The following is a 72089-nucleotide window of genomic DNA, read 5'->3' as shown; positions in this document are numbered from 1 at the left end:
AGTTTTTCATGCTGACCAAAACCAAAGATCCACCAAGCAAGTACATATAAGTAAAAATTTAAAAATGTACATGTATAAATAATATACATATGTGTATGTTGTGTGTGTGTGTATATATATTATATATATATATTTATATTTATATGGTACACAATACACAGGTTTACTGAAGTGTAGGGTATTTATCTTTAAATAATAATGTTCACTTTAATTGAAAATGTAATTACAACACAATTGAGTTCCTTTTCCAATCTGAATCTCCAGTGACCTGAGCTACTTGAATGACTGAGATCTGATTTTATCTCCTGAATTTCCACATTCCTATAGGGGAAATTTTGATCAATCTTTCCAAGCCATTTATCTGTCACTGCTCCGAATCAATACTTGTAGAACTAGAAATGGACATGTGGCATATAGACTGAGAGGATTTCCAGTGAAGTCCCAATGCTTTCAGAAATGTCAACTCAGCACAAAGACTAGAAAGCATATTAAGAGTCTGATCAACTTTTCTGACAAAGAAAAGGAATTAGCAGTCTAGTAACAGTTTCCTTTGAAGAACTCTAAGATAAGAAAGTCTGGGATGTTTGTTAGATGAGACTCAGTAGAGATTTCCATTTCAGTCAGGATAAGTGGGCTCAATAGAAAGGTTACACCCAGTGATTGCGACTTTACAACTTTGATCAGAAACTCCAAATCTTTGAATATCAGCAGTTCTTTATCAAGAGTAGAAGAATTTGGAACTGAATATCACCTATGATTTCAGAAAACACTTCCATTCAGAGAAATGCACTTCTTATCTTTGTCTTCTGGGGAGTTCCATTCTTACAGCTATGTTTTCTAAATTTTACTAAAACATTTCAGAATAATCAAAAACATTTTGCATAATTGTATACTGTTTCCTATATTGATCTAGCATAGAAAGTCACCCTTGGATCTCAAAAGTTGACTGACTTAGGACATTCAGCTCAAAATTCATCTTAAAAATAGCTTTGGGAGATTATACCTTCTGGGGAAAAGAGTGAAGGTTTTTGTTTGTCTTTTTAACTTGTCCTGAGTCCTAAGCTGAACTGCAACTGAAAGAAGGCCACACAACATGTTTTTCCAATAGAGTTTTGAGACTTTGAGCACAAATATAATTTGACAATGGCAAAACTTGCCAAGCTCAGTTCAGAGGAAATTGATGTTTTAGGTTCAGTTATCTCCCTAAGAGGTATTAAATTTGTCTAGACTGAACCATGGTTATTTTTATTTGCTTTAAAGTGAAATGTTGCAAGTACCTTTTTCCACTCCACGCTTCCCAGATAGTGGAGTTTGAGTACAGTGTCCTGTCAACCTGGTCTCAGTGGGTATATGTAGGTGTGGGGAAAATTGCATTTATGAGATACCTGCCCAAATGCAATATGTGTTGTATATGTTATAGCCAGAACCAATGGAATAATATCTTTTAGAACTAGAAGGGACCTCAGTGAATATTCATCTAAGACTTCTCTTCTTAGAAATGGGGGAACTGAGACCCAGGTTTGTACAGTTTGATGTATTGTCCCTAGTAATAACATCTGAGGAAGAAGGAATTTAACCAATTGAATACTTAGTAAGTAAGCATTGACAGTCAGGTTGGCCTCTCCACCAAGGTGATCTTTGCGTCTATCTCAAGATGACCTTTTGGATACAGGCTCTTTGACCGTAATTATTGATTGTTAGCTATCTAGCAGCTTTAAGGAGAGAGATTACAGCTACAAAATTCCAGCCTTAAAAAATTAACAGAAAAAGGAGATGGAAAGAAACACTCAGAAGTCTTTGGTTTAAAGCTTGTCAGTTTTAAAAAGGTACAAACCATGATATGAGCAGTTTTAAGTTATGAACTAATCTCAATGTAGAATAACAGAAGTTAGAACTATCTCTTATTTAAAAGCTATATTTTGCTGTTATCTACATGGAACTCAACACAGTGGGTAAATAGAATGAGAAAGAAGGAAAGTGTTAGGACATCCAAACAGCTAGGCTTTATAATGAATAGATTACCATGTCTAGAGTCAGGAAGACCTGAATTCTAATCTAGTCTTAGACACTAGCTGTGTGACCCTAAGTAAGTTACTTAACCTCATTTGCCTCCATTTCTTCATCTGTAAAATGATCTGGAGGACATGTCAATCCACACTCCAGTATTTTTGCCAAGAAAACTCCACATGGGATCATGAAGAGTTGAAAATGTTGAACAACAATAGCAAAAATTGTTAAGAAAAAGGAAAGGACTAGAAAATAAGTGATAGCAAAGCATGATTAACATAAATCTACAAAATCCAGTTAAGATTTTCAGGTTAAAGATCAGTACACCAAAAATATTTCTCCCATTTTTCTTAATATTCCCTCTTTATACTAACTAGTTCTGGGATTACTCAGAAGTCATTTATCATGTTTTGATTTACTTCACATGTGAATTGATATCAAAGTGCTTGCCTTCTCAATGGGCAGGGGAGGGTCCAAATAGAAAGGGCAAACTTGGAACCCCAAAATTTTAAAAATCAATGTTAAAATAAATAATGATTATTAAAAGTGAGAAATGTCATCTATAATCCTTTAAATATTGTCTAATGCCTCAGAATTCATTCTGACTTATATTGTCACAATCCTCATTCATCATTCCTTAGGAGGTCTTTTCTGATCCTTTCAGTTGTTGGTGTTGTCCTCACATCAGCCATATGACTGCATATACTTTTGTTTCCTTATCTAGGGGATATTTTATTTATTCCCAGTAGAAAGTAAATTTTATGGTTATCAGGGATGGTTTATATTTTTGTCTTTGAAATTCTAGGTAGTAGCATATTACCTGGCAAACTAGGCATTTACAAATGCTTATCAAATAAAGGAATGATGATTCTTAAAACATGCAAATTGATAGCATATAAATACTTTGAATCTTAATAAGTGGTTCTACTTGCCTAGAGCTAATCATAGGATCATAGAGTTTAAAAGAAATGGAATGCAATCTCTTCACTTAAGAAATTAGGGGGGCGGCTAGGTGGTGCAGTGGATGGAGCACCGGCCTTGGAGTCAGGAGTACCTGGGTTCAAATCCAACCTCAGACACTTAATAATGATTACATAGCTGTGTGGCCTTGAGCAAGCCACTTAACCCCATTTGTCTTGCAAAAAAAAAAAACTAAAAAAAAAAAGAAATTAGGAAGTTGAAGTCCCTACAGCTTAAGTGATTTGTCCAGAAATCCACAGTTAATCAGTATCATAGGCATGATCTGAACCCAGGTCTTCATGACAGTATATCTGACAAGGAATTTATTCTACTATAATGCCTCTGAACCTTTCTTGATTGGATTTAGCCTTCCTAGGTTAATGGTGAAAATGAAACCATAAGTAGGGATATCAATGATTGATGGTAGAGGTTCCCTCTTTAGAGACCATCACAATGAGGTTAATGCTTCACCAACCATACATTTGACAGCATAAATTAAAAGGACTTGAATGATGATATATTTAATTCATTTTAGTAACTAAAACTTTGAGAGTGAATAAAGACTACCTAATGAAAATAAATTCTTTTTTTCAAGTGTGACAATGAGATTTACACAGAAAATTAATTTAATAACCTCTGATGACTTCATCATATATACATATGTACATTCAAAATCTATACACAAATACATCTTAAAATTCTTCATCCTATAGAACTGTAATATATCTTTTCTGGACTCTAGTATTTCATTTGCTACCATCAAAGCAAATAAGAAGAACTATGACCCAGTAAAAACAATGCTGAAGTAAAATTAAATGGTAGGGGGTGGCTAGGTGGTGCAGTGGATAGAGCACTGGCCCTGGAGTCAGGATGAGTTCAAATCTCAGATACTTAATAATTACCTAGCTGTGTGACCTTGGGCAAGTCACTTAATGCCACAGCCTCGCAAAAACCAAAAATAAATAAATAGACACACAAACAAACAAATAAATAAATAAATGAATGAATGAATGAATGAATGAATAAATAAATAAATAAATAAGTGGTAGTTCAGTCCCTAATAGGTCACATTTGAATTATACTTAAAAGTTTACAAAATGACTTCTTCTCAACAACCTTATTGAGGAGTTAGCATAAAGATCATTATCTCCATTTTTATGGATGAATAAAATAGTTTGGTATCAATGGGTGTGTGGCTTTATCACTGGATTGTAAACTAGATATAGAAGTGACTTCAGAAATAATTAATCCTGTTTTATTCTACAGATTTGGAAACTCAACTCTAGAGACATTAAATAACTCATTCATTGTCACACAGGTAAGTCAATATAGTGGAATTAAAAAACAAACTAACCCAGATCCTTTCAGAACATATTTGTTGTCTTCCCATTAAACCAAATTACGTCCTCTCAAATGAGATATGAAAATCAAAACAAATCAAAACAAGTAGAACAGGGGCCTGGAACATAGTAGGAATTTAGTAGTATGCTATTACTAAAGTAGAAAGAGGGCTGGAGATGTAATCAAAGTGTCCTAGGATCAAATAAGGTATCAGGTATTTCTTAGTTCAGTAACCCTGGACAAATCCTTTAAACACATTTTACCTTTAAGATGAGGATAAACATAAGGGCCTCAATCATAGGAATTTTGTGATTATACAATGACCTAAGGGGGAAAAAAGCACCTTAATGTGCTTTCTAGGTGTCAATAGTTTTTGCTGTTGTTTGTGTTACTTTCCTTTCCTTTCCTTCTTTGCAAAATGAAAGAATCATCACAGATGATTTATAATATCCTAAGATTGTAGACAAGTCTAAAGGTTTCTTTCTGACCTTAGCCATTATGAATGTTTCTCATTAAAAGATTCTGTGGTAATTTTGCTCAAATTGCTTGGGTTTTTTTCCCTCTTTTCTTCAAAAGAACTTCAAGGGAGGCAGCATACTGTGAAAAACAGGATAGATGAGAGAAGACTTTTGAGTTCTGGCTTTTTCCTCTAACTAGATACATGACCTTGAATGATACAGCCATACTTTCCAGATCTCATTTTCATAGCATGTAAAATGTTGGGATGAAATTAAATCATTTCAAAGGTTTCCTTGCAAATCCTCAAATCTCATGAACTTCTTTTGCTGTTTATGTGCAGACTTGGCTTGGTATTTGAGGAGAAAGACTGGGACTTGGGGTACTAAATCCTGGGTTCAAATCCTTACTTAATAGCTGTGTAGCCATAGAAAAAAATCACTTAGTCTCTCTGTACCCCAGTACAATGAAGGAGTTTGATTTGATAGTTTTCCCAGGCCCCTTTTAATTTTACATCTATGACCCTATAACCTATAGTTTTGAAACAATATGCTTACTATCAGCACTGGAAAGGATAGATGGAAGAACACATTGAGTTGTCAAGGATCAATGCAATTTCCATTTTCATGACAGAGAAAGTGTTGGCTCTAGAACTTGGATAAGAATTGTGATTTTTAGTTTGATCCTTTGATGACGCAAAGGTCATGGTGTAACAAGACTGAAAAGTGCAACAAACCACTCTTGTGGTTGTTATATGACTGAATTTGACAAAGTGTTTTTAATCTGCTATTCCTAGTGTTTTTCCATTTGTTTTGGTTTAATTCTGATTTATGTGTAATCCTTTAAATTTTTAATTGGCAGAATCAATTCTATATCCTTTGCCCAGAGACTAAAAAAGATCAGCTCAAAGCTGTTGGGCTTCCTTTTCCCCTTTACTGACTCCTTTCCTCTCTCTCCAGATTCTTCAGGCAAAAAATGACCAGGTTATCAATTAGACAAGAGGCTTCTTTCAAAACCACAGTATCAGCATAGTTTAGGTACCTCTATCAATTTGTGCAGTTACTCCGTTACTCCTTTGGCATCAGTCACAACATGGAAGCAATAGAACAGATTCAGATTAAATGAAAATATCTATAGTCAAGATCACAGTTTTGAGGCAGAAACGAAAGGAAAATAACCTAAAATTCACTTACAAATCTGATGAAGGCTTGTGAAGGTTGAGCAGCCACTAAAATAAATATTACATGTTCCTATGTGCTTTCATTCATTTACTCAAATTTCTTCCTTTCTTCCCTCCTACAGAAGCTCCTTACAACATTTCCAAATTGATGGGATGTAGTGAAGTGTGACTCTCAGCTATTTCCCATTCAGACAAAGAGGCAGGAGCAGACAAATTGCCATCTGCAGATTCTGGGAGCATCAGTTGCTCACTGTGGGTGTGCACATGTGTCTACAGATTACAGCAGGTAGAAAGCAGGGTGATATACAATCAAAAACATTTCATAAGCCTCATAAAGCCCTTATTGTTGTCAAGCTCTGCTATAGCACATTACCTTCTAAATACTTCACAGTCATTTTATTTGGTGATTCTTCATGTTTCCCCTGAGGTACCTGATGGGTAATTTTACAAATGAAGAATCTTAGCTCCCCCCCCAAGGAGATGAATACCTTTTGGAAACATCACTGAGTCAGTCAATGATATAGATGGAATTAGAACTCCTCAGCTTTAATGCAGTCAGTTATCTGCTCTGCTTTGCAAATTTGCATGCTTAGGTAGACCAAGTGAAGGGTGCTGTCAAGTTTAGCTGTGAAGAATTCACACGTATTCCAGGGTTTCACTACCTGGTACCTCCTGAAGGCTTGTTGCTATAATACAAAAAGGGTTGAAAAATTTGATTGCTTTTTAGAACTATCTTAACTCATTCACCTGAGCTAACTCTTCAGGTAGGAAATGAGGAATCAGTTTCACTTGCAACATTTGTAACTTTAGAACAAGTATCTCTAATTTGCAGTCCATGAACTTTGTTTTAATAGCATAATTTTATTTCAATGTAATTGATTTCCTTTGTAATTTTTTTCTTTGAATTTTATGCATTTAAAAAAAATTCTGAGAAAGGATCCTTGAAGGATCATTGAACTGGCAAAGAAGTCCATGACACAAAATAAAGTTAAGTACTACTATTTTCAAAATATAATAATATATTTAGACACTTGAACTAATTCACTGAAAAATAAACAAATTTAAATTTGAAATTTCACTAAACAAATGCTTTTAAAAGGGAGTCTCTAAGTCTGTTACCTTGCCTCACATTCTGATTTGCCTCTACAATTTTGTTATACATTTGTCTACAATACAAGGGCAATTTTGATAGGAGATACATATGAGGTTTGGCAGTGGAAAGAAGTGGAAAAAATATTGAACTACAATCCCTTTTATCCATGTTCATAGTCTGTCTCTTAGCTATGTCACTATGCCAGTTAGTTAACCTCTCTGACCCACAGTTTTATTGCCTGTAAAACTGAAAATACTTATATTGATAATATTTATAAAGTACTTCATAAACTTTAAAGTTCTACATAGATGAAAGTTTTCATTAGAAATCAATATTAGTCCATTCTCCTTAAGTAGTAACATTCTTTGGGGTTGCTAGGTCACAAAATGCTTGTGACTTTAGCCATTAGTCTCTCTTTAAAAGAACTGAGCCTAGTCAGGAAGACTTATCTTTCTAAGTTCAAATCTGACCTCAGACACTTACTTACTGTGTATCCTTGGGCAAGATACTTAACCAGTTTTGCCTCAGTCCCCACAGGTAAATTGGGATGGAGAAGGAAGTGTCAATCCACTCTAGTATCTCTGCCAATAAAATCCCAAATAGGATCACAAAGAGTCAGACACAACTGATAAAGAGACTGATTATTCTCAGTACACATAGTAATAGCAAATAAATACTTTGGTAGGAAATAAACTAGCACATGTAGATCTGTAAAGTAATTTTAACCCTCAAAGTAACTATAACTCCTCTCATCTTTTTTTGCCAAGTGTATTTCTTCTATTTTCTCTGGAATATTTCAGGGGGAAAAAAACAAAATCTGCTGAAAAGAAAATTAGGGAATAGCAGAAATTAGAAAGAAGAAAATTTAGACTTTATTTAAGGAATATTTTCTTTTTTTTTCTTGTTTCTTTTTGTTTTTTTTAAGGAATTTTTTAAGACACTGGGGTTAAGTGGCTTGCCCAAGGCCACAGGGCTAGGTAATTAAGTGTCTGAGGACTGATTTGAACTCAAGTACTCCTGACTCCAGGGCTAGTGTTCTATCCACAGCACCACCTAGCCGCCCCAATATCAGTTAATTTTGATATTGTAGTCACTTTAATAGTAATGGCTAGCATTTATTATAGTGCATTAAATCTTGCAAAGTACTTTACATATGTTATCTCATTTGCCAAAATCTTAGTAATTCATTGGCTCAACCAAGAACAATCTAATCTTTAGATTGATAACTGACCCAAGTCAATATGGAAACAAATTCTTTGAGTTACATGGAAGCCTAGGATATATCAGTCAACTAAGTAAATACATAGCAACAAGTTCATTCATTCTCAGTCTGAGTCCATCTCAGGTGACAGCATCAGCAACACATGAACATTTCTTCAAAATGTACTGCCAAAAAACTGGCAGAAAAGACAGTGCCTGTTTTCCTTTGTTACATGATTCAGTTACTATGGAAACTGACAACCTAGGCCATATCCAATTAATTTTTCAGAAAGTTAATCAGACAATTCATTTGAAGGAAAGGGTCCCTAGACAGCTAACAGACTGTTTTCTACAATCACAAAACAGTGTTCTAATAATAATTTAATTAAGTTCTTTTTGTCATTTTTTTTGGTGAAAATGATACCTGCATAGTGGTTTTTCTTTGCAAAGAACTTTACATATAGTTTCTTTTGATCCTTATGATGTTCTCTGAGATGGGATGAGATGGTATTATAATCCTATTTTTACAAATGACGAAACTAGGGTCTATTCATGTCACAGATCTATCAAAGTGCTGGTTTGTATATTTAATGGAGAGCAGAATCACATGATTTTATAAAATTATACTCTTCCCATCCTTTCTTCTTTGAACAGATATGTATTTATTACAGAGAAGAGCCATATTTATTCCTACTAAGACATAATTAACAAATCTCAAAGGAGAAGACCATCCTGGGAAAATCAAAAAGGAAATGCTTTAGGTTGTGTTATGAAAGAATACCAGAATTCTGCATCATATCATGTTGGAATTTATAAAGTAAACACATATAAAAAACTTCAGACATAGTAAAGGGATTTGCACATGACAGTGAACCAAAACCAGCAATGTGTGGGGGGGAGAAAGGTATTTTTTCCCACTAGACCTATGATTTTAGTAATTTAATAAGCTCCCAGAGATGGAACTCCTTCCACTAATATAGATCACTCATGTGTCACACATTTTATCATCTTAGGAAATTGCTTAGAGAACTAAGAGTTCAAAGATCTAGCCACAGTCACACAAACAGTTAAGTCTCAAAGAACAGGACTTGCTATTTCATACTATATGGCAAGCATGAAATGTCTAAAAAACACAATATAAATGAAGATATGAGTGGAATGACCACCAATGGAAAGGGTGCCATTGTGGATAGTGAGTTTCATCTTATTAGTCAAATTTAGGCAAAGGATGGATCTTACTGGAGCTATGATAGACAGAATTTTTATTCAGGTATAACAATAGCAGCAACAACAGGTAGCATTTATATATCATCTATGATGTGCCAGGCAAGAGAGGTGGCACAGTTGATGGAGTGCTAGATCTGGAATCAGGAAAACTACTTTTTATGAGTTTACATTTGTCCTTTAGACATTTATTAACTGTGTAACCCTGTGCATGTTATTTTGCAATGTTTGCCTCAGTTTCCTCATCTTGTTAAATAAACTGAAGAAGGAATAGCTCTGTCAAGAAAATCCCTAAGGGTTTTGAAAGGGGTCATGAAAAGTTGTACTCTGCTGAAGAAAAAGTACCAGGAACTAAATAAGATCTCAAATAACTTATTTGATCCTCACAACAACCTTAGAAGGCATTATTATTGATACCATTTTACGGCTGAAGAAACTCTTCAGCTAGTACCTGAGGCTGCATTTGAACTTGTCTTTCTAACTCTAGACCTAGTATCTACCTACAATTCTCTCTGCCACCTAGGATGGACTAAATTAAACATCTGTTCAGTGTTGTTCCTTCAAACTCTAAGTCTAGGATTCTATGGATTACCTAAGCATAAATGGATCATTGTGGAATTGTTGGAAGGAAGGATCACTGAGAAGAGATTTTTAAATTCAAGTTCTTTTTCTCTTTTCACTCCATACTGTCTCTCATCTTACTGGTGGTTAAAATGAACAGTGGCAATTCATCTTTTTAATTGAAATCACAACCCAGTCGAATTATTCTATGGAAGTCCATCATGATACAATTCGTATGGTTGAATATAAAAATATTAAAAAATCAAAAATGTACCTGATTATTAACTATACCTATAACTTATCCTACCTAGTCTGAGACTTGACATCTGATCTCAATCAGTCCAATTTTCATTTATATTTGAATATTTCTTGAAACTATGATTTTTTTTTGAAAATGTAAGAAAAGACCAATTATCATGGCCAAAAAATTATCAGTTAATGGACAACCATTAAATTTAATGAAACTGATCCTCAGGTAGTAGATATCACCAAAACTGTTCTGAAAGCTTTTTTTTAATCTTTCTAGAATCTATTGGAGTTTATAATCTCCTGGTATTATCTTTAAAGCTACTGAATACCTCTTAATCATTATGAGGAAAAAGAGTTGGACTTTTGTGCAATGATAGAGAACTATACAATCAGGAAAAAAAACCATAACAATAGTTTCTGAATAGATTTCCTTATTATCAACTCATGTGACATTTGGAATTAACATAATTAGCATTAGCATTAATATTCTTGTTTTACTCATTTCTAATGCTTTGGTCTTAGGTAAGTCACTTACGTTCTCTGTGCCTCAGTTTTCTCATTTATGTAAAATGAAGATGATAACATATATATACTATTGGCCCAATAGGATCATTTGCAAGAGCAAAATATTTTTTTCTCAATCATTTTGAGTTTTGATCTACCAAACAAAATAAAACTTTTGTGACAATGAATGAGGCAAAACATTATGGTAAATTCACAAGAACTGAAATGAGTTATATTAAGGGTCTTTTCCCCTTAGGTATTTGAAAGCAGGATGGGGAACAGAAAAAGAAATATCACACACTGGCCAGAAAACCATGTCAAATATTTGAATGCTGCCCTTTGAATCAGGGAAGTTGTGGGAGGGGGAGGGAGGAATTATGTGCATCCCACACAGTGTTATACTAAACCCCAAAAGCTGCATGAAATAATTTCTGGAATAGAAATCAAAGGGTTTTGCCTGGCTCCAAATCAGAAAGAAAAATAAACTGGCTATTTAGCCTTTGGAATGTTGTCCTCAGCTAGGGAGACACTGATACATCCTCAGGATGTCCTGGGCTAAACCTTGGCTGCCCACTTCAAGAGGAATATGAAAGAGAAGTCTCACTATCTATCCAAAGGGGAAGTCTTAAAATCCTGAAGCCTTGCCAGGCTCTGCTTCCTTTTTCTGGTTCCTCAAGCAAGAAGCTCCTTAATCCTACTAAAATTGGTCAAGGGTTCTATCTATCACCTTAATTCCCATGCTAGATCTTCTCATTTTTCCTATCTCTTCAAACACAAATGACCAAGGAATCCTGCCAATACAGTAAAAATGTATTATGAGGAAGAAGCCAATTCTAATATATGCTAATTTATACTTTAGGTAATAAAAGGACATCTCAAGTTTCCAAATCATAAATGATCCTAGTATTTTCTTTCACAGTTTTTTTAAAATTAACTACTTCCAGTTATTCATGGTATATAAAATATGATTATTTTCTTCTCCAATTCTATTCTTATTAATATTTATATGATTGATTTAATTCAATATATACTTATTTTGTTATTGTTCAGTTGTTTTCAGTCATGTCTGATTCTGCGTGAAGTCAGTTGTATTTTCTTGGCTGAGGTATTGGAATGATTTGCCATTTTTTTCTCCAGTTTGTTTTACCAATGAAGAAACTGAGGCAAACTGGATAAAGTGTTGTGCCCAGGGTCACCTTAGCTGGTAAGTCTCTGAGGCCAGATTTCCTCTCAGTCATCTTGACTCTATGCCCAGAGTTCTATCCACTCACTGTACTTCTTGGATGCTCAAATTATTGGTAGCTTTTCACAAGGCCAGCTAGATAGCATGGTAGATAGAACACTAGCCTTAGAATCAGGAGGATGGGAGTTCAAAGTCAGTCACCGACCCGCTAAACATTATTAGGTATTCAGAAATATCCACTGGCCATCCTCACTCTCCTGTATCCACTCTTCCTTCTAGCTGCCCTAACCATTTATTCATTGCCTACTATGAGAGGCATTTTCAAAGAAGACCACAACATCAGGGAGATAAATGCCATGTCAAACACATGAATTGGATTTGAGGGAGGGGATGCTGTGTTAAATCACCAGCCTCACTGTCTCCTTCAGAGCCATCAGGGTCCAATAGCCAGATATGAAACAGCATGACTGGAGATGGTCCTGGATGGGAGGCAATCAGGGTTAAGGGATTTGCCCAAGGTCACACAACCAATTAGTCACATGCTTGAAGTAGATTCAAACTCCTGTCCTCCTGACTCTAAGGCCAGTGTCACTGCACCACCTAACTTAACTATGATAGGCAGTGATATACATTGGATAGAAAGTTAGTCTCAGAGTCTGAGTTCAAGGCCTCTGACATGGATTGAATGAGTGATCCTAGTTAAGTCACGTAATCCTTCCATAATCCAGGCAGCTCTCCAAGGTTTTTAAATTGCAGAGATCATGCTTTGGTAAAGGAAATTTCCTCATCAGGAATTCCTAAGATGAAATCACCAGTCTTATCCCATTCTATAAAGAATGGATGCATATCCCATAAACTAGGTCATAGGAGCAATACCTGTTAACAGTCACTGGTAAAAGATGCTAAACATAATTTTCCTTTTGCTAAAAACAAAACAATAAAGTTAGTTTTATAAATGAAGTTTAGTTCTCTAGGATCTTACCAAAACCTAAGGGTGGATGGCATCCTTATAAATGCCAACCTTTTGGGGAATTTTTATACAATTTAGACAAAGAACAGTAAAGCTTTAGGTGGCCAGTCAATGATATTTCACATGGATGACCTGGCTTTACAACTACAATTCTCTCAAATCTTATAATATTTACTGAAAATTCCTATTGACAAGAATTCCACTTATGCTAAAGAGTAAATGTTTACAAACAGCAATAGATTTTTTCTCTGCTCATCCTTGATGTCCCTTTTCTTAAAGTTTGTTGAAAAAGGTACTAACATTATGATAACGAGATAGTATTAACACAGGAGTAATCAACACGGAGGAGACAGGCCTTACATAGCAGACTGCATTTTATAACCCTTAGTTACAGGTTAAGAGACAAACTTCTGATCAGAAATATGTTACTCAAGAAATATTGATTCCATCTTAAAGAATATCAGGTTAGACAGGATTAAATGGGTCTGGGGGGGTCCCATGGATTAACAAATATTAGAATGTTAAGGCCTAAATAGATGATAGCATGTTTTCATTACAGATTGGTCTAATAGAAATAAAATATAGAAGAAGCAGCTAAATTGAAGTATGTGACAAAGGAGGAAAAGAAGGAAATTGTTTAACTAAAAAAATACTATGGTACTCATGAAAAAATATAAAATATATTGCATTGTCACATGAGAATATCTAGAGCTTTAATTGGATACTGAAACATTTCATCTTTAAATGTTTACCTGAGTCAGTACAAAAAAAAAAAGAATGACTTTGATCTGTTTAGTGAACTAAAAATGCTAGGACAATTAGAAAATGTAATTCTGGAAAGTTATCTATTGTGTCCTATTCATTGCAAATGCGTAAGCATACATGAAAATACCAAATGATATCTTTTGTCTAGGAATCTGATCCATTATCAGAAGAACACATTATGCTTTGAGGACCCTTCTCTCCCTCCTTACATTGAGGATAGATTCATCCCATTGTATTCATAGTCTCACCTGGGGATCAACAATATACTCTTACAAAATGAATATACAAGGCTGGGGGCCCAGGGAGTCTGGAAATACAGAATAAATTTTTTTTCTTCTAGGTGAAGCTAACTGGCTTGTACAGAGATCAAACTTTGACCCAGCCTTTATGCACTGTTATTGAACCAACTGAGCTACTCAGACCGAAAGAATATTTATTCATGTTGGTGAGAGTGTTTCTTGAATGCAACCCAAATAGAGTTTAAGTATAGTGTAAATATCATCATTTATGCAATTCAAACACAAATAAAATCTTTTATTCTACATGTTCAAAGATTTAGGATTTTGTGAAACCTAGGCAAATTGCTGTGTTCTTTATTCTTCATATAAATAAAAAAAAACCCTTACTTTAAGCACAAGCATTTCTTTAAATAAAACTCCTAATATAATGATTTTTTTTTACTTTCAACTTTAGTACAAGTTTATATATATACACGAAACATGAAATTCTAATAAAAGACAGAAATGTCAGTGCAAAAGTCCAATTTCTTTTCCAAGTTGTTTTTGGTATAGATAGAACCAAATAATGCTTTAATTTTAACTATAACTTACTACCGCAGGACTGAAGCAGACCTTTCCCAATCTTTAATATGGTATTCCCCAAGGCATGAAAAAAGTGTTCGTGACAGTTCACAATGCATAATGTTTAAATCTTATAGCATACTATTTAGATTATAGAAAAAGATAAATCTGGGAAAGTTCACATTTATCCTTCCAAAAATCAGTTCTATCCAAAAAGTTCAGAGAAATTCTAGAATGTTAGGGTGGGAAGTCCATTGGCTCTTGGTGTTAACAAAAATGGGAGGGGAAAAATACAGGATCGTTTTATAATATATGCAGTGTTTCACAATGGACAAGCATTTATAAAAAAGATAGGGGGATTTCTTCTTATATATCTTCTTTCAGGTCAGGCTTAATCTTTATAATTTTGGAACATTCAGTTTTTATAATTCTGTGATTTTTCTTTACCTTTACATTTTTATAACCTTATACATTCTATAAGATTTTACATTTATAATTTCTGGCTCTACACAGAAATGTCAAATATATGATGCTAATCCTTAGTTGCAAAATAATTTGCTTAGGGGCAGCAGTAGAGCCAAGATGTTAAATTATCAGGAAGAAGTAAGGCTAGCTCTTTACCACAGCTACTCAAAGATCTAGAAAATGTACTAAACAGAGTTCTAATCTTGAAATCCAAGGAAAAAAATACCAGTGAATCATTTTTTTCCCCCAGCCCAGATTGGCCTAAGGAGATTGACAGAGGTTTATGGACATGGGACTGGATCTTGCCATAAAGACTTAAATTTAACATTATAGTCTAGAGATTACAAATTCTTGTCAAGAAAGTGGAGCAGTGGATAGAGCACTGACTTGGAGTCAGGAGGACAAGTGTTCAAATCCAGCTTCAGACACTTGACACTCATTAGCTGTTTGACCTTGGACAAGTCACTTAACCCTGATTGTCTCTCATCCAGGGCCATCTCCAGTGGTCCAGATACATTTTTGTCTCCTGGACCCAGATGACTCTGGAGGAGAAAGTGAGGCTGGTGACTCAGCACAGCCTCCCCTCACTCAAATCGAATTCATGGGCTTGTCATGGTATTACCTCCCTGATGTTGGGGTCTTCTTTGAAAATGAAGGACAAACATTCATTCATTCATTCATTCAATCCTTGACCTATAATAAGGGTTCAACTTTGTGCAAGATGCAGAAGCAAATGCTACATGACATTCTACTCACTACTCAGTTATGGTTCACAGATTCAGGGCAGACTAAAGAGTAGACTTGTGTCTAAGGATGACAGTCGAGAATGAAGAGCAATTGTGAAGCCAATTCTGTGTGTTGTGCAAGAAACCATTTTAGAAACAAGTAGTAATTGTGGGGATCTGAACCTTGGAGTGGATTCAGCCTTTAGTCCAGATTTAAACCTGGGCTAGTAATACCAAACCAAAAGGGAGCCTGCAGTTCTGAATTCCTAGTGCTTTCTAGCTAACTGATAATGATAAATTATAAAACAAATCCATACAAAAATTTTTTAATAATTAGAAAATAACCTATAGCAACACATCATAAAGATTACACATTATGATCAGATTGAATTTAAACCAGGAATTCAGAATTGGGGAAATTATGACTATAATAATCATATTAATGTGAAAAATAACCCAAATCATATTGTTTCATTAAAAAACAAAAAAGGCTTTTAATAACATCTATTTCTGTTAAAAAAAAATACTAGAAAGTGTTGAGGACCATTATTAGTCTCTTCTGTTGAATCCCAGTTCTGGACTCCCTCAATCTCCCCAAGAGAGCCTTGGAGGGGTGGGAGACAAGGATGACAAAGGAGACAAGTACTCCATCAAGATCTCCAAGTGCTCTATTTATTTATCAAAACACCAGTGAAGAAATACCTTTCCAGTCTCTAATCCACTCCCACTCCTGTGGTACTTAGTAGAATAAGGCTCTGATGCTCAAAGACACCAGGTGAAGATAATTTACAATGTTCCCATACACAATGGTTCCCAACAAGAAAGCACATGGATAAGTGAAGTTTGTTGTAAGAGAAATTCTGAAAGATTAAAGTTCCGGGCATGATTAATTTATTAACAGGGCTAGCCAATTGCCAATAAATGTGTTCAAAAGAACTGCTAGTGATCATAAGTTGCAGATTTAAGGATAGGCACTCTTTATGATGACTAACAAGTTAACAGAGCAAAATCTCAAGCAATATAGGTTTTCTGATTAAGTAGATGTTTCAGTAAGGAACTGGGAAGAGTGTCATCTCAGTTCCTCCCTATTGCATCATAGGTAGATGAAATCAGTTCTCACTTGCCTGGAGTAATCCTCAATTGATGGGATTAATCTGCAGTAAAGTACAATTAAATTGATGAGATTGATCTTTATGTTAAACAAGTTCCTTTAGAATGTAGAAGAGGGATGAACAGGCAAAGATTGAGGTACAAGTCAAAAGCAAGGGAGGACATACAAGTGACCTGAATCAAAATAAGGATGATGTTTATCCTTTGTTCTCAAACACCATGACATCAAAGAGATGATACCATGACAAACACATGAATTGGATTTGAGTAAAAGGATACTGTGCTAAGTCACCAGCCTCACTTTCTCCTCCACAGCTATTTGGGTTCAGTGTCCAGACATGAATCAGAACAATTGGAGACTTCCCTGGATGCAACACTATCAGGATTAAGTGACTTTCCCAAAGTCACAGAACTAGTAAGTGTCAAGTGTCTGAGACTGGATTCAAACTCCTGTCCTCCTGACTCTAAGGTCACTGCTCTCTCCACTGTGCCACCTAGTTGCCCAGAAGAATTCACATATAAGAGCAGTTAGGCAGCATAGTGGATAGAGAATTGAGAATCAGCTCTGGAGTTAGGAGGACTCGAGTTCAAATTCAACTTCAGACACTTGACATAAGTTATGTGACCTTGGGCAAGTCACTTAACCCTGATTATCTCATATCCAGTGGTCCTTATTCATTTCTCGTTACTGGACCCAGGTGGCACTGAAGAAGAAAGTGAGACTGGTGACATAGCACAGAACCCCTTCATTCAAATCCAATTCATGTGTGTGTCAAGACATCACCTCCATGATGTCATAGTTTTCTTCAAGAATAAAGGACAAACATCATCATCACCTGAGAAAATTCCCAAGGATAAAGAATAGTAAGGGAAAATTTTGAATGCAACATGATTAAATCTTTACAAAATAGAATTAAAAATCAATTTTTATTTTCACAAGATTTCCTTGATTTTCTTAAAATACTAAGTGATATTTATCTAAAACCATGAGGTGGCATCACATTTCAAGACAGAGGTCTTTCCCATAATATCAGTGGAGAAAAGAAGTCTCCATTATCACCCTTATATCATCAATATAATGCAAGAAATGCTACATAAGACAAAAAAGAAAATGCATGAATAATAATAGAGAAAGAGGAAATAAAATTATGACCTTTAGAAGATAATATAGTGGTTTTCTTAGAGAACCTTAGAAACTCAAACAAAAATTAATAATTGAAATAATTAACAGTATCAGCAAAGTTATAGTATATATAATAGACCCATAAAGATGAGCATTTCTGTATATTACTGACAAAATAACATAGGAAGAGAAATTCAATTTAAAATAACTGGAAAAAATAAATACATAAATTTATTTGCCAAAACAAACATAAAGACTATATGAATGTAGTGACAACATCCTCTTTATAAAAATATGGGTAGATCAAATAATTTTGATCAATTAATCAAATTATGACCCAGAAAAAATTTAACATAATTCACTGAAAGGAACAAAAGATTAGTGCTTTCAAGTCAAATAAAGAGGAAAGAATATAGGAAGGAAGATATCTAGCACCACCATACCTCAGCATATGTCATAAATCAGTAATCATCAAAATCATTTGGTATTTGTTGAAAAATTGATCATTGGAACATATTGGGTATACAATATTCCAAAGAAATCAAACCAAGTCATCTATTGTTTCATAATCCCAATAATATCGAGACAAGAACTCACTTTTTCTTTAAAAAACAAAATGTTTTTTCCAGTACAAACTGGAAAGTAGTCTGGCAGAAACTAATTATAGGCCAGCATCTCTCACTAACAAGACAGATTCCAAATAGATATTTGACTTCTACATAAAGGGAGATATCATGGATAAATTGGAGAAGTAAAGAAGGAATTATATGACAGATCTAAGGATAGCAAAAATGTCATTACTACATAAGAGATAGAACCACAGAAGTTAAAATGGGTAATCTGGATTACTTGTTTTAAGTGTTTTGTATGAACTAAATGAACGCAGCCAAAATTGGAAGAGAAGTAGGAAAATGAAGAAACACCTCTTTTTAAGCAAATTTCTTTTATAAATGTCTAATTTCTAAGATATATGGAAATGATTTGTTAAAAGGATTATATCAATGATCCAACTGAGAAATGATCAAGGAATATAAATAGATGCCTTGATGTTATTCGTAACCACATGAAAAAATACAGAAAACCATAAGAATTATAGAAATGCAAATTAAAACAACTTTTGATGTTCCAACTCATACCAATGATGTTGGTGAAGTTGACAATACAAGATAATGACAATGAGGAATTGTAGAAAACAGGAAAATTAATGCCCTGCTGGTGGTCCAGCCATTTGAGAAAGAATTTGGTACCATGCTCAAAAAAGTATTAAAATGGGCATATACTTTGACTAAATGATAACACTACTGGGTCTATACTTCCAAAGAGATCAAAGAAAGAGGGTAAGATATATATATAATATTTATAACAATTCTTTTTTGGTGAGCTTTATTAAAGAAATGGAAATAGAGGATTGACTAAACAAGTTATGATATTTAAATACTATGGGAATATTATGACAGATTATTAAGTGGATATTTTCAGTGAATCTGTGTAAGATTTGTATGAACTGATGTAGAGGGATGTGAGTAGAACATGGAGAACAATTTAGAGACCTTAACAAAAATTTGAAAGATTTAGGAACTCTGATCATGGTTCCAGAATATTTGTGAATAGACATGCTACTTATTTTCTGACAGAGTGGTGATGAATTCAGATTACAGTTATCTACATTGATTTGGACTTGGTGAATGTTGAAATATATTTGCTTGGATGTTAATGGATGATTTGTTTTTGTTTTCTTTCTTTGTGATAAGGAGATTGGAGGGACAGAAAAGGTGCATTTTAATTGATTGAGAAATAAAACTTAATTTAAAAATATTTTTATGGAAAAGTTAAATCTCAATCTTTCATAATCTCATATTTATGTGGTAAGAAGAAAACAAGTGAAGTCTGCTAAACTGTTTTGTATACTTTTTTATGATAAATAAGCATAATTTTGTTTCACTTGAAAGAGCAAGATGCTGCAATTTTTAAAAAATTAATTTCCTTAATGATGAACTTTCTGTACTATTATGGCATTCAGGCATGACCCTTTACAAAATTGTTAAACAGATGGAATTTGTCTTTTGTTTCATTGTTTCTCCACTTTGAGTTCACCTTTTTTACCACAGGGTTTGCACATCATATCTTTATTCCTTATTCAGTGTTACAATATTGTTGGGTCTGCTTTTAAAATTAATTCAAGAAGATATTAGTTGCTAAGAGCTCATTCTCATCATTTGCAAAATGAGGAAGGTAGACAAGATCATTGGTAGCAAAGTGAAATAGAAATAGGGTTCTCTAAACTGTTCATAAGGTTCCCCGTGAGATCAAGATTGATTTAGCTTTATGAGTTGCATTTTGGACATCTCTGGTTTAAACAGCTCCATCAATATATGAGTTTATAATATCAAATTATTTCCTCTTCTAAGGGCATTTGTATTTTTATGGGGGATTTTGGAAGATGGAAAAACCATTGAGTCTCATGAAAATAAATCTCTAGTGGTAGAAATTCATACATAGGAGCATCTAGGTGGTACAGAAGTTAAAGTGCTGACCTTGGAGTCAGCACTTTTAGAAATGAATTCAAATCCTGCCTCAGACAAATATTAACTGTTTAGTCCTGGGCAAGTCACATAATCAGTCTTTGTTTCCTAATCTATTATATTAGGATAATAACAACACTTTCCTTGCAAAGTTGCTATGAGAATTAACTTAGATATAGTTGTAAAATACCATTCAAATCTTGAAGTGCTATATTATTTAGTTGTTTTCAGTTATAACTGAGTCTTCATGATATATTTGTGGGTTTTCCTGGAAAAGATACTGGTTATTTTGACACTTTCTTCTCTAGATCATTTTACAGATGAGGAAAATGAGGCAAACTGAGTTAAGAGACTTAGCTAGGGTCACAGAGTCTATAAGTGTTTGAAGTTATATTTGTATTTATGGGGATTGGTCTTCCTGACTTCAGGCCCAGTACTCTAACCACCCTACCACCTAGCTGGTCTGAAATGCTACATAAATGTTTGTTATTATATGGGGATTAGAGAGGGGAGTAGTATCATATAGGTGGTTTTAGAGTTTGATATCTTAGAAGGCCACCTGATACCCCAGTGAGCCATTTCTTTTAGCTTTGTGTCAAGCTGATTCTTTACCTTTGTTTCTAATCATTTTACCTGGAACTTTTTTACTTCATCTCAAAACATTTCTTAGCTAAAAACCATCATCTTGCTTGCATAATTCCTACTTCTACTCCAAATAGATTATTTTCAGAATTTCAAGAACAGAAGCATTTGAGGAGGAAGTCAAGAATAACAGTAGCTCCATTATCAACAGCAAAAAGAAAAGGTAGAAAAATATTAAACTATTTCCCTAAATTAAACAAAAAGTTCTCATTAATACATACAAAAAGAGGGGTGGCTAGGTGGCGCAGTGGATAAAGCACCGGCCCCGGAGTCAGAAGGATCTGAGTTCAAATATGACCTCAGAAACTTAATAATTACCTAGCTGTGTGGCCTTGGGCAAGCCACTTAACCCCATTTGCCTTGCAAAAAAAAAAAAAAAACCTAAAAAAACCCCCAAATAAATTCTTTAAAAAAAAGACATACAAAAAGATTTGAAATTAATTTGCCAACATCTTGCTCAAGGCCCTCAAACAACACTAAGACATTTATATGAAATGGAAGTGAAGATGTACATGATAGGAAGCAAGCTGTATATATTAACTAAATGAAGAAGTCAGAAATGGAAAGGGGCATTAAGAGAGCCTAGGAAATGATGATAAAAGAGGTGATCTGCAAGGTGAAATAATGGCACTTTTATGAAAAGCTTTACTATGAGAAAGAGAAAAAAAAGGTTGGTGATCTGACAGCAGCTTGCAAATGAATTGAGGTCATCACATTTGGCATCTATTTAAAATAGTTGGAGTTTTGAGTGGAACAAGATTCCTTTGATATGCAATGATTGATGATTAAGACCATCAGAAACAAACCTAAAGTTGAAAAAAGAAAAAGAAACATGAAATTATTAGGAGAAATATGTCAGTACATGAAAATCCTGTTAAGTCATAACCAAAGAAAAAATTTAGAATCAATGTCAGTCAAGACTTGTTCTCTAGTTCCTGCATTGCTGAACCATGGAAGACATAATGAAATAGCAAGCTTGCCTTGGCCCCAAATATGACAGTAAAGGCAGATTACTGAATGAATGTCTATGACAAATGCTGAGATCTTGAAGTTCTATTTCATTAAGTCCAGTATTTCTCTTTCTTTAAATTACCTGAGCTCTTATCTATGAAGGGGTTTTACTAGTGACCATAAATAGGAAACTAATTTTAGCAGACTCATTTAACAAGATTATGTTTATACTTCAGATGTCACTTTTCTGAGAAAAGGAAAGTCAAGAGTTTGTTGTTAGCACAGTTACAGGTCAACCAGCTGGGCTGAGGAGACAAAAAGTTTTAGGGTAGTTTCATAGGTGATTGACATTTCCCACATATCCCATAGAGAACTGAAAAAGAAGGGTGCTTCCATTAATTGTTATATTCAGACTTCAGACTAGTCATTATTGAAAATTAACTTGATGAAAAGGCAGGATCAGGAAAGGTACAGAGAAATGTGTCTGGATATATTCCTCTCATTTAGTAAAGTCATTAGACTCCACACACTTCAGGTGGCCAGGTGCTCAGAGGACTAATGACTTCACCAGTTTTTGATTTGCAGTCTCTGAGAGGCCTACCCAACCATCATCACCACCAACAGCCAATTTTAGAATTGGCTTTTCCCTCATCTTAGCCCTTATCTATTGTTGGCTAAGAGGAAAAAACATTTGTAGCTCTGGAATTTGTGGTTCAGATAGCACAGTAGCTACCTTAAGAGACTGCACAAATTTCCACCACCTCTTCTGGGTTCTGACTTGGGGTGAGTGGAGGCAAGGACATTTACCTACAATCACTTAACCTGAATTTCTCCTAGATCTGCTCACCTGGGAACACCAACCTAGAACCTTAATCCACAAGGTATGAATACCTGAAACCAAGCAGCAATCAATTACATCACCTCCCATGCCAATATTGACCTGCCTCACTTTGAGTAATCTAAGTTTCCAATTACCCCACTTTGCCTGGACAACATGAATGATCTACACTTGCAAGAATGGACAATAAATATGGAAGTAATTTTTCTCTATTCATTATTTTCTATTAAAATAATTCTAAAATAAGTATAACCCACCTTAAAAAATTTATAATACACTTTTAGTCAATTTTTAAAAGTTCTTTATTATAGACAATCCCCTCATTCCCCAAGAAAGTATTTGCCTGGGACCCTAACTCCCTAGGGGTAGCCTTCCCCCATTTGTAATATTTGTCCTTTGCTAGTATTCCAAGACCCAGGAAAGGTAATTAGTCCAGTGACTGTATTTCATTCTCCTGTATTTCTTTTCAACTATGGCTATGCTTAGTTTGAAGCAACAGAGCTTGGAGTAAGCTATATTGTTGCACTATGCCTGATAAATATTTACTCAGTTTAGGGAAAGGTTGCAAGTCTAATAAAGTGTTGAGGCTCTCCTAACTTCCTTATAGGGGTGAGAAGTGATGTTAGGAAGTAGTCCTGTCAGTCACAGTGTAACCTTAAGCAAATAACTTAATTGAGTCAAACAATGAACAAGTTTTAAATTCTGACTATGGATTAGGGACTGCCAAAACATTGGATTATACAAAGAAAGGGAAAAACAAAAAGAAAGCAAAAAGTCCCTCCTTTCAAGGCATTCACTCAGTCTAAAGGAAGAGAAAACATATAAACAGCAATATACAGATTTATCTAGCAATTTGCAATTTATGCAGCAATATACAATATTTATAAAGGATAAATTAGGGGTAGCTTCAGAGGAAAGAACTAAGAATAAGAACCCTAAGATTAAGGTTTCATGTGGAAAATGGGACAGTGAGATTTGGAGGAAGCTAAGAGGTAGAGAAGGGGAGGGAGGGACAGTGTCAGCTATGGAGGATAGCCAGTAAAAATATTCAGAGGAAGATATCATGATACATTCAGCAAATAAAACTAAGAAAAAACAATCAGACAGGTAGGAGAAGAATCAGAAGAAAGTAGGGTCATGAAAAGCTAGAGAATAGAAAATATGTGATTGACAGTGCCAAAGACTTTGGAGAAGTTGGGTTGAGGGTAGATGAAAGGCCATTAGATTTGGCCTATCTAGTTCTTGGTTTTCTTGTCTGGCAAAAGTAAGGTGTTCAATTAAATTAGCTCAGATATATATCTTCACTCTCATGTCTACTATAGGTCTCACACACACACACACACACATATGGACATGTAATTTTCATTTAAGGACAGCCCCCTCCCCCAAAAAAAACCAAAACCAAAACCAAAATCTCTTCCCTCAGCTATAGATTGATTATTTACTCTGTAAACAACATTAGAGAGACTAAACATTTTATTGATTGGGGTGGATATTCCTCACCAAAATGGTTCTAGTTTGGGCCATTAGAAAGAATGTGCTAATGATGAGTTTCATTCAGTAAAATTTTTAAAAGCAGCAGTTAGAACAATTTTTTTTCCAAAATTGAATTATTTTCCTTTTTCATACATTATTATTTCCTTCTTTAGCCCTACATGTACAGTTTCTCACAATTTCACACTTACCTTAAAATTGTTTAGTTGTATTGTATTCATGTCTTGTTTCTTTAATGTTGTGTCTTGTCTTTTTTTATCTCTTGGAAGACCTAGCATATGAATGGGAAAAATAAGTACCTGATGGATAATTGCTGAATTGAATGGTTATATGAAAGATTTTACTTTTCCTCAGTTTATTAAACTTAGTTTTCTTTGCCTCTTTCATAAAGGATTGTTTTTTAACCCTTACTTAAAATCATCTTTCTGGTATCGAGTCAAAAATGGAAGATTTGCATCATTACATTCACAGTCATAATTCTACATAATTACTTATCACATTGCATTTTATTAGTGAGTCCTTTATAAATAACTATTGACCTTCCCCTCAAAATCACTTGCTATAATCAAAATCTATATAGCATTGTATATACCAGGCATCAACAAATCACAGTTGTCCTGTTTATTCTTTTGGTTAAAATGAATTCTTCACTCAATAGGTCATTAGATAATTTTATCCAATGATTGAATTTTTTTAATATCTGATAAATATTCATAGGATGTAGAAGTGGGAAAAAAGGCCTTACACATTATCCTTTCGATTCTCATTTTACCTCTAAGGAAAACTCAGAAAGGAGAGGTTTAACCAAGATCATATAGTGTGTCAGTTCTTCTGACTCCAAAATCAGAACTTTTTCTCTGAAATGATTCTACTTCTAATGAACACACTGATTACCTGTTTTGCCTCCTAGATTGGGTAAATAGGAATATTCCATGTACATGAAAGAGTAAGGTTTTTAAGGTTAATCATTATTCCCCTTACAAGAACTTTGTGAAGAGATGGAAAATAACCAGTATAGCTATTTTGTACAGATTTCCCCCTCAGCACAATTTATATAGGTACACAGTTACTCTGTCAACTAATGAAGATTCCAAGGGAGCAACTGATTAAGGAAAAGAAATCTCATTGAGGGCAGGATTGATTAATTCTTATGTTTGTATCACCAGGTTTTAGCACAGATGGCAAATGTAGATGGTTGATGAATGCTTACTGAATTGATTAGAAATCTGAATGTTTGTTCTCAGAAAAATTATATTAAACAGTAATGCCTGGGCTCTGTGCAATAACATCTGAATAAGTAACTTGAGATTGAAATACAGATAGAATAAAAAAATACAGAAAGAATGGAAACAATATAATTCATACAGATTGTAAAAATGCTAGAACAGTCAATAAGAAAGATCATTAACTAATTAGAGCTCAATCAAATAGCAAATAAAACAAATTAAATTTAAGAAATACTATATTTTCCCATTTAAATGATACTCACATGTATAAGACACAACTTAATTTGGGGGCTGAAAATTTGAAAAAAATCTATTACTAAAGTTATTGAACTTGTTTTATTCAATGAAATTCAAGGACCTTCTGCTCATAGCTTTCAGGCATCTTTCAGGCAACTCTGGTGCATGGATGCATGCTTAGTCTATTCCATTTCATGAACCTGAAGTACCAATTATGTCCTCCTTTGAAATAAATAGCTTCTTTTTCTTCAGCAATTCTTCTTGCCTCCTGCTGAGCCATCTTTGTAGTTGCTGGAATTCCAACAGCCTTTTGCTCTTCAATCCATATCTTCAGTTCCCTCTCTACATCAGGCCATTTTGCTGACTTGTCTCTCATGACCTTCTTCTACCTTGGTGTTTTCAGTAAGGTTTCTTCTTCCCTTTTCCATTCTAGGATTGTTTTCTCAGTTGGAGGAGGACCAAATTGTCATTCAGCCGCACAATTTCCATTCACTTTTGCAAACTGGACCACTTTGAACTTGAACTCAACACCATACAAAAATCTTTTCTGAGACATTTCTGGGCAGAATGTCGCAAAATGTAACCCAACATACCAGTAACAAATGTGGAACAATGAATGCAAATACAAGAAGTGCAAAAAAGCAGGAAATGCAAGTAAAAAATTCTACAACCACTGTATAAGACACCCAATTTTTAGACCCATTTTAGGGGCCATTTTATACATGGGGAAGTACAGTAACTAAGGAGATTTTTATCAAGGAGCCTTAGAGAAGTAATTTGGTGAAGAAAAGAAGCATAAAAAACCCCTAAAGGTAAAGGACCTATTTATATAAAAATGTTTATAGAAGCTGTTTTTGTTATGTCAAAAAATTGAAAATTGAGGTAATGTCCATCTATTGAGGTGAAGGGTAAAGGATTAATTTGAGATCTTCCCAGCAGCCATCATGGTCCAAGGAGAAGTACTTTTTGAGTATACTGAATCAAGGTATTGATTGATCAAGACATGTTCTGGGCCAAGGAGGGCTGGAGAACATTATTAGTAAAAATGTTTTGGGGTCCACATCTGGGAACTTGTCCCATCCAAAACAGCTGGAGAAAGTGATTATACTCAGGACCTGAAGGGTATTTTGTCTGAAACTCACAGATCATTAAGTTTGGTGGAGAGCCCATTGATCACTGAGTTCAGTCTTGTAAACCCTTGAACCTGTGCCACTTTTGTTTAGGCACTATAAGGGTCTTACTTGGGAAAGTGGGCTTTGGAAGTCCATTCCTTCAGAGAGGACGCTCTGCTGAGACAACTTTCCCAATTGAGACCCTGAAGGCTGTGTCATGACATTTTGGAATTTCTTTAGCTAGATTTCTAAGTTTGTCAGAGCCTCCTTATTTAACTATTCTTTCTCTTTTATCTCTTATCTCTCTCCTCTATCTATGCTGATGTTTTACATATATGTAAGTGTGTATAATCTTGGGTTATAAGTATATTAATCATTATAATTCTGATTTAAAGACTTAAGAGAGAGGGTATCATTATGGGACAGATTTGGAATATTAAATTAAAAGTCTGTACAGCATGTAACTCTTTCTGTTACATGAGGAATTACTGAAGAAGTTGTTATAGGATTGTTCTTTTTTTTCTTTATTTTTTGATAGTACTTCCTGTATTATATGATTGTGATTGAATACTACTGTATTATTAGAAATGATCGAGGGGCAGTTTCAGAAAAAATAGGAAAGACATGAATTGATACAAAGTAAGATTAGCAGAGTCAGAGGAACATTAGACATAGTAATAGCATTATTGTAACCATGATCAATTGTGAAAGACAGCTATTCTGATCAATACAGTGCTATAAAACAATTCCAAAGGAATCAAAAATATTGTTCATCTCCAGAGAGAGAAATGATGAATTCTGAGGGCAAAATGAAGGTATCCTTTTCTTTCTTTTTTTTCTTACAATTTGGCTAATATACAAATTATTTTGAATGATTTCACAAATATAATGGATATCACGTTGAAAAGGTTGGCAAGCAGAGAGAATTTGGAATTCAAATATTTTTCAAAAGAATTTTTAAAATTACCAAACTATAAAGAAAAATGTTCTTTAAAACAACCCAACAACAGCAATCTTAAAAACAGTTTTAAAGTGTGGTAGCTTCAGGATAAGTAATATTTATTTAGAACTAAGGGTAAACAGACACAGACAGTTATAGCCCCACAGTCCCAGACACCCCCCCCACACCCACATACCCACACCCACAAAGAAAGAGAGAGAAGAATCAGAGAGACAAAAGTCACACACACACACACACACACACACACACACACACACACAGAGAGAGAGAGAGAGAGAGAGAGAGAGAGACTGATGACACAGACACAAAGATATAAACACAGACACACAGAACAAAAGTCAGATGCACAAACTCAGACACACACAGGGATAGGATAAATGCACAGGCACGCACATACAGGCACCTATGCTGACACACACAAACTCACACAGATACACAGATGCGTGCACACATACATACACTCCCTTAGTACCATTCCATTTACTTTACTTAGGAATTCTAGTAGAGGAGAGATACAAGGACAAACAAATTAGTAGTATGATCTATGGTCTCACTTTCCTCTTTGTTTAGAATGGAATCTAAGATTATAATAAATCTCCAGTGCTCATTAGCTCTGAATGAGTCACATGCAGAATATACTAAACAAATAATCATTCCATTTTTTCTTAATAGAATGTTAGATCCTTATGGACACGTATACTCCACTTTTTGTCTTTGTGTCTACAGTGCCTAGCACAGTGTGATAATTTCACAGCAGTTTGTCTCATTGATGATTCTATTACCTAAAGGAACCCCATTATCACTCAAGATAGACAAATGCCTTTTTTAGATAGCTTTCCTTCTATTAAGGCAAAATGTGGTGCTCTTCAATTCCTCTCCATTCTTTCTTATTCAATTCTAATCTTGTCAATTCAAGCATTTGTTAAGTGCTATCCTGTCATCCCCAATACATTCCTTGTCTAAATTGCACATCCTTAGTTATTTCAACTGATCCTCAAATTGCATGATCTTGAGATTCTTGACCATTATGATAAATTACCCTTTGAATATTTTCTAGTTTACCATTAATCTTTCTAAAATTTGTTTTCTAGAACAAAGCACATACTATAGAGCAGGATTCTTACTTTCTAGTCATGGACACTTTCTTTTTATTTGTTTGTCCTTTATTCCCAAAGAAGGTGACGATATCAGGAAGATGATGCCATGACAAGCACATGAATTGGATTTGAGTGAGGGAGATGCTTTGCTAAATCACCAGCTTAACTTTCTCATCCAGAGACATCTGGATCCAGTAGCCAGATACACAAATTAGAATGACTGGAGATGGCTCAGGATGCGAGGCAATAAGGTTTAAGTGATTTGCCTAAAGTTACACAGCTATTAAATGTCTGAGGCTCAATTCAAACTCCCATCCTCCTGACTCCAAGGCCAGTCTTCTATCCACAATGCAGTTTAACATGAAAAAACTGGTAATAACAACTTACTAAATAAAGCTGAATTTGAAGTACACTAAAATTCTGGGTTTTTTTGTTTCTTAATTTCAGATCAACTACTATTTGCATAACTTCTTTACTTTGTATTTGGGAAGGAAGTTTTCTGGATAATAATGGAAGAGTCTGTTCATTCTAATTTAATTTGATTTGGCTCTTCATTCCAACCTGTTGAAATTTTGAAAATTCTTGATTTTTTTCATCCAAGTGTAGGATATTTCCCAGTTTTGTGTCATCTACAAATCTGATAAGCATACTGTTTTTTATTGGGGTCACTGATAAAAATTATTGCAGAGTTTGACCAAAACATCAGGGAGGTGATGCCAGGAGAAATACATGAATTGGAATTGTTCTAAGTCAGCACCCTTCTTTCTCCTCTGGAGCCATTTGGGTACAGTGACTAGATATGAATCAGAATGACTTCAGATGGCCCTGGCAGTAAGGCAATCAGGGTTAAGTGACTTGCCCAAGGTCACACAACTAGTGAGTATCAAGTATCTGAGGCAGATTCAAACTATTATCCTTCTGACTCCAAGGCTATGCCATCTAACAGCTAGGTATACAGCACTGGTCCTGAAGCAAAGAAAATAAAGGACAAACAACTTGCCATTTTCACTAGACATTTTCAACATTCTTCTAGAACAGTAATTATTGTTGACTTCTGAATGACTTGAGGCTTTCAATTAGTTCTGAATCCAAATCATCTAGGTCTGATCTCTACATTTGCCTGCACAATAATAGCATGAGAGATTCTTTCATATATTGTCCTAAAATGCAGGAAATTGATATTAACAACATCCCCCATCTACCAGCCTCATAACTTTTAGGAAGTAAATTAGATTACTTTGATAAGAACCAAAGTATATTTACCATGGAGAAGGGAAGTCATAGTAGGAAACTAATAGCTGTCTTCAAGCATTTTTCAAGAGGTATTATAGTATAAAGTGAATAAAAAGACTTGTTCTGCTTGGCCCCAAATGCAAAATTTGAATAATGGACAGAATTTTCAAAAAAAGGTAAATTTAGCTTTGATCTATGGGGGAAATATAGTATCATTATTCTCTCTCTAGATATTTACAGGCAAAGACTGTGGGTTTACTCCATAGGGACTTTATGCTGGTATGAATTGTACTCAATTATTCAATAAATAAACAAATTTAATTAGGTGACCTTTGAAATTTTGAGATCTTTTTAAAAGAATAGGAACATTTTACACTGAAAGTCAGTTCTTACATTTATTGGTGTTTTAATTTTTGTCATCTTCTTTTCAAAATATATTCCTATAAAAGTTTGAAACAAGCAGACGAGAAGGAAAAGGAAGTTCATTAAACTTAACCAGCAAATCAACTGGATTTGACATTATCTTTAGTGTTCCACATGAATAATCCTTCTCATCTCTGCTAAGAAGGGAGAGAATTATATGTTTTAATTTTTTTCAGGGCCATTTGATTGATTATTCTAATTACACATCATTTAGTTTTAGAATGGTTTTCAATTTGGGGGGAGGTGAGGACATCTGGCCAAGATGGCAGGGAGAAGTCAGGCACTGTCTTAAGTTCTCCTGCTTTTCCTCAGAACTAACATGAACCAAATCTCTTAACAGAATTTGGATCCACAGATCCTAGGAGAACAACATCTATCAACAGGTCTGTCTCAGGGGAGCATGGGTGGGCAAGGGACAGAGAGCAGAGAGTCAGTTCAGGGGCAGTGGGGTGAGACCCAGGAACTAACCTAAGAAGCATTTCCAGGTGTGGTAGCAGGGAGAGCTCCTGTGCAGAAGCATTTACTGTGTGGGGTTAGAGAGCTCCAGCATAGAGGCTAGACACTTATCTGCTCAGTTCAACTAGTCTAGAAGACCAGGACTGTGAGTTCCTTATTTTCAGCAAAGTCCATGTGTTCCAGTTGAGTCCCCTCCCCCATCCATGTGGGAGAAAGTGCCTCTTCCCAAAACAAACACAGTAACAACCTCCTCAAACCTCCCCCCACCCCACCAGGTGTGGGAAACAGATCTTCCCCAGTGCTGATTGAGGATTAAGCAGATTAACTATATAGCCCGTGGGCCCAGCTCACTTTGTTAGAGGAAAATCCAGATCTTGTTGCCTCTCCCCAACCCCTAACCCCGCAGACTTAGAGATCTCAAAATCAAAAGTGTGTGAACCAGACCCTCCCCAAACACAAGATCCTAGAAAAGGGTCCAAAATGAAGAAATTGAATGCTACCTTGAAGTCAAGGATCCTAACTCAGAGAGAACTATAACTTCGGAGGAGAATATGAATTGGTCTTCAGTCCAGAGAGACTTCTTAGAAGAGATGAGGAAGGAATTAAAAAAACAATTGGAAAAATTGGGAAAAGAAAGGTAAGAGAAAATGAATACTTTGCAAGACAAAATTATCATCTAATGACAAGAAAATGAAAAGACAATGGAAAAGTGCAAAAAGAAAATAATTTTCTCAAAATCACAATTGGGCATATGGAAAACTCCTTCAAAAATAGAATTGACCAATTGGAAATGGAGGTAAATGAAGAAAATTCTTCTCTTAAAAAAGATTAGAATCTGTGGAAACTAATGACTTCATGAAACATAAAGAATCTCATAAACAAAAGCAAATAAATGAAAAAAATAGAAGAAAATGTAAAAATGTCTCATCTGCAAAACAACTGGCCTAAGAATAGATCCAGGAGAGAAAACTTAAGAATCATTGGGTTCACCTCAGACACTTAATAATTGTCTAGCTGCATGGCCTTAGGCAAGTCACTTAACCCTATTTCTTTGTCAAAAAAAGAGACTAAGAATCATTGGACTTTCTGAAAAGATCAAGGGAAAAAGCCTGGTTGATACTTCAGGATATAGTGAAGGATAATTGTTCTGCTATCATGGAACCAGAGGGAAAAATAGTTATTGAAAGAATACATTCATCCCCTCCTGAAAGGGGTCCCAAAATGAAATCACCAAGGAATATTACGTACAAACTCCAGAATTATTAGATAAAAGAGAAAAATCTTGCAGGCAGCTAGAAAGAAACAATTTAAATACCAAGGAAGCACAGTAAGGATTTCACAGGACCTGGCTGCATTAACATTAAGGTATCTAAGGGTTGGGAATATGATAATCTGAAGATTGAGGGAGCTGGGGATACAGTCAAGAATTTAATATCTGGTAAAATTGAGCCTTGTCTTCCAGAGGAAAAGATGGACATTAACTGAAATAGGAGACTTCCAACTTTTTCTGATGAAAAGACCAGAGTTAAATAGAAAATTTGTACTTCAAACAGGAGACTCAAGAGATACATGAAAAGATAAAAGAGGAAAAGAAAAAAAAACTTATCCAATAAGATAAAACTGGTTATAATCCCACCTCAAGAAAGATTCTCATTACTCTAGAGAATTGTACTTCTATTAGAGAGACTATACTTAGCCAGAAGCAATGGACAGTCATGATTTATCCATGACTTGATAGAATGATTTAAAAATAATATCTCCTTAACAAGGGGATGACAGTAAAGAGACAGGAGGATGAAAGAGATCGAATGGAATAAATTACATCACATGAAGAGGTGCAAAGGATCTATTAGAATAAAAGGGAAGAAGGGATAAGGTGAGAACCACTTGAATCTTACTCTCACCATATTTGGCTCATAGAAGTATTCTCTCTCTCTCTCTCTCTCTCTCTCACACACACACACACACACACACACACACACACACACACACACACACTCAGGTAAGTTTAGAAACTTATCTTACCTTTCAAGTATTAAGAGGGGAAAGGGGGAGAAGGGGAAGGAAGTAGGGGAAAGGAAAAGAGAAATAGAAAGAAGGGAAGGAAGAAGAGGCAAAAGGAAAGGGGAAAGAAATGGGAGGGGAGTTGAATATAAGGGGGCAAATACACTGAAAGAAGGGGTGCTCAGAAGCAAAATTCTGTGAAATAGGGATAAGGTTAAAAAAGGGGAAAACTGCAAACAGGAAAGATAGCATGAAAAGCCAAAAAAAGTTAGGAATTATATCTTAGAATGTGAATGGAATGAATTCTCTACCATAAAACATAGCATAGTGGATTAAAAATCAGAATCCTACAATATGTTGCTTGCAAAACACACATTTGAATTATGGAGATACATACAGAGTAAAGGTAAAAAGGCTTGGGCAGAATATATTATGCTTAAACTAAAGTGAAAAAGGCAGGGACAGCAATTCTTATTGCAGACAAAACAGCTACAAAAATAGATCTCATTAAAAGAGATAAGGAAGGGCACTCTATCTTCCTATAAAGGTACCATAGACAATGAAGCAATTGCAATACAAAATATGTATGCATCAAGTGGTATAGCATCCAGATTCTTAGAGGAGAATTTGAATGAGTGTCAGGAAGACATAGACAGCAAAACTCCACTGGTGGGATACTGCAAACTTCTTCTCTCAGAATTAGATAAACATAACCATAAAATAAACAAGAAGGAAGTTAAGGAGGTAAACAGAATGTTAGAAAACCTAGACATGATAGACCTTTGGAGGAAATTGAATGGGGATAGAAAGGACTATATCTTATTTTTTTCTGCAGTTCATGGTACCTATACAAAAATTGACCATGTAAAACGTCATAAAAGGCTCATAATCAAATGCAAAAAGGCAGAAACAGTGAATACTTCCTTTTCAGATCATAATAGAATGAAAATCACATGCAGTAATGGATCATGGAAATATAATCTGAATCTAATTAGAAACTAAATAACCTTATTTTAAAGAATGAATGAATAAAACAACAAATTATAGTTAAAATTAATGATTTCATCCCAGACAATGACAACAAGGAGACAAAATAAGTAAGTTAAGAAACTTATATTATCTTTCAAGTATTAAGAGGGGAAAGAAGTAGGGGAGAAGCAGGGGGAAAGGGGAGGAAAAAAGGAACTGACAGAAAGAAGGGGAGGAAGAAGGGGCAAAGGGAAAGGGGAAAGGGGAAAGGGGGAGGAGAGTTGGATATAAGGGGCAGTTATTAGGGGATATATTACATCTATAAATGCTTACATGAACAAAACAGAGAAAGAGGAAATAAATGAACTAAACAGGCAACTAAAAAAAATTAGAGAATGAAAAAATTAAAAACTCCCAATTAAATAACAAATTAGAAATTCTAAAAATTAAGGGAGAAATTAATAAAACTGAAAGGAATAAAATATTGAATTAACAAATAAAACCAAGAGTTTATTTTATGAAAAGACACAATAAAATAGATGGACCTTTGGTTAATTTGATTCAAAAAAAAGGAAGAAAACCATATTAGTAGTATTAAAAATGAAAAAAGATGTATTCTCCACTAATGAGGAGGAAATTAAAGTAAAAATTCAGAACAATTTTGCCCAACTGTGTGCCAATAATTTGATAATCTAAATGAAATGGATGAATATTTACAAAAATATGTTGCCCCAGTTAAATGAAGATGAAATTAAATTCCTAAATTACCATATCTATGAAAAAGAAATTCAACAAGCTATCAATGAACTCCCTAAGAAAAAATCTTCAGGGCCAGATGGATTCACAAGTGAATTCTATCAAAAATTTAAGGAAAATTGTTTCCAATTCTGTATGAACCTTTTGGAAAAATAGGTGAAGATGGAACTCTGTCTAATTCCTTCAATGACACCATTATGGTGCTGATACCTAAACCAGAAAGGGTCAAAATGGAGAAAGAAAATTATAGACCAATTTCCCTAATGAATATGAATACAAAATCACAAATAACATCTTAGCAAAGAGATTGTAGAAAGTTAACACTAGGATAACATATTATGACCAAGCAGAATTTATTCCAGGAATAGAGTGTTGGTTCAATATTAGGAAAACTGTCAGTTTAATTGACTATATAAACAATAAAAACTAAAAGAAATTATATGATTATCTCAACAGAGGCTGAGAAAAGCCTATGACAAAATACAACACCCATTCCTACTAAAAACACCAGAGAGCTTAGGAATAAATGGATTATTCCTTAGAATAATAAGCAGCATCTATCTGAAAACATCAACAAGCATTAAATGCAATGTGGATAAGCTAAAGGCATTCCCAGTAAGATCAGGGGTGAAATAAGGATGCCTGTTATCACCACTACTATTTAATATTGTATTAGAAATGTTAGCTTCAGTAATAAGAGAAAAACAGAAGTTTAATTAATTAAAATTGGAAAGGAAGAAACAAAACTCTCACTCTTTGAAGATGACATTATGGTTTAGAGAATCCTAATTCTAGAGAATCCTAAAAAGTCATCTAAAAACTACTGGTAACAATTAGCACCTTTAGCAAATTTGCAGGATATAAAATAAATCAACTTAAATTTCAATATGTCTATATATTACTAGCAAGATACAGCAGATATATATATATATATATATATATATATATATATATATATATATATATATATATATATATATATATATATGATGGAACACTATTGTCTATTAAAAATCAGGAGGAATGGAATTTCAGAGAAGCCCGGAAAGACTTCCATGAACTGATGCTGAACGAGTTGAACTGAACCAGAAGAACATTATGCACACTAACAGCAACATAGCAGGTGATGACCAATCTTAAAGGACTTGCTCACTCAATCAGTGCAGTAATCAAGGTCAATTTCAGGATATCTGTGATGTAAAACACCATCTGTATACAGAGAAAGAACTGTGGAATTTAAACAAGGGCCAAAGACTACTTACTATATTCACTTTTTTGAAAAAAGTTGTCTTGTGTACTACATAAGTTTGCTCTCTAATATTTTATTTCTTCCTCAAAGATACTTTTTTCTCTTAACACATTCAATTTTTATCAATGCATATGTAAAATTTAAAAAAAACAACAAAAAATAATAATGTTTTTTGGGGGAGGTTGCTTTCTTCCCTTTTATTGCCATTGTGTATCTTATTTTAGTTTTTATTTACTTCATTCTGTATCTGCCAATGATTTCCCATGTATTTTTCTGTGTTCTTCACCCTACCCCCTCAAAGCAAGGAGATTAAATAACTTGCCCAAGGTATACAGACAAGTATTAAGTATCTGAGGCAGGATTTTAACTCAGGTCTTACTGACTCCAGGGCTAATGGTTTATCCACTGTTCCACTTATCTGCCCCTTCTGCACTCTTGATATTATTTGTCATGACAGCAATATTTCAACATTCATTCTGCTTTGTCACTCTCCAACTGATAAATATTTATGATTTCTTGTCATTAAAAAAGGTTCCACTATATTGTAATTTATATGGTGCCTTTTTTCTTTGGTCACCTTGAGATATGCATCTGATAATGTGATTTCTATGTCAAAGGATCACTTTTTTGTTGACTTTTAAAGAACAGTTCTAGATTGCTTTGTAAATTATTATACTGATTCATAACTTTAGTGATATTGTATTAGTCTTCACATCTTTTTATTTTTTGTTTTTTTAATTAAAAAGTATAGATTTTTTCAACCTTTTATCTTACCTTTTCATCTTGGAAGAAAAAAAGGGAAATAAAGCTTTTTTTACACTTATGCAGAATCAAACATAAAATTCCCACATTGACCTTGAATATCTTATATATTTTTGAATCCGTTTTTACTTTCTCACATAGTGCATAGCATTGTTTTTCATTAATTCACATTTTTAATGATTGATCATTATATTATTCCAAGTTCTTGAGGTTTTCAATTTGTCTCATTTTGAAATATTATTATTTTAAATTTTTCTCTAATTCTATGCACTTTATTCTATATAAGTTCATGTTTCTAACTTCCAAGATTTCACTGAAGTTGGTCCCCTTGTCCCCTTTTTATGAACATGTTTGCCATTTCATTTATATGATATAGTTTCTTTAGCCATTCTCAAATTGATCATCTCTTCAGTTGCCACTCCTGTAGTTGTTCATAAAAAGAGTTGATATAAATATTTTTGTGTTTACTTAGACAACAGGTAGTTTTGCTTGTGATCTCCTTGTGGTATAGGTTGGGTGAAAGGGCAAACACTTTAGCATCTTTTAGGTAAAATTACAAATTGGTTCAGAAAGTCTAGACTAATTCCCAGTTTCCTGAACTATACATTAATGTATTTTTTTCCCTATAGCTACTCCAATGCCTATATATTTTTCCCCTTCAGCTTTAGATGGATATGAGATAGCAACTGAATTGCTTTAATTTACATTTCTCAATTTATTAGTGGCTTGTAGAATTTTACATGGTTGTTGAGAGCTGGGATTTCTTTATCATCTATGTATTTTCACTTTTTGCTAAAAATTATTGCTTTGTGAATGGTTCTTATTTTAAATTCAAATCAATTGCATATGTTGGAAAGGAGACATATGTTAGAGAAATTTGCTGCAAAACTTTTGACTCATATCTAATTATTGCCCATCCAATATTAATATCATTTCTTTGGTTTGTACAAAACTTTCATTTAAATTTTATGGAATCAAACTTCTCTATTCTATCAATCTGAGTTTCTTTATTCAGTGTCTGATATTGAGTTCTTTGGTGATGAACTCTTCAATTCTCCTTCAATTTGAAAGATCTATGAATTCTTTTTTGAAAATTTATTTATTTATTTTAATTCATATGTACATGCAAGTTTCCAAGTAACAAAATTTCCCTCCACACTCACTTTCCATCCCCCTCCCCTCAGCAGGGAACAATTAGGTTAGCATTTTACATGCTTATTTTGCTAGACATGGTTAAGTAATTTTTTCATGAGGAATTAGAATTAGGAGAAAGAGATACATAAGAGATAATTTTTATAAAGTGTTTATCAGATTCTGAAAGGTTGTTTTTTTCTTTTCTTTTCTTCTTCTGTGTGTTCTGTTTTGTTTTATTTTTCTTCCTCTGGTTAGGGATAATATAGTCCATAATCAGTCTAATATAGTTGTCCTAGCTTTCTGGACTGTGGAGAGGAACAAATTCTGTCAAGGTTCTTCATGTCATAACATTGTTGTTGATGTGTATATTGTTCTCTTGGTTCTACTCTCTTTGCTCAGCACCAAATCCTGTAAGTCATTACATGTTTCTCTAGAGTCCAACCTTTTATGGTTTCTTATAGAACAATAGTATTCCATGTTATTCATGTACCACAACTTGTTTCACCATTCCCCAATTGATGGCATCCCCTTAATTTCCAATTTTTTCCACTACAAAAAGAGCTGCTATGAATATTTTGGAACATGTAAGACTTTTCCCATTTTTTAAATAATTTCTTCTGGATATAGACCTAGAATTGGAATTGCTGGGTCAAAGGATATAAACAGCTTTATTGTTCTATGGACATAATTGCATATTGCTCACCAGAAAGGTTGGATCCATTCATAACTCCAGCAATGCATCAACATCCCAATCCTTCCACAATCTCTCCAACATTGATCATCTTCTCTTTTTCTCATTTTGGTTAATTTAGTAGGTGTGAGATGATACCTCATTGTTATTTTAATTTGCATTTCTCTAATCAGTAATGATTTGGAGCATTTTTCATATGATTTTTTATAGCTTTAATTTTTTTCATTTGTAAACTATCTGTTCATATACTTTGACCATTTATCAATTGGGGAGTGACTTATGACCTTATAAATTTGGTACAATTCTTTTTATATTTTAGAAATGAGACCTTTATCAAAACTCCTGGTTGTGAAGATTGTTTCCCTTCTTTCTGCTTTCCTTCTAATTTTGGCAGCATTGATTTTATAAGTGCAAATCCTTTTTAATTTAATATAGTCAAAATCATTCATTTCAGTTTATAATGTTCTCTAATTCTTGTTTGGTCATAAATTTATCCTTTTCCATAGATCAGATAGATTTTTTTGTATATTAATTTAGCTATGATATTGTCTAAATCTGGTACCCATTTTGACCTAATTTTGGTATAAGGTGTGTGATGTGGATCTACTCCTAGTTTTTGCCATAATATTTTTCAGTTTTCCCAACACTTTTGGTCAAATAGTGAGTTCTTATCCCAGAGGCTGATGTCTTTGGATATGGAATATATATCATGGAATATGCCATGGAATACTATTGTTCTATAAGAAACCATAAAGGGTTGAACTCTAGAGAAGCATGGAATGACAGGATCTGGTGTTGAGAAAAGAGAGTAGAACCAAGAGAACAATATACACATCAACAACAACATTATGAGATGAAGAAACTTGACAGAATTTGCTCTTCTCTGCAGTCCAGAAATCTGGGACAAACAGTAGATTGCTGTAGTCATTTACTGCGATTTTTTTTAACCTATTCCCATCCACTGATCTAGTACTTTATTTCTTAACCTATATCAGGCAGTTTTGATGACTGCTACTCTATAGTATAGTTTTAGATCTGGTAGAGTTAGGCCACCTTCCTTTACATTTTTTTTTACATCAGTTCCCTTGCTATTCTTGCCCTTTTGCTGCTGCAGATGTATTTTGTTACTATTTTTTTCTAGCTTGGTAAAGTAGTTATTTGGTAGTTTGATTGGTATGGCAATGTATAAATAATTTAATTTGGGTACAATTGTCATTTTTTTATAATATTAGTTCAACCTAAACATGATTATTTGACATTTTTCCAATTATTTAGATCTGATTTTATTTGGGTGAGAAGTGCTTTATAGCTGTGTTCATAGAGTTTCTGGGTTTGTCTTGGGAGGTAGAGTGGCACATATTTAATGTTCTCTACAGTTATTTTAAATGGAATTTTTCTTTCTATCTCTCTCGCTTTTGGACTTTGTTCATATATAGAAATGCTGATGATTTATGTGGGTTTATTTTATATACTGCTGCTTTCCTGAATTTGTTAATTGCTTCAAGGAGATTTTTAGAGGATTTTCTCAGGTTCTCTAGTGTCACATTCTATCATCAGCAAAGAATGAAAGTTTTGCTTCCTCATTGCCAATTCTGATTCCTTCCATTTCATTTTTTCTCTTATTGCTTCTACTAGCATTTCTAATCCTATATTGAATAGTAATGAAGATAATGGGCATCCTTGGTTCACTCCTGATTTTATTAGAAATGATCGGAGCTTATTTCCATTAAATATAATAGTTGTTGATGGCATTAGATAGATACTATTTATTATTTTAAGGAAAATTCCATTTATTCCTAAACTTTCTAGTGTTTTTAATAGAAATGGATGCTGTATTTTATCAAAGGCTTTTTCAGCATCTATTGAGATAATAATATGATTTCTATTGGTTTTGGTATTGATATGCTCAATTATGTTAAGTGTTTTCCTAATGTTGAACTATCCCCACCTGCCTGGTATAAATCAACCTGATTATGGTGTATGATCTGTGTAATAATGTTGTAATCTCATTGCTAAACCAATATTCAATAGGTGGATTAGTCTATAATTTTCCTTTGTCTTTTGGTTCTTCCTGGTTTATGTATCAGCACCATGTTGGTTCATAAAAGGAGTTTGGCAGAATTCCTTCTCCTATTTTTTAAAAAAAATAGTTATGAGAGGGGCAGCTAGGTAGCACAGTGAATAAAGTACTAGCCCTAGAGTCAGGAGTACCTGGGTTCAAATCTGGTCTCAGACACTTAATTACCTAGGTGTGTGGCCTTGGGCAAGCCACTTAACCCCATTTGCCTTGCAACCCCCTCAAAAAATAGTTATGAGAATAGGAATTAATTGTTCCTTAAATGTTTGAAGAATTCACTTGTAAACCCATCTGGACTTGGAGACTTTTTCTTAAGGAGTTTATTAATAGTTTTTTCAATTTCTTTTTCTAAAATCAGGTTAAGTAATTCATTTCCTCTTCTGTTAATCTGGGCAGTTTTATTTTTGTAAATATTCATCCATTTTACTCAAGTGATGCAATTTATTGGCACACAGTACATCAAAGTAGCTCTGAATCACCTCTTTAATTTCCTCCTCATTGGTGGTTAGTTCACCCTTTTCATTTTTGATACTGGTAATTTTGTTATCTTCTTTTTTTTTATACTCAGAATAACCAAGGTTTTATCTATTTTATTGACTTTTTCTTAAGCCAACTCAGTTTTATTTAAGAGATTAATGGGTTTCTTGCTTTCATTTTTATAATCTTTCCCTTGATTTTCAGAATTTCTAATTTGGTATTTATTTTGGGATGTTTAATTTGTTCTTTTTCTAGCTTTTTTAGTTGCATACCCAATTCACTGATCTCTTCTTTCTCTATTTTAGTCATGTAGTCATTTAAAGATATAGAGTTTCCCCTCAAAAATGAATTCTGTAAATTTTATTATGATGTCTCATTATTATCATTTTCTTGGATATAATTTTTTATTATTTCTATTATTTCCTGTTTGATCCACCTGTTATTTAATTTCCAATTAGTTCTTGATTTATCTTTCCATGAACCTTTATTACATATAATTTTCATTGCATCTTGGTTGGAGAAATGTGTATTTGTTATTTCTGCCTTTCTACATTTTATTATAAGGTTTCTGTGCCCCAGTACATGGTCAATTTTGGTGAAGGTGCCATGTACTGCTGAGGAAAAGGATATATTCCTTTCTATCCCCAATAAGTTTTCTCCAGAGGTCTATTACATCAAAGTTTTCTAAGATTTCATTCACCTTCTTAATTTGCTTCTGTATTTTGTTGTTAGATTTATCTAGTTCTGAGAGAGAGAAAGATTGAGGTTTCCCATTATTAAAGTTTTGTTGTCTATGTCTCCTTTTTATTCACTCAGCTTTTTTTCTAGGAATCTGGATGATACACCATTTGGTGCATACATGTTTAGTAATGATATAGCTTCATTACCAATGATGCCTTTTAAGAAGATGTAGTTTCCTTCCTTATCCCTTTTAATGAGATTGATTTTTGCTTTTACTTTGTCTGAGATTAGGATTGCTATCCCAGATTTTTTACTTCAGCTGAGGCATAATATATTTTGCTCTAACCTTTTACCTTTACCCTCTCTGCTTCAAATGTGTTTGTTGTAAACAACATATTGTAAGATTCCAGTTTTTAATCCATTCTGCTATCCACTTCTGTTTTATGGGACAGTTCATCTCATTCACATTTACAGCTAAGATTACTAATTCGTTATTTCCCTCCATGCTATCTTTCTTCATTTATATTTATCTCTTTCCTTTTCTCTTATTCCTCCTCACCAAAATTTTACTACCTTTCCCTTTTGACTTTTCTTTTAAAAATTTAGGTTTCAATTTATTTTCACTTATACCCTCCCTTCCCTTTTATCAGTTCCTTCTTCCCTTATCTTTCCCGTCCCCAGTCCTAGTCCCTTTTCCCTGTAGAATAAATTAGATTTTTAAACCCAAGTGGGAATGTATCTTATTCCTTCACTGGGCTAAATCTATTGAATAGAATTTACTCAGTATTCATATTCTCCTTTCCCTCTAAAATTATAAAACTTTGTGCCTCTTCCCTTGGTGTTATTAATATTATTAATCAGGTACCATCAATCATAGTCTGATTATTTGATTGTTTGATAAGCTCCTATTGTTATCAAGATATCACAGATTGTTTACTTGATGGCTTGATAAGCAGCACTGTCTCAAATTGCATCAAATTATAATTATAATCATTTTTTAACCTTACTCCCTTTTCAAGTAGCTTTCATTTACATACAATCTTCCTCCTTGGGACAAAGCAATATCATTTCTTGATCTACTTGTGCCCCTCCTCTGAGGCCTATAATTTTCACACTTTACCTTTCCCTCTCCCCACCTGGGGTGCTTAACACCTTGTTAAGTGAAGCAAAGCCTATTCTTTCTCCCACTTTTCCCCCTCCACACTGGGATTAAGTGAAGCACCCATTAAGTCAAATCCTGATGTAATTAACTGCAAGAATTTTAAGATCTCTAAATTCTGGGAGGCTCTAGAGGTTTCACCTCAACTTTTTTTTTATTGGTCCAAACAGCCCTTATTTATTTACTTATTGATGTGTAATACACAATTGAGATAAAAAGGAAAAGTATAAAGAATGATCTAAAGAACTATAACTCTTTTAGCCTGGAGAAGAGAAGACAGGAGATAGATTGCTTTTGCAGTAACGATAGCTAGCATTTATATAGTGCATACTATGTACCAGACACTTTTCTAGACACTTTACAAATAGTACCTCATTTGATCCTTGCCAGAACCACAGGATATAGATGCTATAATTATTCCCAATTTTCAGATGAGGAAACTGAGATGGAAATTAAGTGACTTGAGTAGAGTCACATAACCAGTAAGTGTCTGAGGCTGGATTTCACTTCAGGTATTTTAGACTTCAGGTACTCCATCTAGCTGGCTCTATAAACTGAAGGGCTTTGAATGAGGGCTTAGATTTATTTTGCCTGGTTTTAGATGGCAGAACTGGGAACAAGGGGTAGAAAAAGTCAAGAGTTAGATTTTGTTTCTTTATAAAAAAAATTCTATACAATTAGAAATAAAAATGTGGGATGAATTAACTGAGGGGCAATGAGTTCTACCTCACTGATCCTGACCCTGGATAACCACTGATTGGAAATAGTGGGGAAAGAATTCTTATTTATTTTTATTTTTAAAAAATTTATTTAAGGCAATGGGGTTAAGTGATATGCCTAAGGTGACACTGTTAGGCAATTATTAAGTGACTGAGGTCTCATTTGAACTCAGGTCCTCCTGACTCCACGGTCAGTGCTCTAACCATTGTGCAACCTAGCTGCCCCAAGAGTTCTTATTTAAATATCAGTCCATCAATAAACAACCATTTGGCAATTTAGCCATTTGTTATAATCCAAACATTGTGCCAGGTGTTGGAGATACAGAGCCAACGGTGATATTGTGCCTGTCCTCAAGGATCTTATATTCTATTTTTAAATTAATTTTTTATTAAAGATATTGAGTTTTACAATTTTCCCCCAATCTTGCTTCCCTCCCCCCACCCAACAGAAAGCACTCTGCCAGTCTTTACTTTGTTTCCATGTTGTACCTTGATCCAAATTGGGTGTGATGAGAGAGAAATCATATCCTTAAAGAGAACAGAATTCCCAGAGGTAACCAGATCAAACCATAAGACATCTGGGTTTTTTTTTTTCTGAATTAAAGGGAATAGTCCTTGTACTTTGTTCAAACTCCACAGCTCCTTATCTGGATACAGATGGTACTCTCCTTTGCAGACAGCCCTAAATTGTTCCCAATTGTTGCACTGATGGAATGAGCGAGTCCTTCAAGGTTGAACAACATTCCTATGTTGCTGTTAGGGTGCACAGTGGTTTTCTGGTTCTGCTCATCTCACTCAGCATCAATTCATGCAAATCCCTCCAGGCTTCCCTGAAATCCCATCCCTCCTGGTTTCTAACAGAACAATAGTGTTCCATGACATACATATAGCACAGTTTGCTAAGCCATTCCCCAATTGAAGGACATTTACTTGATTTCCAATTCTTTGCCACCACAAACAGGGCTGCTATAAATATTTTTGTACAAGTAATGTTTTTACCCTTTTTTCCTCATCTCTTCAGGGTATAGACCCAGTAGTGGTATTGCTGGGTCAAAGGGTATGCACATTTTTGTTGCCCCTTGGGCATAGTTCCAAATAGCTCTCCAGAAGGGTTGGATGAGTTCACAGCTCCACCAATAGTATAATAGTGTCCCAGATTTCCCACAACCCTTCAAACAATGATCACTATCCTTTCTGGTCATATTGGCCAATCTGAGAGGTCTGAGGTGGTAGCCCAGAGAAGCTTTAATTTGCATTTCTCTAATAATTAATGATTTAGAGCATTTTTCATATGGTTATGGATTTCTTTGATCTCCTCATCTGTAAATTGCCTTTGCAAATCCTTTGACCATTTGTCAATTGGGGAATGGCATTTTGTTTTAAAAATATGACTCAGTTCTCTGAATATTTTAGATATGAGTCCTTTGTCAGAATCATTAGTTGTAAAGATTGTTTCCCAATTTACTACATTTCTTTTGATCTTGGTTACATTGGTTTTATCTGTGCAAAAGCTTTTTAATTTAATGTAATTGAAATCATCTAATTGGTTTTTGGTGATGTTCTCCAACTCTTCCTTAGTCATAAACTGCTCCCCTTTCCATAGATCTGACAGGCAAACTAGTCCTTGATCTTCTAATTTGCTTTTAGTATTGTTTTTTATGTCAAAGCCCTGTAACCATTTGGATCTTATCTTGGTAAAGGGTGTGAGGTGTTGGTCTAATCTAAGTTTCTTCCATACTAACTTTCAATTATCCCAGCAGTTTTTATCAAAGAGAGAGTTTTTATCCCAATGGCTGGACTCTTTGGGTTTATCAAACAGCAGATTACTATAATCATCTCGTGCTTTTACACCTAGTCTATTCCACTGTTCCAACACTCTATTTCTTAGGCAATACCAAAAAGTTTTGATGACTAATGCTTTATAATATAGATTTAGATGAGGTAGGGCTAAGCTACCTTCTTTTGCATTTTTTTTCATTAAGCTCCTGGCAATTCTTGACTTTTTATTTCTCCATATGTATTTACTTACAATTTTTTCTAAATCATTAAAGTAATTTTTTGGAATTTTGATTGGTAGGGCACCAAACAGATAGTTTTGTTTTGGTAGAATTGTCATTTTTGTTATATTAGCTCTACCTATCCCTGAGCAGTTGATATTTGCTCAGTTACTTAAATCTGATTTAATTTGTCTGACAAGTGTTTTATAATTGTTTTCAAAAAAGATTCTGAGTCTGTCTTGGCAAATAGACCCCCAAATATTTTATATTGTCTGAGGTTACTTTGAATGGGATTTCTCTTTCTAGCTCTTCCTTCTGTATATTGCTAGACATATATAGAAAAGTTGAGGATTTATGAGGGTGTATTTTATAACGTGCAACTTTGTTAAAATTGCTAATTGTTTCCAGTATTTTTTTGGATGATTTCTTGGGATTTTCTAGGTAGACCATCTTGTCATCTGCAAAGAGTGAGAGTTTTGTCTCTTCCTTTCCAATTTTAATTCCTTCAATTTCTTTTTCTTCTCTAATTGCTGATGCTAACATTTCTAATACAATATTGAATAGTAGTGGTGATAATGGGCATGCTTGTTTCACCCCTGATCTTACTGGGTATGCCTCTAACCTCTCCCCACTGAATATAATACTTGTTGATGGTTTCAGATAGATACTGCTAATTATTTTAAGGAACAGTTATTCCTACACTTTCTAGTGTTTTTAATAGGAATAGATGCTGTATTTTGTCAAAAGCTTTTTCAGCATCTATTGATATGATCATATGATTTCTGATAGGTTTGTTGTTGATATAATTGAGTATACTAACAGTTTTCCTAATATTGAACCAACCCTGCATTCCTGGAATAAATCCTACTTGATCATAATGTATTACCCTAGTGATAACTTGTTGTAATTGTTTTGCTAAGATTTTATTTAGGATTTTTGCATCTATATTCATCGGGGAAATAGGTCTTTAATTTTCTTTCTCTGTTTTAACTCTTCCTGGTTTTGGTAACAGCACCATATTGGTTTCATAGAAAGAGGCAGAGTTCCATCTTTCCCTATTTTTCCAAAGAGTTTATATAGGATTGGAACCAATTGTTCCTTAAATGTTTGGTAGAATTCACTTGTGAATCCATCAGGCCATGGAGATTTTTTTTTTTTAGGGAGTTCATTGATGGCTTGTTGAATTTCTTTTTTCTGAGCTAGGGTTGTTTAGGTATTCAATCTCTTCTTCATTTAACCTGAGCATTTTATATTTTTGTAAATATTCATTCATTCCACTTAAATTATCAAATTTATTGGCATAGAGTTGGGCAAAATAAATGAGTTCTGCTTTTTCATTTTTGATACTAGCAATTTGGTTTTCTACTTCCTTTTTTAATCAAATTGACCAGAGGTTTATCAATTTTATTGGTTTTTTCATAATGCCAACTTTTGGCTTTATTTATTCAATAGTTTTTTTGCTTTCAATTTTATTAATTTCTCCTTTAATTTTTAGAATTTCCAATTTAGTATTTAATTGGGGATTTTTGATTTGTTCTTTCTCTAATCTTTTTAGTTGCATCTTTAGTTCATTGATTTCCTCTTTCCCCAATTTATTCATGTAAGCATTTAGAGCTATAATATATCCCCTGAGAGTCGCTTTGAATGAATCCCATAGGTTTTGGTATGTTGTTTCATTATTATCATTATCTAGGATAAAATGGTTAATTCTATAATTTGTTTTTTGGTCCACTCATTTTTTAAAATGAGGTTATTCAATTTTCACTTTGTTCTGGGACTATATCTCCTTGGTCCAGTATTGCATATGACTTTTATTGCATTGTGATCTGAGAAAGATGTATTCACTATTTCTGCCTTTCTGCAGTTGATCATTAGGTTTTTATGTCCTAGTACATAGTCAACTTTTGTATAAGTTCCATGTACTGCAGAGAAAAAGGTATATTACTTTCTATCCCCATTCAGTTTCCTCCATAAGTCTACCATATCTAGTTTTTCTAACCATCTATTTACCTCCTTAACTTCTTTCTTGTTTGTTTTATGGTTTGATTTATCTAGATCTGATAGCGGGAGGTTGAGGTCTCCTACTAGTAGAGTTTTGCAGTCTATGTCTTCCTGTAATTCTTTCAGCTTCTCCTCTAAGAATTTGGGTGCTGTCCCACTAGATACATATATATTCTATATTGAAATGACTTTATTGTCTATGGTACCTTTTAGGAGGATAAAGTTTCCTTCCTTCTCTCTTTCAACGTTATCTATTTTTGCTGCTGCTTTGTCTGAGATAAGGATTACTACCCTTGCTTTTTTTTACTTCAGCTGAAGCAAAATATATTTTGCTCCAACCTTTTACCTTTACTCTATATGTATCTCTCTGTTTCAAATGAGTTTCTTGTAAGCAGCATATTGTAGGATTCTGGTTTTTAATCTACTCTGCTATTCACTTACATTTTAAGGGAGAGTTCATCCCATTCACATTCAAGGATATGATTACTAATTCTTTATTTCCCTCTATGCCATCTTCCCTCTGTTTGTATTTCCCCCCTTCTCCCCCCTTTCTCCAGTGTGTTTGCCCTTCTATATCACTCCCTCCCCTTTCTTTCCCCTTTCCCTTTTTCCCTTTTCCTTTCACTTCCTTTTCTTTTTTTCCCCCTTTCCCCCCATTCCCCTTCCCTTTCTCCATTCCTCCCTCCCCTTTTAATACTTGAAAGGTTAGATGTTTTATGACTTAACTGAGTATGTGTAGGTTGACTTCAAGCCAAGTCCAATGAGAAGAAGATTCAGGTGTTTCTCATCTTCTCCCTTCTTCCCCTCTATTACCATAGGTTTTTTTGTACCTCTTAGTGTAATGAGATTTACCCCATTCAATCCCCTCCCTCCTCCAGTCTCTTTCCTGTCCCCCTTTTTAAGGAGGTAGTGTTTTTTAGATCATTCTATCTAAGTCATAGGAAATTCTGAGTGTCTGTCTCTTCTAGTTCAGGATATTCTATTGAATAGAGTCAAAATTCCTGAGAGTTATTAGGGTCTTTCTCCCAAGTGGGGTTAAAGCCAGTTACATCTCTTTAGATAGCAGTCTCATGGATAGGTCATGAATGTCCAGCATTTCTGACTAGATATATTCTCTCTGTTAGAGTTACAATTCTCAAGATTTATGAGAATCTTTTTTCCCCACATGCTGGGATATAGCCAGTTTCAATTTACTGGATTTCATTTTTTTTTCCTTTTAGCCCCCCCCCCCTTTTTTTCCTTTTCATGTGTCTCTTTCTTGAACCTCCTGTTTGATGTCTAAATTTTCTGTTTAGCTCTGTTCTTTTCATCAGAAATTTTTGGAATTCTTCCATTTCATTAAATGTCCATCTTTTTCCCCTGGAAGAGAAGGCTCAACTTTTGCAAGAAAGTAGATTCTTGGCTGCATTCCAAGCTCCCTTGCTCTTCGAAATATCTCATTCCAGGCCCTTTGATCCCTTAATGTTGATGCAGCCAGGTCCTGCATGATACTTATTGTGACTCCTTGATATTTAAATTGTTTCTTTCTGGCTGCTTGCCGGATTTTCTCTTTTATCTGATAGTTCTGGAGTTTGGCCACAACATTCCTTGGTGTTTTCATTTTAGGATCTTTTTCTGATGGGGATCGTTGTACTCTTTCAATAACTGCTTTGCCCTCTGATTCCATGATATCAGGGCAGTTTTCCATCACTATATCCTGTAATATTAAGCCCAGGCCTTTTTTCTCTTCAATGTTTTCAGGAAGTCCTATAATTTTCAGTTTGCCCCTCCTCGATCTATTCTCGAGGTCTGTGGTTTTGTTGATGAGGTATTTTACATTTGCTTCTATTTTTTTCTATTTTTTGATTTTGTTTAATTGACTCTTGCTGTCTCATGGAGTCATTAGTTTCTGTACACTCCATTATTTTTTGGGATGGAGGAGTTTTCTTTATTAACCTTTTGCAACTTCTTTTCCAATTGGTCAAGTCTACTTTTGAAAAAGTTTTCCATTTGACCAATTGAGGTTTTGAGAGAATTGAATTCTTTTTGCCTTTGCCCATTTGAAGATCTGAGAGAATTATTCTCATTTTGTATTTGTCCAATTGTACTTTCTAAGGTTTTGTTTTCTTGTTGCAAGGTATTAATTGTCTCTCCCAAATTTTTAAGCTCTTTCCTTACTTCTTCAAGGAAGTCTTTCTGTGCTGAAGACCAGATTGTATTCTCCTCAGAGGTTCCAGGTCTTTCTGAGTTAGGGTCTTTCCCTTCCAGGAATATTTCTATGGATCCACCTTTCAGCTGACCCTTCTTCATTTTGCTAAGACCCTGAGTTGGGGAGGGGCTGGGTCACAGGGGCTTGGGATCCCTAAAGGCTTTACTCACTAATTGCTGTTTCTCTGGTTGGCCAGTAAGAGGTGTTGGTTGCTTCCTCTGGTGTGCCTGTGACCTTGATTGAGTCCTTCTCCTTTTGCTTGAAGGGAGGTGTTGGAGCTATTGAATTCTTTTGCCTTCAATCAGTGGTGGGCTTTACCCTGGCCTGAGGTCATTAGTCAACTGGGCTGGTTCTTCTGCTCACACACCTGGGTCTGAGGCAGTATTAGTTTGCATTTCTTTGTTAGGGAAGAAGTCTGAGTTGTAATGGGACTCAGACCAGAGGAGCCTAGGGATGGTGTCCAAAGCTTTCCTGCTACAGAACTAATCCCCCAGCCCTGTCCACAAGCTCACAGTGGATACCACCAACACTAGCACCTCTGCTCCCTAGTTGACTCAAGGCCCTGCCATCTAGCCCTACTGCCGATTCAGCAGGTCTGGCTCTTGGGGCCTCATACTCCTGTTTCCAATTCAGCTGTTAATCTGGTTGATCCGGGGCTGATCCTCCCTCTGAGCCCACACTCACCTGCCGGAATTCGGCCAAAGCTGCTGCCGGGGACAAATCCTGAGGTAGATGTTCTTTCTCCTGGCTATTCTTTCTGGGTTTTGTGGTTCAGATTTCTTTTAAGAGGTTTGTTTCATGTGATATATGGGGAAGAGATCAGGAGACTTTTGAACTGTGCCTGTCTACTCTCTGCTATCTTGGCCATACCTCACCTCAACTTTACAAATGATTGTAAGCTACAGAAATACTGACTCAGGTCCTTGCAGTGTATAATGTCCTCATTAGACAAGAAGCTAAGCACTGTATGATTAAAGTGAATCAAAGTATAATGATACACAAGTTTAAAGTTAACACCTCTGTTTTTCTTCAGACTTTTTGTCTTGACCAACATTCGTTTTGTTTTGTGTTTTATTTTCCCTTTCCCTTTCCCATTTTAAATGGAGCTCTTTATTTGTGTATTTGGCAATTGAATTCTCCTTTGGGTCAGGCACAAACAGGTAAGGATATGACACCAAAACTGGATGGAAAGAGAGGAAGGGAGAGGAAAAAAAAAGGAAAGGAAGAAGATGTTGTTTGGTTCTTGTCTTTGTGTCAGGAAGTTCTGGGAAGTCCTCTATTTTGTTGAACATCTATCTTTTCCCCTGACAGTATATGCTGAATTTTGCATGGTAGTACATTCTGTGTTGTAATCTCAGGTCCTTTGCTTCCCAAATATGCTATTTCCGGTCTTCCCATCTTTCAGTGTTGAGGTTGATAGGTCCTTTGTGAGTCTGATTCTGTTTCCTTTATATTTGAATTGTTCTCTTTTTGCTGCTTGCAGTATTCTCTCCTTTATTTGGGAGTTCTGGAATTTGGCTATTATAGCCTTTTGAATTTTTTAATCCTGGGGTCACTTTCTCTATGAATTCTTCTTGATTGAGATCATACTGATTCTTTGCAATCACTATTTCTTTTTTTTTTGTCCTATATATTCACTAACCATCCCTTTAATAGTAAATTTTAGAATTTTGCCAAAAGTTAAAGTCATGTCATGCCTAGGACTACATTGTTCTCCGCTGTAATATTCCATTTGCTTGTCTGTGCTTTAAATCTATCTGAAATTTGTCCATATGTTATATCTATTTATCAGTTAATTTTCTAGTTTTCTTAAGGACAATATACCCCTTACTTAGAGAAAATTTAAGATACCATGTTCATGGATGTGGTTCCACATCAAATCTGGTCATGTTACTTAATGCTCAAGAGTCACTGATGGTTTATATGAACCCTAAAGTCAAGTTTGGACTTCTTTGTCTGCTTTTCAAATTCCCCACAATTTGAAACCAGTTTACTTTTTCAGCCTTATTGCCTATTATTTTCTGCCATGAATTCTAACTAATTTTCATTTGATGTTCAGTGGTCTTTTCCAGTTAATAGAGATAGTAGAGTAGAAATAGAACAAGTCTTGTAGTCATAGGGTATAGTTTCAAAAACTACATATCTTATTATGTTTGTAACTTTGGGCAAGATTCTTCATCTCTATGGGTTTCCATTTCCTTATCTAGTGAATGAAGGGGTTGGACTAGGTCTTATTAAAGGTTCATTCTAATTCTTCATCTATAATCCTGTAAAGCTTTACTATTCACTCTCAAACTGTAGGTACTGTGACTGAAATCTCTTCCTTATTCTTCTTTAACAACTAAAATCCTACATATATTTTAATGCCCAATTTAAATGTCATCTCCAAGAAGTCTTCCCTCATAAATGTTACCACTACCCCAACAGTAGTTACTTTATTCCCCTTTGACCTACCACAATACTCATTTAAATATATTCATTATGTAATATATACTATATCAGAGCTCATCCCCCTACTAAACTGAATACCATCAGGTCAGAAACTGTGTAATATATACTCTATATCTCTCTTTTTTTTCCAGCATAGTACTCTGGATAAAGAAGTGATTGCTGAAATGAATTTTAGTCTGATTTTGTCATTGTTCATGAAACGTGATTTTGAAAGCTAGAATAAATTTAAGAGATCATCTCCCATTTCTCCCTTAGTTTGGCAAAGAAGTGAAGTTCCTTTGTGACCAAGCCTTAAAATATGATTCTGATAACTGACTCATTTCTATCCTGAATGTGAATTCCTACTTTAGCTTTTGTCCAAGCTTGTTCTCTAACAATGATGGACAAAGAACAACTTGTGTGTAGTAGTGGCTGCCCTGCTGGGGATCTAATTGGCCAATTTGGGGCAACATAGCTCCTTTCTTCCTTTCTTACATCTTCTTTCTTTCACTTTTTTCCTCTCCCTTCCTCTCTTTCTATCCAGTTATGGTGTTATATCCTTACCTGTTTGTGCCTGATCCAAAGGAATATAAATTTTGTTTGCTGAAACCTTATAAGACATCTTGGGGTTTACCAGCTCAATTTTTTTTCTTAAAGGCCATACCTTAAATACAAATTATTCTGGTTGTCATTGATTGGTCAACAGTAAGTTCCAGTTCAAGGCTCACTTGGTCATTGTTTGGGCCCTGATGGCTCACAGTCAACGTAAGCAGTAAATGTGTCTATTTTGGCCAGAAACCCTAAGGATCTTCCCTTCCCAAATATTTTTGACTATGTAAAAGAAGTCATGATTTGCCTTATTCTTTATCTAGTCTTACTCACTAGATGGCATTTACCTTAGTCAAATTCATACCTGGGAAAGGCCATAACATAAAATGGTCAAGGTCTTCCACTGTATCCAGGACTACTTATTTGGTCATGATCTGGACATACTGGGTTGTCTCATCCTGTTAATTTTGAAAAAATTCCCAAGAAACACTGTGTGTGTGTGTGTGTGTGTGTGTGTGTGTGTGTGTGTGTGTGTGTGACAAGTCCAAGTCCAATTTGCCAAAGTGAATATTAGGAACATGAGCAAGTAGAATGGGACAGAAAATTTCCAACACAAACAAAAGGAGGAATTGCTTTGCTTTTCTCTATCTGTTAAAAGAGAGGGCTTGTTTGTTGTTACTGTTGGACTTTTTGTTTGGAGTTTGTGTGGGTTAGTGAGGGATTGGGAAGAAGTTCAAAGAAAAATAAAATGTTATGAACACAATATTGTAAGATACAAAAAAGCATGCGAATTCTTCTTTTCTCTGGTCTTCATATATTGAAGATTTCATAGTTGTTAATGATTGACAAGTACATATTTGTTTTTAAAAAATGAAAAAAGGGGAATGTATAATACTTTACTTGCAATTATTTGAAGGGGAGAGAAATTAGGGAATAAGAGGGAGTAAATGTAGATTCTGCATAAAATGTAGAGCAAAATTGCCAGGGTCTTTTCAGGAGAGATTACTGGCAATCTTCCAGAGATGAAGACTTTAATCAAAAGATCATGACAATGAACTTAAAGAGTCTAGAATGTTCCCACTGCGACCCTTGAGCTTGTTTAATGACTGGTTCAGAGTAGTTTAAAGATAAAATTACTTCAGGAGTAATATTTTGTGTCAATAAGGAACTTGGGGTCTAGCAAGTACTATAGATGGGTTGCTGATCTAGCCAGTGGAGGAATAAAGTCAATTATTTGGCCCTAATTAAATCAAATTTAGTTTAATAACACTATATTATCTTTGTTCCATATTGAGAATTTAGATGTATTTGTGAACCACCCTATTTTCATGATAAAAAATACTTGCTATTTGCAGTGACAGTCAGCCTAATTCCATTTGTCCTAATACAACACCAGGAGCAGAGCATACATTATCTTTCACCAGGATCAATATCTTATCTGTTCAACTCTTTGAAATGAAGCTTCATTATCCAGGTATATTAGAGAAATGACTTGCAACTTTTATTACCTCTTCTATTCCCTGCTAGGATATATTGGGAGCTTTCTATAAATTATATAGACACATATGAAAAACAGGTCACCTTCATCCTAGAAAATCAGTCATCAAAAAAATTGATACTTGAGTATTTTTGAAAATTTTGAAATTATAACCTTTAACTTGTCTCCATGATAGTAACTAGTACCAACTCTAGAGAACTGTCCTTGGGTTCAGACCATGGAACTTATTATATGCTAATACTTATTTTATACATAATACACATACATATACCCTTATACCCCTTTTGTATACATTAGGTTGTTTCAAAGCATTCTGGGATAGATTCCAATCTGTAAGGGATCTCAGGGAATGTGTAGTCTAATCAACTCATTTTACACAAAGGAAATTTTAGCCCAATGACTTTTCAAAGGTTACAGGAATGTAGTGGGAGAGGTGGTATTTGAACCCATGTTCTTTTGCTTCATGTCTTTTACTTCATTCTTTTTCCTTCATAGCATCCTTTCTAGTATATCATACAACCTGTCTTCTATTGCATCTTTTTCTTAATGGCCTTGGTTTTGTTGCTTTTGTAGATATCTAATCCCATCTAAACCAATACAACTTTGATTTCTTTTTCTCTCTCTCAGAGGAATTGTTAACAAAAGTTAAGTTAGAGTTCTTGATCATGAATGATCTCTATTCTAAGGAAGAATTCAATTCTGGGACACAAAAGAATTTAAGAGGATATATGTATATATGTATAATACATTTCTGTATTTATATGTAATATTATATACAAACATAAATATCAATATATGCATAAATGCATAATTTTGATTATATTTATACATAATGTACTTAAATGCATATACATGTATTTCAGCACATAATGCATGTGGGTACACAATATATTCCTGTACACACACATATATTTCCATACACAAAAGTTAATACAGGTCTGTGTGTCCATTTCCTTTGAATTCCTGCATCACAAATGAATACTTTAGAAAGCATAGGTATCTATTCCAATATAGTAGCTACACAGATTTTCACATAGTGTGGTTTGCCAGGATTAGGAATAAAGGTACTATAATATAATTTAGATTCCAGCATTTTTTCTACTCAAATGCTAAATATTAAATTTAAAATATGTATATTCACTGCATACAAATACATATATATATATATATATATATATATGTATGTATGTATTTGAAATTTCCTCATGTGTTACAAAATTTCCATGACATTTCCAGATTCTTCCAGCAATTATTCCATATCCTTCAATGACCCAGAAATTTGTGGATTTTGTTGTCATTGCATTTAAATATATTGTTAATGAAATGTGAATAAGTTTTAGATGGTCAAATTTATTTGGGAGATGTCATACAACTATTTTTTTTTAGATTTTTGTAAGGCAAATGGGGTTAAGTGGCTTGTCCAAGGCCACATTGTTAGATACAACTATTTTCACTAAAATTTTACTACTTTCTATGATGAAGAAACTTATCTAGACCCTACTCAGTTTAACACTTTCACTTTCAAACAACCCTTTTAAATCAAAAATCTTATTTAAAACAAGTATATGTAAGCCTACTCTGAAAACCACTGCTCTAAAAGACGAGATAGATATATCATTATTTTCTGATATTCATATGATTGCATTTCTTTAAGAAACAGCAACAACAAAACAAGGTCAAATTCATAAAAAGAATAGAATAGTGTCAAAAATCCCTTCCACTGTTGAATTAGAAAGTTTATTCTCAATAGTATAAATAAATTAAAAAACCTTCAGGAGGCAAGTAGCTTGAAATGAGGACAGTTTGTATAAATTATATCCTTACCTCTGACAAATTTTATGCTACTCAGAGAAAGAAATCCAAAATACTTTCAAATTATACTAGTCCTTCAAAATGGGTACTTAATACAAAAAATAATTCTGAGCAAGGTATGGGAATGGGAGAGGAGATAGTAGAATTTTAACTATATGACCTAGCTGTTAAATGAGCACATTTTTTAAATATTTCAGCTGTTTAAAATTCAGTTCCTCAGAGAAAAGCCCCACTAGTCACTAGTCCCTTTCAAGAATACACTGATTCCCTCTTGAAAGGGATTCCCAAAATGAAAATACCAAAGTAATTGTAGCTAAATTCCAAAACTATCAGATAAAAGAGAAAATCCTGCAAGCATCCAGAAAGAAACAATTTCTATACTAAGGAGCCACAGTAAGGATTACAGTAAGGACCTGGCTGAGTCAACATTAAAGGATCAAATGGACTTGAATGTGATATTCCCAAGTACAAGGGAGCTTGGAATGCAGCCAAGAATTCACTATCTGGCAAAACTGAACCTTCTTTTCCAGGAAAAAAAATGGATATTCAATGAAATGGAAGACTTCCAACTTTTCCTGATGAAAAGGTCAGAGCTAAATAGAAAATTTTGACATCAAACAGGATGCTCAAGAGACACATGAAAAGGTAAAAAAGGAAAAGAAAAAAACTGCTATCCAATAAGATAAAATTGGCCATATTCCCACCTGGGAGAAAGATTCTCTTAACTCTTGAGAATTGTAACTCTCATAGAGAGAATATACTTAGCCAGAAGTGATGAACACTCATGACTTATCTGTGACTCTGATAAAATGATTTAAAACAATATCTACTTAAAAAGGGGGACAGTAAAGACATGGAAGGATGGAGGTGATTGAATAGAGTAAATCACATTACATGAAGGAGTACAAAGGACCTATTGTAATAGAGGGAAAGAAGGGAGGGGGTGAGAACCATATGAATCTTATTCTCATCAGATTTGGCTTAAAGTTAACAGAGACACACTCAGTTAAGTTAAGAAACTTATTTTACCAATCAAGTATTAAAAGGGGAAAGGGGTCAGGGGCAGGAAAAGACTAACTGAGGAAGGGAAGGAAGAAGGAGCAAAAGGGAAAGGGGAAATAAAGGGGAGGGAGGTTTTATATAAGGGGCAAACATGTTGAAAGTAGTGGTTTTCAGAAACAAAATATTGGGGAATATGAATAAAATGAAAAAAGGAAAAAGTACAAATACAGGGAAGATAACATGGAGGGCAATAAAGAGCTAGTAATTGTAAGTTTGAATGTGAATGGCATGAATTCTCCTATAAAATGTAATTAAATAACAAAGTGGATTAAAAAACAGAATCCTACAATATACTGCTTATAAGAAACTCATTGGAGCAGAAAAATACACATAGGGTAAAGACAAAAGGTTGGAGCAAAATATGTTTTCTTTCAACTGAAGTGAAAAAAAACAGGGGTAGCAATCCTTATCTCAAACAAAGCAGTGGCAAAAATAGATCTCATTAAAAGAAATAAGGAAGGAAACTCTGTCCTCTAAAAAGGTCCCATAGACAATGAATTAATTTCAATACTAAATATGTATGCACCAAGTGGTGTAGCATGTAAATTCTTAGAGGAGAAGTTGAATGATTTACAGGAAGATATACAGAGCAAAACTCTACTGGTGGGAGACCTCAATCTCCCACTCTCAGATTTCAATAAATCTAAACATAAAATACACAAGCAGGAAGTTTAGGAGGCAAATCGATTGTTAGAAAATGTAGACATATTAGACCTTTGGAGAAAATTGAAGGGGAATAGAAAGGAATATACACTTCTTTTTTTCCTGTAGTACATGGCACTTACACAAAAATTGACCATGTACTAGGGCATAAACTTGTAATTATCAAATGCAGAAAGGCAGAAATAGTGACTACTTCCTTTTCAGTCCATAATGCAATAAAAATCATGTGCAATAATGGGTCATGTAGAGATAGTCCTAAATCTAATTGGAAACTAAATAACTTCATTTTAAAGAATGAGTGGATCAAACAACAAATTATAGAAAGAATTAATGATTTCATCTTAGACAATGACAATAATGAGACAACATATCAAAGCTTATGGGATACAAGGCAGTTGTCAGGGAATATATTATATCTTTAAATGCTTACATGAATTAATTAGAGAAAGAAGAAATCAATGAACTAATATGCAACTAAAAAATTAGAAAAAGAACAAATTAAAAACTGCCAATTAAATACCAAATTAGAAATCCTAAAAATGAAAGGAGAAATTAAAAAGATCAAAAGCAATAAAGCTAAAAAATAAAACCAAGAGTTGGTTTTATTAAAAACCTCCAATAAATTTGATAAATCTCTGGTTAATTTGATTAAAAAAAGGAAGAAGAAAACCAAATTCCTAGAATCATAAATGAAAAATATGAACTCACCAAAAATGAGGAAGAAATTAAAGTAACAATTCAAAATTACTTTGTCCAAGTATATACCAATAAATTTGAAGATCTGAGTGAAATGGATCTATATTTACACAAACATCAATTGCCCAGATTAAACGAAGAGGAAATTAAATACCTAAACAACCCTATCTCAGAAAAAGAAATTTAACAATCTATCATTAAAGTCTCTAAGAAAAAATCTCCAGGGCCAGATAGATTCACAAGTGATTCCATCAAGCATTTAAGGAACAATTGGTTCGAATTCTATATAAACTCTTTGGAAAAATAGATGAATATGAAACTCTGCCTATTTTTTTCTATAACACCGATATGATGCTGATACCTAAACCAGGAACACTTAAAAGAGAGAAAGAAAATTATACATCCATCTACCTAATGAATATAGATGCAAAAATTCTTAAATAAAATCTTAGCAAAGCAATTACAGCAGAATTTATCCCAGTAATACAGTGTTGTTTCAATATTAGGAAAACTTTTAGTATCATTAACTTTATCAATAACAAACCTATCAGATATCATATGATTATCTCAATAGGTACTGAAAAAGCCTTTGACAAAATACAATACATATTCCTACTAAAGAACACCAGAGAGCATAGGAATAAATGGATTTTTCCTTAGAATGATTAGCGGTATCTATCTGAAACCATCAGTAAGCATTATATGCAATGGGAATAGGCTAGTGGCATTCCCACTAAGATCAGAGGTGAAACAAGAATGCACATGATCACCACTGATATTCAAAATATAGTTTTAGAAATATTAGCTTCAGCAATAAGATAAGAAAAAAGAAATTGAAAGAATTAGAACTGGGAAGGAAGAAACAAAACTCTCACTCTTTCCAGATGACATGATTGTATATCTAGAGAATCCTAAAAAAAAACATTTTAAAAACCTCTAGAAACAATTAGCAACTTTCACAAAGTTGCAGAATACAAAATAAACCCTTATAAATCCTCAGCATTTCCATATATTACTAGCAAGATAATGCAGTAAGAGCTAGAAAGAGAAATCCCATTCAAAGTAACGTCAGACAATATAAAATACTTGGGAGTCTACCTACCAAGGCACACTCAAAAACTCTATGAAAACAACTACAGAACACTTCTTCCACAAATAAAATCAGATTTAAATAACTGGGCAAATATCAACTGCTCATAGATAGGCCAAACTAATATCATAAAAATGACAATTCTTAAAGTACTTATTTAATGCACTTCCAATCAAAATTCCAAAAAAATTACTTCAATGAGCTAGGAAATAATTGTATGTAAATTCATATGGAGAAATAAAAAGTCAAGAATTTCTAGGGATTTAATGAAAAAAAAGGACAAAAGAAGGTGGCTTAGCCCTACCAGATCTACAATTATATTATGAAGCATTAGTCATCATATCTGTTTGGTATTGGCTAATAAATAAAGTGGTGGATCATGGGAATAGACTAGGTGCAAAAGAGATAGCAGGAAATGATTATAGTAATCTGCTTTTTTAAAAAAAACCCAAAGAATCCTACTTCTGTGATAAAAACTATCTCTTTTATAAAATCTTCTGGGAAAATTGGAAGTTAGTATGGTAGAAATTTGGATTAGACCAACATCTCACACCCTATTCCAAGATAAGATCAAAATGGGTACAGGATTTAGACATAAAAGACAATATTATAAGCAAACTAGGAGATCAAGCAATAGTTTACCTGTTACAGATCTATGGAAAGCAAAGCAGTTTATGACAAAGGAAGAGATGTAGAACATTATTAAAAAATAGATAATTTTGATTACATTAAATTAAAAAAAATTTTACAAACAAAACCACTGGAAATAAAATCAAAAGAAGTGTAGTAAATTGGGAAACAATTTTTACAACTAGTATTTCTGGCAAAGGACTCATTTCTAAAATATATAGAGAGCTGAGTCAAATTTATAAAAAAAAAGTCATTCCCCAATTGATAAGTGGTCAAAGGATATGAAGAGGAAAATTTATAGATGAGGAAATCAAAGTGATCCATAGTCATATAAAAAAATTGTGCCAAATCATTAATGATTAGAGAAATGCAAATTAAAGCATTTCTGAGGTACTACCTCATACCTCTCAGACTGGCCAATATTACCAGAAATGACAATGATCAGTGTTGGAAGGGATAAGGAAATATGGGGCACTAATACATTGTTTGTGTATCTGTGAACTCATCCAACCTTTCTAGAAATTTGGAATTATGCCCAAAATGCAATAAAAATGTGCATACCCTTTTATCCAACAATACCACTACTGAGTCTATACCATGAAGAGATCATGAAAAAGGGTCAAAACATTACTTGTACAAAAATATTCATAGCAGCCCTGTTTGTGGTAGTAAAGAATTGGAAATTGAGTAAATGTCCATCAATTGGAGAATGACTGAACAAATTGTGGTATATGTATGTTATGGAACACTACTGTTCTATTAGAAACCAGGAGGAATGGGAATTCTGAGAAACCTGGAAGAATTTACATGAACTGATGCTGAGCAAATAAGCAGATCCAGAAGGATATTTTACCTGGGGTTCATGATCAGTTTTAATGGATTTACTCATTTTTTTAGAGCAACAATCAGGGACAGTTTTAGGGTATCTGCAATGGAGAATACCATCTATATCCAAAGAAAGAATTGTGGAGTTTATACAAAGACCAAAGGCTATTACCTCCAATTAAAAAAAATTATGTAATTTTGCTCTTATGTTTTATTTTTTCCTTTAGGATATGATTTTTTTTCTCAACATATTCAATTTTGATCAATGTACAGCATGGAAACAATGTAAAGACTATCAGGCTACCTTCTGTGGGGTATGGGGAAAAGGAAGTGAGATTAGGGGGACAATTATAAAATTCAATAAAATTTAAAATAAAAAAGTGAATGCACTGTTCATTCCAGATTCTTTAAGGGGTTTTGTTTTGTTTTGTTTTTCTTCCTCTGGATCTGGTTAGCATTGTCCATAACAATCTCTTAGGGTTGTCCTAACACTCAGAACTGCTGAGAGGAATGCATCTATCAAGGTTGATCAACTCACAATGTTGTTGTTGATGTGTACAGTCTCTTGGTCCTGCTCCCTTCTCACAGCATCAGTTCCTGTAATTCATCCTATGCTTCTCTAGAGTCTGACCATTTATGGTTTCTTTTAGAACAACTCCTTAACATTCATATACCATAATTCTTTTAGCCATTCCCCAATTGATGGGCATCCCCTCAATTTACAATTCTTTGACACTACAAAAAAAGTTGCTATGAATATTTTGGAACATGAGGTACTTTTTCTATTTTTTATGATTTTGTCTGGACATAGGCCTAGCATTGGTATTATTGGGTCAGGGGGTATGGTTTTACTCCAATATTGCTCTCCAGAATGGTTGGATCAGTTCACAACTATACCATTAATGTCCCAACCTCCCTTAACCTCTCCAACATCGATCATTTTTCCTTTTTCTCATCTTGGCCAATTTGATAGATGTGAGATGGAATCTCATAAGTGTTTTGTTTTGGTTTCTTTTTTTTTGCATTTCTCTAATCAATAATGATTTGAAGCATTTTTCCATTTGATTATGTATATAGGCTATTTTCAAATAAACTATATATATAGTTTATTTGAAAATAGCCTGTTCATATTCTTTGACCATTTATCAATTGGGGAATGACTTGTAAACTTATACATTTGATGCAATTCTCTATATATTTTAGAAATGAGAACTTTATCAGAACCCTTTGCTGTGAAAATTATTTCCCAGCTTTTGGATTTCCTTCTAATCTTGGTAGCATTGATTTTATTAATGTAAAACCTTTTAATTTAATATAGTCAAAAATCATCCATTTTTATACTTTTATAATATACTGTATTTCTTTCTTGATCATAAATTTCTTCTCTTTCCAAATAGAGTATTTCTTGATCTGGTCTATAATTTCATCCTTTATATCTAAATATTGTGCCAATTTTGATCTTATTTTGATATAGGGTGTGAGATGTGAGCTTATACCTTGTTTTAGGCCATACAATTTTCCAATTTTCCCCAACAATTTTTGTCAAATAGTGAGTTCTTATCTCAGAAATTAATATCTTTGGGTTTGTAAAATAGTAGATTATTGTAGTCATTTTCTACTCTTTCTTTTGAACCTAAACTAATCCACTGATCCATTACTCTATGTCTTAACTAGTAGTACTAGATGGATTTGTTGACTGCTGTTTTATAGTATAGTTTTAGATCTGGCAGAGCTAGGCCACATTCCTTTACATTTTTTCATCAATTCCCTTGATATTCTTGATCCTTTGTTGCTCAGGATGAATTTTGTTTCTACTTTTATAGTTCAGTAAAATAGTTATTTGGTAGTTTGATTGGTGTAGCACTAAATAAGTAATTTAATTTGGGTAGAATTTTCATTTTTATTATATTAGCTCTACCTAACCATGAGTAATTGACCTTTTTCCTGTTGTTTAGATCTGGCTTTATTTGTGTGGAAAAAGTGCTTTGTAATTGTTTTTATACATTTTCTGGGTTGTTTTTTGAGGTAGACTTCCAAGTATTAAATGTTGTCTGCAGTTACTTTAAATGGAATTTCTCTTTCTATCTCTTGTTCTTGGGCTTTGTTGTTCACATAGAAATGTTGATGATTTACATGGGCTTATTTTATATCCTGATACTTTTGCTGAATTTGTTAATTGTTTCAAGTAGTTTTTTAGATAATTTTCTCAGGTCCTTTAAGTACCTTATCATATCATCTGCAAAGAATGAAAGCTTTGCAGTCTAATTACCAATTCTGATTCCTTCAATTTTTTTCTATTCTCTTATTGCTAAAGGTAACATATCTAATACTATATTGAATGGTAATGGTGATGATAATGGATAGCTTTGTTTCATCCCTGATTTTACTGGTAATGTTCCTAGTTTTTCCTCATTATGTATAATATTTATTGATGGTTTTAGATAGATACTGCTTATTATTTAAGGAAAACTCCATTTACTCTCTGGTGTTTTTATTAGGAATGGATATTGTATTTTGTGGCTCTTATACCATCTATTTAGATGATCATATGATTTCTGTTGATATGTTCAATTAAATTGAGAGTTTTCCTAATATTCTATCATCCCTGCCTACTTGGTCATGTTATATTATCCTAGTAATAACTTGCTGTACTCTTTGCTAAAATTTTAAGATTTTTGAATCAATGTTCATTAAGGAACTTGGTCTTTAATTTTCTTTGTCTGTCATAAACGGAATTTGGTAGAACTCCTTCTCAGTTTTAAAAATAGTTTATGCAAATTGGAATTAAGTGTTCCCTAAATATTTGGTAGAATTCATTTATAGATCCATCCGGACCTGGGCATTTTTCTAAGGGACTTTATTGATTGTTTCTTCAATTTTTCTGAAATGAGGTTATATTAATTTGGGCAGTTTATATTTTTGTACATATTCATTTCACTTAGGTTATCAAATTTATTGGCATAGAGTTGGGCAGAGTAGCTCTGAATTATGTCTTTAATTTCTCATTTAATTATCTTATTTAATTTCCTTCTCAAATGCCCTTTTCATTTTTGATACTGATAATTTGGTTTTCTCCTTTATTTTTTAAAATTATCTATTTTATTGTCTTTTTTTAACCATAAAGTCAACTCAGTTTTATTTATTAGGTCAATAGTGTTCTTGCTTTCTATTTTATTAACCTCTTCCTTGATTTTCAGAATTTCTAATTTGATTTTTTTTTTTAGGTTTTTGCAAGGCAAACGGGGTTAAGTGGCTTGCCCAAGGCTCCACAGCTAGGTAATTATTAAGTGTCTGAGACTGGATTTTAACCCAGGTACTCCTGACTCCAGGGCCGGTGCTTTATCCACTACATCACCTAGCTGCCCCTCTAATTTGATTTTTATTTGGAGATATTTAATTTTTTTTCCTAAGCTTTTTAAGTTGCATAACCAATTCATTGATTTCCTCTTTCTCTATTTTATTCATGAAGGCATAAAATACATTTTTAATAGAAATTATATTTACTGATGCAAACTAATAGTTATATTTTGTCTGCTCCCATGACCTCTGTAAGGACTTTGTTAGAAATTGTATGTAGAGGAAAGAATTTATCAGTAAAACCATAGTATATCCACATTCTCTTGCCTTATAATTTGCAAGAAGGGTTCTGTGAAGCTGGAACTATATTCTGATTAAAATGTAATTATTGCCCTTCAAGCATTTCTTGATTCTTTCTTTATTCTATTTAAGACCATTTCTCATTAGACAAGATTTCCCCCTGATACTATGGAAACCTAAAGTTACAACACTGGTACTATAGGTCTGGCCCTAGGCTAATAACTTAGAAGTGTTAATCTAGCACTATGAATTTCAGACAGCATGACTGTCTGGTAAGGGAGATAATTTGGTCATGGATGACCCCTCAAACAATATAGCCTTCCTATAGGGCTGGTACTGCTCATCAGTTTATTATGCTTTGGATTATTATGTTTGTGATTATTTTTGAAAGAATTATTGCCCTCCAACTTCTGTCTATATTGCAGACTAACTTCTGATCCTTGCTTTACTAATCCTGTTCCAGTACAAAATGCTACTGAACTATAGTAAGGGAATTACAACATATTTTATAAAAAATCAAAAACATTATCTTGCCTCAACGGCAGAAGGAGTCAGAACTAGTGATTTAAGAATGTTAAATTCTTGACTGATGAAATATATTCATCAATAAATATTTATTAAACTCCTACTGTTTGCTAGAGCTTATACTAATCAAACAAATTAGAGACAGAGATAAAAGAGAGAGAAGAAAGAGAAAATGATAATGAATAAAAAACTTCTTTAGCATGCCAGGTATATTGGAAAAGTAAAATGCCCAAGTAATTAAATGCAAAATATGTATAGAGTAAAAAATATTTTTAGAAAAAGAATTTGTATCAGGTAAAGCTTCTTACAGGAAGGGAGTACTTCAAGTGAACTTTAAAAGAAACTAGTGAACCTTTAAGTTGAAGAACCCTAAATTTCTAAAAATTATCTGCTAGCATAACTAACTGCATGTTATGGTAGAAACAACTTGTTTTCAAAGAACCTGAATTCAGGTTCTTACTTTGGTATTTATTATCTTCATGACCCTGGAGAAATACTCAATTTGGCTCACAATTTCTTTGTAAATAAGCTTGCACTAGATGCCTTATATGTCTAGATCAACGGTCCTATGATAATGGAGACAATTTAATGGGAAGATTACTGGACCCAGACATCAGAGTGTTAATTTATAACATTCCACTTAGTATCAAGTAGCAGCTGCATTTGCAAACATGACATTTCTATGTATAACTTGAAAGGGGAAGCAGAAGAAATATATGTATGGTACATCAAGAAGACCTTTTCCTTTAAGCAAAGGTATCCATTTCTGCATGATCCTGGATGATGTCAGAGACTTTGTTTGTACCAAGTGTCCCCAGCTTCTGAAGAGGAGTTTGTATCATCTTGAAGTTGCCATTCATGAAAGTGAATGAGTGTGTCACCAAGAGCAAATTTAAGATGGACCAAAAATATGTTGAAATCCTCTGGAGCTTGAGGGTTCAAGTCATCACCACAAAACTTGACTCCATCATTTTTCTTCAAATTTATATGGAAGGTGATAAGTTGACCATCAGGGATGAGATCTGCAAAGAGAAAAGTATCTTCACTGTTCCATTGGCTGTGGAGATATCTTGGGCAGGTATTTTGAGCAAATGAAAGATGATGCCATAATATTAGATCAAGTACTTTGATCTAGAAATAGACTTGAAGTGATTGATGTTGAGCAAGGGAATTCACATTCTCCAATAGGCTGTCTATGGTCTTATAAATAAGCAATGTTTCTCCTGTATGTTCAATCTGCCTTGTGATGTGGAGTATCTCATCTCCATCATGAGCAACTCCTTCAATAGCTAAATGCTGGAACATATTGATTTGTGGTGCTTCTCAGGCAAGTACTCCATAGTAGAAGACTTCCCCAAAACTAAATTCTGCCTCAGCAACATGAACATTAATCTAAGACACCTCTGATGGAAAAATGAGTCAATTAGTTGCACTTGCTATTGTAGGGCCTCTGGAAACTACACTATTAGTATAGAGACTTACCTATCTTAAAACTTCAGAGTGACAAAATGCATTTCTTATCCATTTTATCTTCAAGTAGAGTAATAATTGGAGTTTGGATATGAAAAAAAATATTTTTTCTTAAAAAATTATCCTTGGCTTCCATAGCAGATCATTTCCTTTCTTTCCTCCTGAGCCCTGAATGCTTCATTTTTGTCTCCTTTTCTGCCTTCTAACTATAGAGAGTTCTCTATATTCATGTTGTTGAGGTACCCAACAATTTTAAAGATTTACATGATCATCTGAATGAAGTCATCAAATCTTCTTTGCTAACTTGCATTTCTCATCCAATCTTAGATGTATTATTGAAGACCTTTAATACATCTTAATTAAGATGTTTTCTTTGTTGTTGAGTCATTTCAGTCTTGCCCAACACTTCATGACCCCATTTAGGGGTTTCTTGGCAAAAATGCTGAAGTGTTTTGCCATTTTTTTCTTCTCCAGCTCATTTTACAGATGAGGAGCTGAGTCAAATAGAATTAAGTGACATGCCCAAGGTCAAAAGACTAGTAAAGTCTGAGGCCAGATTCGAACTCAGGAAAATGAGATTTCCTAATTTTAAATCCAGTCCTCTATCCTCTGTATCACCTGGACCCTAATATGTTTTTCTATCATTCTAAATTCATAGTGTTTAGAAATGAACTTTTCCATCAAGTATGCAATGTTCCATCTCAATTACCCTGATCCTTATCTTTGAAGGGAAATAGCTACATACCAAGTTATGAGAATATGCATTTATCTTAAATTCATCCTTCATTCTCTATATCTAATCTATTATCATCATATCGCTTCCTTTGAATTATTTTTCCATTTGCCCTTCTCTGTTCCAATCACCATCATTAGAATCTTCATCTGATCTCTTTTATTTCTCATTCATATAGTTTTTCATTCAATTTTTGTTGCAAACACAAGTAAACTCATTGTCCTTATATACTGCTAGTAACAGTGAATATTTTTCCTAGAATCTAAAACAATTTCTTTTTATTTATTTTTAGCTTTTTCAAGGCATTGGGGTTAAGTGGCTTGCCCAAGACCACACAGCTAGATAATTATTAAGTATCTGAGGCTGGATTTGAACTCAGGTAGGTACTCCTGACTCCAGGGCTGGTGCTCTATATATTACTCCACCTAGCCACCCTTAAAATGGAATTTTTAAAAGATTCTACAAAGAAATCAAAAATAGATATTTGTTGCTTCTCTGGTCAAGTCCAACATTTTGTCTTGAAACAATATTAATAAAATGACCACAGAAATATTAATTCAATAATTTTAATAGACACATACATAGCAGGTTGCCATGTACCTTACACTGAATCATCTGATTAGCAAAACAGCCCTGTGAGGTAAGAAGTCCAGATATTATTTGTTCAGATTAGGAAATTAAAACTCATAATGGGTAAATGACTGTTTGGAAAAATATAGATCATAATGAATAGGCTAAAAATTTGATATCTAACTATCCTTACTTTTAAATCCAAAGCTTTTGTAAATAATTCTCAGGTGTCTTTGTTCTTGGCTAATTAATACTTTCTACTTACTTTGATTAAGTACATCTTCTCATGTACTTCCAAAGTGGCAACAGAGATTCAGTTCTCTCTTCTACAGGAGTTGTCCCTACCTTTTTCAACTCCCACATTTCTGCATTAAATAGCCCTCTTTGAAACAAATATAACTCCACTCTTCCAAGCTAATTTCAATTCTCAAACTAGGAAGACTTTTTTTCTTCACTGCATAACAAGAGGATTTCTCTTTTATAATCCATAATAATCTCATCATCAGGAACCACATCATTTTGTAACCTTGAATCTACCTTGCTTCTCAAGCTCTATCAGTACCTTCATGATTGTCTTTTCCTGTGTTTGGAAAGTGGACTAAAGTGCTCCTCTCAAAGTTTCTATTTAATGAAGGGGACCAGAGCAGATCTTTCTTCATTTCCCACTCAGTTATACAACTTTGGTCTATTCTGTTATGTTCTATACCAGACACCTTCTCCTCCTCACTTCTCCCCCATTTCAGTTTTTTCAGTTTTTTTGTGTATATTCTTCCTCCATTAGATTGTAATTTTTGTTGTTTGTAACCTCAGCTAAGCAAAATACCTACCTGATAAATATAAATATTTGATTGACTTCAGTACTTTTCCTTACCCCAAACCACTCTATGCTGATCTCTTCACCTCTAGGAACTGGAGGACCTGAATTTTCTACTCTAAATTCAGATCTCAGTCTCTGTCTCTGTCTCTGTCTCTCTCTGTATTTATTTATTTATTTGAAAGTTTCCATACATCTATTTGTCAAAATAATCAGCTATTACATTCTAATTCAAACTTTATATATATATATATATATATATATATGTGTGTGTGTGTGTGTGTGTGTGTGTGTGTGTGTACATATCCCCATTAAAAGTCTTTGTGAATTAATTATAGTTTTTTATGTGCATTTATATTTTCAAGAACTTTTTTTTTGAAAGTCAATATGGTTTAAAGGCTTGGTCATGAAATCAAGATAGTCTTAGTTCAAATCCTCCCTTTGGCACATGGTAAATCAGTGTCCATAGACAAAATAATTAACCTATGACTTCCCATACAAGGTAGATACACAATTCCTGTGAATCTATATTGATAAAAGAAATTTGTACACTAGAAGTCAAAGAGAATATATATATATATATATATATATATATATATATATATAGTTTATGCTAATGAAATAATAGACTTGGACATATTTAATATACATCTATTTTGGGTGAAGGAAGTCAAGAGTAAATGTTTGGAATTTTCATTGCTTCTTGGTCATTCATCTTTCCAATAGTAAAATATAGGAAAAAGGACTCTATTTGCAGTAAGTTGTCCAGGTTCAAATTACAACTGTAATATTTCTTTCCTGTATGATTGGCCAAATGGCTTAATCATCACTTGGACTCAGTTTACTTATTTGTTGAAAAGATGGTGTTGAACCTCTAACGTGCCTTCCAGCTCCAATTTTATAATCCTATCATTTTTCTTTGATTCCCATTTTAAGTTGTGACAACAGGAGCTGTTTCTCTCCAGGATTATATCAAAGCATTTTATATCAAGGTTACTCCACATCTTTTAAAACTTCCTTTTCTCAATTTATCAATGAAAAGACAGGCTTTTACTATATATACCACCAGTCTAAAGGGCAAACAAATAGTAATATTTGAAATTAATATTTGGAAAGAATGCTAAAATTCTGGTATGCATAGGAAGCTTTATTCTGGAATTTGGAAATTAATTGTGTATTGGTAGATAATATTGTCTCTAAACAAAAGTATAGTTTAAAATATAAATGCATATACATACACAATTCTAGATTAAACCAAAATTGTTTCTAATCCACTTCTACCAAATTTCTAATGAAGGAACTTTAGATAATTCACCTCTCCTCTCTGATTCTCATTTTTCTCTGTTGTCAGCTTACCTGAACTATGTACCTCATAGGGTTGTTGCACTCTATTTTACACATTTACTCAAATGTTGAAGGAAAGGGGAAGATATCAATTATCTGACATTCATTAAATGAGTACTTATGATCACAGTTTGAACTTGAATATTATTTTGAAAGAATATGAATTAAATAACATAGACAATTATGTTAAAATAACTGAAATTTAGTACTTTAAAAATACAGGTGCTACAATCTGTGATGTAGATATTACTTCATATTTTAAAGCATTTTTCAACTTAAAATTTTTTATACAAATTATCATATTTAACCCCCATAATGACACAGAAAGTTGGCAAGTTGGACATTATTATTCCTATTATGCAGATAATAGAAATGAGACTTCAAAATATTATACAATTTGTTTACTGTCCCATTATGACAAGTGAACTACTATTATGTTTTCCAAAATAAATCCAAACAAAAATTTTGTCTTCTTATTCCTTGCTATTCAAAAGCATTTGTCAATTTTTTCTACTTGGGATCCCCTTGAATTGCACAAACAGCTTCTTATTTCTTTTATGACCTTCATTTTTCACAAATAATGGTCTAACTAAAATAATAACCACTGGACAGTGAAAGTCTGCTTGTCTGATAATGTAATGAATTACCTTGGAAGAATAACATTTTAAGATTCACCCCCACATCCACATTTGCTAATGTACAGTAAAGACTCTAAACTTTGCATTTCATTCCACTTTTGGTCCATGCCTGTAGTGATTTATCACTGAACTTTAGATAGATGTTTTTCCCCATTTGGTATTATAGTAAAAGCTGGTGCTAGGAGAGCAAATAAAACACCCATTATAGATTTTTTTCCTCCATTTAAGTACTGCTCTGATCTCTTATGGAGTAGAGGGACCTCTGGGTCTTGAAGTCTATACGAGTAAAATGCCAGTCTGAGTGACTTTAGCTGTGTTCAGAAAGACTTCAGGAACAGTTATAGCATTTTAGATTTAGAGCTGGAAGGGACCTTAGAGACCATCTTATCTAATCCCCCTTATTTTTGTAGATGGAAAAACTGAGGCACAGAGTATTTAAAGGACTTGCCCAGAATCATATTGTTTGTTTTCTCATGATCACCTATGTGTATGTAGATAGGCTCATCCACAGGAGGTTGGTCAAACAGTGTGAAATCTTAGGTGATAGCAAATCAGGAAACAAACTAAAATACCAAAAAATTCCTTTGTGTCTTCATTATCCTCTATCTTTTTCAGGCAAGGTGTTCAAGAGTTTGGAAAAGGGGAAAATAGCCACAATGGTCATTAGAGTTTTTGTTTTAAGCTGGAAAGGATCTTAGAAACCATAAAGTTTTTAAAAAGTCATATATTCTTATTCCCCTAATTTATAGATGATGAAACTAAGACTCAGAGAAGGCAACTCATTTGCTCATATTTTTGTAAGTGACAGAGTAAGAATTAGAATTCAGTTCTTCTGACTCAAGATGTAACATTCTTTCCATTGCTATATAAAGCCCTATACATATAATTTATTATCATTAGCATTAAAGAAGAAATAAAGAAGATAAACTTCCAAAATATAAATATTGTATCTTTCTGATTCAACTTTTAGCAATCCATTGATGGTATTTCAGATGTCTTCCCCTTTCGATTTATGAAATGACAAAAATTTCTTGAAATCTTTATAGTTTTTTCAGTAGTATTCTCTGCTGTAATAGAATGACTATGTGTGATTGTACATTCATAAGTGAAATCCTGTTGATTATTTACCCTATACCTTCACCCCCAAATATTTATTTTGTATATAGAATGT

This window comes from Macrotis lagotis, chromosome 7, assembly GCF_037893015.1.
Source record: "Macrotis lagotis isolate mMagLag1 chromosome 7, bilby.v1.9.chrom.fasta, whole genome shotgun sequence".
NCBI classification, from domain to species: domain Eukaryota; kingdom Metazoa; phylum Chordata; class Mammalia; order Peramelemorphia; family Peramelidae; genus Macrotis; species Macrotis lagotis.
This window is presented reverse-complemented; position numbering follows the sequence as displayed.